Raw genomic sequence first — 72,089 nt, forward strand, 5'->3', positions numbered from 1 at the left:
TTGCATGCAGATGTCTCCTCACTGGAGCCCAAAGCACCTTGTCTAGGGACTGGCACATGGGTAATGGTAAAAAATGTGTGGAATGAAAAAACTACATATCTAAATCCTAGCTTCCGATGGATTTACAATCCAAAGAGCATTTTTCTTTTTCAAGTGGCTTTAGGTCTGATTTTAGACATTGTATATAATATGTCATTTTTTAAATAGAATATCATCTTTTTTTTTTTTAAAGATTGGCACCTTGGCTAACAACTGTTGCCAATCTTTTTTTTTTCTGCTTTATTTCCCCAACCCCACCCTGTACACAGTTGCATATCTTAGTTGCATGCCCTTCTAGTTGTGGGATGTGGGACGCCACCTCAACGTGGCCTGACGAGTGGTGCAATGTCCGCACCCAGGATCTGAACCCTGGGACGCTGCAGCAGAGCGCGCAAACTTAACCACTCGGCCACGGAGCCGGCCCCAGAATATCATTTTTTTAGACATGTTCCTTCTTTCTTCCTGCAAAATTTTATTTTGAAAACATTTCAAACATACTGCAAAGATGAAAGAATTTTGTAGTGAATATCTGCATACCAACCTCTTAGTTTCCACCATTAAATAACTGGATACTTCTATCATTCTGGAGATAGTCTCTTCAATAAATGATACTGGGAAAATTGGATATTTGCATGAAAAAGAATGAAATTAGTCCCCTATCTTACACGTCTCACAGAAATTAACTTGGATTAAAGACTTAAAAATAAGATCTGAAACTATAAAACACTTGAAGAAATCATAGGGAAGAAGCATCTTGACATGGTTTTGGCAATTAGTTTTTGGATATGACGTCTAAAACAGAAGCAACAAAAGAAAAATAAACAAGTGGAACTACATCAAACTAAAAAGCTTCTTCACAGAAACGAAAACCATCAACAAATTGAAGTGGCAACTGACAGAATGAGAGAAAATACTTGCAAATCACATATCTGATAAGGGGTTAATATCCAAGATATGTAAGCAACTCGATCGGTTCAATAGCAAAAACCCAAATAATACAATTAAAAAATGGGCAAAGGACCTGAACAAACATTTTTCCAAATATATTCAAATGGCCAAGAGTTACATGAAAAGATGCTCAACATCACTAATTATCAAGGAAATGCAAATCAAAACCACAAGGAGATAACGTCTCATACCTGTTAGGATGGGTGCTGTCAAAAAGACTAGAAGATGTATACTTGTGCACTGTTGGTGAGAATGTAAATTGACGTAGCCACTATGAAAACACATATGAAGTTTTCCTCAAAAAATTAAAACCAGAACTGCCATATGATCCAGTAACTTCACGTTTTGGTGTATATCTGAAGAAAATGAAATCGCCGTCTCAAAGAGATATCTGTAACCCCATGTTCATTGCTGTGTAATTCACAATAGCCAAGACAGGGAAACAACCTAAGAGTGCACTGACAGATTAATAGAGGAAGAAGATGTGGTCTATACACACAATGAAATATTATTTGTCCACGAAAAAGGGAATCCTGCCCTTTGCAACAGGATTTATGAAATTTCAGGGCATTAGGCTAAGTGAAATAAGTCATAGAAAGACAAATACTGTATTATCTGACTTCTATGTGGAGTCTAAAAAACGCCCCAAGCTCATAGAAACAGAGAACAGATTGGTGGTTATCAGAAGTGATGGATGACGAGTGGGCAAAATGGATGAAGGTGATCAAAAGGAACAAATTTCCAGTTATAAGATAAATAAGTTATTGAAATTTAATGCACAGGCATGGTGACTATATTAACAATATTGTAAATTTGAAAGTTGTGAAGAGAGTAGACCTTAAAATTTCTCATCACAAGAAAAAAATTGTATGTGAATCAATAGGTGTTAATTAGGCTTAATGTGGTAATTATTTTGCAATATATACATATATCAAATCATTTTGTTGTACCTTAAAGTTATACAATGTTATGTGTTAATTAAATCTCAAAACAACTGGAAAAATATTTTACTATACTTGCTTTATCACGCATATATCCATCTAGTCATGTATCAATAAATTTTTGATGCATTTCAAAGTGAATTGTGGACATACGTTTCCTGAATTTCAATAAACATAATCATCCATTCTTATCAAACAGTTATTGTGCCTCTACTGTGTGCTGGACATTACTTAATATGTACAGAAGGAGTCCCTTTAGAAAAGGGAATATTTGATGGAATCATTCTTCTATATAGTAAATCTTTCATTGATTTTATTTTTTTGCACATTTCATTGCTGGGTTTGCTTGGCTGGAGATCCTGAAAGTGTCAAAAAGGTATGGGATAATTGATATGTGCTGAGGGTGAGTCCTGGGAGGCTTCGGGAAAGGGGAACTTTGAGCAACATTTGGAGGGTAAAAGAGGCATGGCTCTCTCCTGCCTCCAGACTTTGTCTGCTGTTGCTACTGCTAGAAATCTTCTCCATGCTCCTCAGTACTCCATGCTGCTTCCTCCTAACCCTTCAGATCTCAGCTACCTTGACCACGTACACGAACAATGGCCTGCCCTGTTAATCTCTCCCATGCCTCTTTTCGTAAGATGAAAGAGCTTCAAGCAAATTATCCTGCCTATTCAGCATTATGTGTGCTTAAGCTGATTGAAATTTATAGTGAAAGCCACAGAATTTTGATTAAATGTCTTCACATGCCCCAGGTATTCTGCCTCACTTGAAATCACCATATAAGTGAGACACAATTGACAGATAAAATTGCCAAAGGTGATGCTCTTAAAGCATCCAGACTCAGTTTTGTATCCTCTCCAGGACTCATTACAAGATTTTTTTTGGTTGTTCTTAGAAAACCAACTGGTTTCCAGGGACAATTCCCTGGACATCATCAGCTAAGTTAGCAAATCTTGGTCTCTGCAGTAGCATCTGGTCACTATTCTCCAGTGCTGTCAATTCATTATCATTTTTAAAATTCTTTTAGCTTTTTATGTAATATTAGTGGCACAAGCCTAAAGTCAATTGCCAAGGTATTCTACTTCCCTGGATATGATGTGGTCTGGGATCATATAAGTGGAAAGAAAGAAAGTCAAGCAACAATAGGAAAGAAAATAGACTTGATATACTAAACTTGGTTTCAGAAAACTAGTCTTACTTAAAGAATCTCCATTGGCAGATATCAAATAAATTTTTGGTTGTGGTTACATAGGTTATAATGCAGGGAAGAAGGAACATATCACATTAGGGAGTATATAAGGGCCTATAGATTGTAGAGAAAGACAAATAACTGACCGTGACTTTTACCTGGTGCTAGACATGTGTCTTAGGTTTTCAGGGTGAAACTAAAGCTATGGATAAGACTACGGGTCAGTGCGATGCAATGACTTCAGCAGAGGTAAGGGATTTGGGGATTCAAATGATGATTTATAAAAAATTGATTCACTTTTTATCTCATTAACCTTTCAGATTGGAGGGAAGGGAAATTAATAACCGACAGAAGTTAGAACTCAAGACCACTTACTCTGTTTTATTTCTGTATTCACATAAAAGTTAAAAAAGGAAGAAATCTGGGGCCAGCTCCGGGGCCGAGTGGTTAAGTTCGCATGCTCCGCTGCGGTGGCCCCGGGTTCGGATCCTGGGCGCGGACGTGGCACCACTCGTCAGGCCACGTTGAGGTGGCGTCCCACATCCCACAACTAGAAGGGCATGCAACTAAGATATGCAACTGTGTACACCGGGGGGGGGGGGGGGGAGATAAAGCAAAAAAAAAAAAAAGAAAGATTGGCAACAGTTGTTAGCCCAGGTGTCAATCCTTAGAAGAAAAAAAAAAGGAAGAAATCTGCTAGAGACTAGCTCTCCATGGTATTAATTGAGACTAAAATAAAACGGTGCACACAGAATTTGGAGAAGGATTGACTGGTAAACTGTCTTTCTGAGAATGCACTTGACTTCACCTGCCTAATTACATACCTACTATTATTTTTTGCTTTGATGTAGAATAACAGATATAATGGTACTAAAGGGGAAGTAAACCTTCTAGTATGATCTATCTTTGTTTGGAATTTAGTTGTTTTTTTTTTTCTCCCTCTCTAGTTTTCACCACTACAATGTCAAATAAATGTAGTAAGGTTCAGAGAAAATAACAAATTTAGGAATCCAGGGGTATGGAAATTGATCTTAAGAGGAAAGGTGAAAGGAAGGATCAACTTAATTTGGTTACTTAATTCAACTACAATAAGAATTTATTTAAAACACTTCTTGATAAGATCTTTATTTCACTTTCACAGAGCAACATACATGTGGATACAGGCTTAAAATAAAGAACTAGAAAGTTCAGGTGGAAGCAAGGAAGAAGTTTTGGACTGTTAAATTAACACAGCAAAGGAATGGCCAAACAAGAGACATACTGAATTCTCAAATAGTATGTCTTAGATGATTTAGATATGCCACTGAGGTATTTCATGTGCTGAACCAGAAATTTACTTTATATCCTCACTGGTTTATTTCTATGGGTTTATTAGTAGGACATCCGTTCTAATTTCTTCAATTATAAACTTTAAAGTGGGTGAGGATCTCTTCTGGGAGACTCATCAAATCCATGTAAATCCACAAAACGATGGTGTTCAGAGAGCAAATGTTCAAGGATCATTGTAACTTTAATGGACTCTAAGTAACAAGAGTATGGTGGTAGATGAAAGTCCTGGAGAACAAAAGATTCAAAATGTTCTTTTAGAATAAGCTCAGTTTACGCAGAGAAAAAATGGCTCAGAGCCACTCTTTCAGGGCCAGTTGGATGCCTTACTCTAGTTTGTATTCAACCAGGAGGAAATCTTGTCTTTGAAAGTCTGAAGACACAGCCATATACATGTTCATGGCTTCTGGTATTCAGTTTTTTGCTTTGCTTCCTTTTCCTTTTTAGATTGACAGAATCCTATCCAGACTCCCTATTTTTCCTGTTTCTTTGTCCAATTATTCCTTCCAATGTCTCTCATTTAGGTTCATTATACTTGGATAGTGCCAGAGTTTCCAAATTTATTTGGCGTTTTATACTATCAAAACTCCTGGTTGCTTAAATACCTACCTTTGACTTAACTGCTGCTCCCAAAAAGTGATCAGAAAAAATAGTTTACATAAGGATGTGAAAGACTGATCATTTCTTATTTTCTAACCCTTGGGGACATTAGTATACTATTTCCCATATTTATTGCTTGGGTGCCCAGGAAAATTCCATCTGCAAAATTAGGGAATACAGTAGGTGTATTGCCAAGATTTTTGTGTAGAGAAAATTAATTCTTCCACAGAGTTTACCTTTTCATGGACTGTGGTCATTATAGGCTCCTAGTGTGTCTAAAAATGACTAGTTAGCAAGTGTTTAGAGATCTTTCTTCTTTTGCTCTCTTGCATCCATCTATTTGTCTATTTATTCATCATCATTTCCTCCCTCCACCCATCCATCCATACACTTACTCATTCCCCTTCGACAAACACTAATTAGAAGTATTCCATGTGATGGGAATAGTCCTTGGGGACCTGAGGGAAGAGAATAATGTACTAGACTCTGAATTTTCCCTAGAGAAAGATGGTTTAATGCAGGGTTTCTCAACTTTGGCATTATTGACATTTGGGGCTGGGCAATTCTTTGTTGTGGGAGGCTATATCCTGTGCATCATGGGATCCTTAACGACATCCCTGGCCTCTATCCACTGGGTGCCAATAACAGCTCTGCTCTCCCTCACCTTCACCCCATTTGTGACAACCAAAAATGTTTCTAGATATTGCCAAATATCCCTTGTGGGGAAGTAAGGCATTCATGGCAAGAACACTGGTTTAATGAAAGGGACTTAAAAGGGCATAATTTCCCCACGTTTGATAAGTCTTACAGTAAAGATGCACACATTGGGGATGTATTTTGAATATATTGTGAATTTTCTTCCCACCTCTGATCATTACCATTATACTCCTTCAAGGTAGTTCTTACTTCAATTCCAAAAAGAGATCTTATATTTCAGGAAATTACTTATCATGACTCCGGGTTGACTTCTTTTGCACTACAGTGACTTGTTATTCCATGTAATAGATCCTCATCCAGGTAAATTATTCAGCCAAATAGCTAATTAGAATTTATTGTTGCTTTTCCTACCACGCCACAGGGCTGGCCCCAATTTTTGTTGATTTTAAATGCGCAATGAGAAAGTTATCTGTAAGTTTATCTTGTTAAGTAAGTCTTGTCTGGTTAGAGGCCAAATGATGACTTACTTGGTAATGTACTTTTACCTTTTTTGATTTCACTCATGCCAGTTATTACTTTCTATATTTTCAGTATAGTTAAATATAGGTTTCTCTATATTACTTGGATTTTTAGCTTATTTCCGTGTTTTATCTGTATAAGCCATAAATACTGGCTGCACTCCCACTGGATTTTAACTTTCTATAGTTCACTAATTACGAATGGGAAGGAATAACCCTCAAGTAAGACATTCATTACTTGTGATTTGCTAGGCTATTGAGAAAGCAAGAGGATAGAACATTGAGATTTTAAACAGTTACTCTTATAGCTGCAGCTAGCTACAAAGACAGAGAATTCAGTTATTTCTTCTAGCAAGTGGAGAAAAAATAAACTTTCACCTTCCCACATTACATTTTTATAATTTGTTCTACAGCTTTTCTGATCGGATTCTTATATTCTCGTCATGCAATTTTTTGGGATTCTTTTGGTGAGGAAGATTGACCCTGAGTCAATATCTGTTGCCAATCAGCCTCTTTTTGCTTGAGGATGAGTTGGCATCTGTGCCAATCTTCCTCTATTTTGTGTAGGATGCTGCCACAGTATGGCTTGACAACCTCTGCTAGGTCTGTGCTTAGGACCCAACCTGTGAACCTGGCACAGCAAAAGTGGGGCACACAAACTTAACCAGTACACCACCAGGCCAGCCCTCAAGCACTGGATTTTTAATGAGTTTTAATTTGATTATATTTTTCTTGATAATCTGGCAATGTTACATAAATGCATTGTTTTATGAATAATAATATCCACGTCTGGAGCACAACAATTCCACCTTTCAAGAATTTGTGACTTGACAATTCTTTGTAGGGATAGATCTTTCTAGACCACCTCCTCCTCCGACTGCAAAATCAGCTTCTGCTTGTACAGCAAGAGCGTTTGAAGTGAAGACACTGCAAAACACGTTGACAATATTTCTGTTTATCTCTATTATATCAATGTCAAATAGAGAAACTTGATTCACATTGGACCAACCTCAGGACTCAAATGAGTATTTATAACTTTATGTATTGTGGGATGCACTCAAACCAAATTACCTTGAGACAACATTTTCTGTATTCTTGTAGACCAATCTCTTTGCAGTGAGGCAGTTAGATTTGGCCAGGGCAGGTCCCAGAGGAGAATTTCCCTCTCCTTTCAACATCATTTCACAGCACTGGAGGAAAAACTGGTTACTCTACTTCAATTTAATCAGGTCTTGGGCAGGGTAATGGGGAAATACTTTCTGATCCAAAAAACTGAGAATGACTTGGAAGTGGGCAAAGAGATTATTGGATGACCTTTCAATGGGATACTGGATCTTGTCTAGGGGATCCTCTGTGATTATGTGGTTCTACAGGAATGTGGGCTTTCGTCTTTGAGTAGGCTATTTTACAACCGTGTAGAGATAGAAGTTTAGTTGTAGAAAACTGATAATAATGTACATGTTTCCTGTTCAGAGGAATGGAAGTGATTTCTGTTCATGGCAGTGCAAAGACATTTTGTCCAATAGACAATATAAGTCTCTGTAAGTCAAGTCCACATTTGAACTGGTTTTAACATCTTACTAGTTCCCTCATTAATTAATGAATTTGTACGAGTATCATGATTTTAGTTTTTGAAAATTATCCTTTGACCTCTCTCTCCTGGCCATCTAGCCCTGCAGAACCCCGTGCAGACCTGAATGTGTGACACCACTTAGACTCTGGCACCTCACCGGAAATAGACCACCAACAGCTAGTCTAGTGGGTTTGTGCTTACTTAACCTATCTACCTGGATACTGCCAACCAATCAGCAAAATTCAGAGACTTCGTCTTCCCCAAAGGGGTTGGAGTTAGATCGTGATCCCTTGGCTTTAACAGACTTACTCCTTTTTTCCACTTTTCCTCCAAACTACCGACCTTCGATTTTTCAGTCTGTTGCTGGATTGGATTTAATACAACGTTTCCATTCAGCACTTTTTTCAGTCTCTTAATTTTTATTTATTTTTTTGCCACACTAACAAAATGGAAATGGAGACTAGACAAAGGCAAAGGCAAGTGCTTTATTCAAGACTACTGCAGCAGTTGCTCCTTGAACAACTTTAGTTGAGGTTTTCATCGAGGCATGGCTTAGGAAATGTTTAACTTAGAGTGGGGTAGTGCTATAGCTTGTCCATTTTCAACGTTCCTGTAATTATTTTCTTGACTGGCTACCTATGGTTCATTGTGGTCATTGCTTGTGATTTGGTTTTGCTCTTCAGAATTTATTATGCCTCATTGTTCCTATTTCCTTTTCCAATTCCTAAAACTGCTTTTACATACTGAAAGTCTGATAAAAGTTCATGAGTGGAAAAGTACAACTTTCACAGCATCATATGACCTTGTATCCTTGCCCAGTAATTGCAGGAATTTTCTTTTCCCTAGCTCATTAATGTTTCCAGCAAACTTACAGGGAAAAGAAAAAAAAAGAACACAACAAAACAGTTTGGCTCTATCCCAAATTAGAGATTGTCTGCAGAGACAGGCATCTCTTGCTGAAAGCCCTATATAAATGGTTCTAGCTTTAAGTTTTTGGCTTACCTGTGATTCAATGCTAAACTAGTTTGTTCTATTACTCTGTGTTGGAAGTTGCTATCTGAGATGCAGATGCCATGTTCTGAAAGAAAAGGGCTTTGTGACGTTTGAATTGAATTTATTTGTTGTTTGTTACGCTGCAAACAAAAAAGTAGATTTGGGCAGAAGTTTTCTGACTAGCAAGAAAACTCAAAAAACTTAATGCTGATGGATTTACTTATCACAGAGGTAGTGAGTATTTTTATAGCTTTAGTGAACAAATTCTGCTTCTACGAACAAACATGTTTTATTACATCTGAAGTGAACCACTGCAATTCTCTGTTTCAAGTATGGTTTTCAAGTTGAACTGGTTAAACGATGACATTTATATGTCTCTCTTCATTTCAACAAATATCAATAAAGAGAAAGAATCTTAAAATTAAGAAAGGTTACACATATATATGTATTTTTTCAGCTTTATTGAGATATTATTGATATATAACATATGTAAGTTTAAAGTATACAATGTGATGATTTGCTGCCCATAGACAAATCAATAAGTGTGATGCACCACATTAATGGAATGAAAGGAAAGGATCATATGATAATCTCAATAGATACAAAAAAAATTTTGATAGAGTTCATTTTTTTCATGATAAAAACTTTCACCAAATTTGATATAGAAGGAATGTGCCTGAACATAATAAAGGCCATATGTGACAAAACCACAGTGAACATCATACTCAATGTTGAAAGGTTGAGAGCTTTTCTACTAAGGTAAGAAACACGACAAGGATGCCAACTGTCACCACTCCAACTCAACATCATACTGGAAGTCCTAGCCAGAGCAATTAGGCTAGAAAAGACTCCAAAGACTCCACCAAAACATTGTAAGAAACTAATAAACAAATTCAGTAAAGTTGCAGAATACAAAACTAACATACAAAAACCAATTGCGTTTCTATACACTAACAACAAACTATCTGAAAAGAAAGAAATAAACAGTCTCATTTACAATAACATAAAATAACATAATAAAACACTTAGGAATAAATTTAACCAAGGAGATGAAAGATCTGTATACTGAAAATTACAAGATATTGATGAAAGAAATTGAAGAAGACACAAATAAGTGGAAATATATCAGATGTTCATGTATTAGAAGAATTAATATTAGAAAATGTCTATACTACCCAAAGCCATCTTTAAATTCAAGGCAATCCCTATCAAAATTCCAATGACATTTTTCATAGAAATTAAAAAACAATCCTAAAATTCATATAGGACCACAGAAGACTCCAAATAGCCAATACAATCCTGAGAAAGATGAACAAAGCTGGAAACATCACAGTTCCTGATTTCAAACTTTATTATAAAGCTATAGGAATCAAAAACAGAGTGGTACTGGCATAAAAACAGACTCATAGACCAATAAGAAAGATTCAAGAGCCCAGAAATAAACCCAAGAATATACAGTCAACTAGTATTTGACAAGGGAGCCCAAGAATACGTTATGGGGAAAGAATAGCCCCTTCAATAAATGATGTTGGGGGAACTGGATATTCACATGCAAAAGGATGTAATTGAACCCCTAGCTTACACCACCACAAAAACTAACTTGAAATAGATTAAAACTTAAATGTAAGACCCAAAACTGTAAAACAACTAGAATAAAAGATAGGGAAAAATACTCCTTGATCTTAGTCTTGGTAACAATATTTTGGGTATGACACCAAAGCACAAGCAACCTAAGCAAAAATAGAAAAGTAGGACCACATCAAATCAAAAAGCTTCTGCACAGCAAAAGAAAAAATCAACAAGATGAAAAAACAACTTAACAGAATTTAAGAAAATATTTGCAAACTGCCTATCAGATAAAGAGTTCATATCCAAAATATATAGAGAACACATATGACTCAATAGCAAAACAAACCATCCAATAAAAAAGTGGGCAAAGGACTTGAATAGACATTTCCCCAATGAAGAAATACAGATGGCCAACAGGTACATGTAAAGATTCTCAATATCACTAATCATCAGGGAAAGGCAAACAAAAACCACAATAAGATATCAACTCACACTTATTAGAATGGCTACTATCAAAAAGACATGAGGTAACAAGTGTTGGTGTAGATGCGGAAAAAAGAGAATCCTTGTGCTGATGGAAATGTAAATTGGTGTAGCCATTATGGAAAACAATATGGAGAGCCCTCCAAAAATTAAAAATAGAACAACCATGTGATCCAGAAATTCCACTTCTGGGTATTTATCCAAATAACACAAAAACACTAATTTGAAAAGATATATGCATCCCTATGTTCATTACAGCATTGTTTACAACAGCCAAGAGTTGGAAACAGTGTAAGTGCCCATTGATGGATGGATATACACACAATGGAATACCATTCAGCCATAGAAAAGACAAAATTGTTCCATTTGCAACAGCATGCATGGGCCTTGATGATATCACACTACGCAAAATAAATCACACGGAGAAAGACAAATATCATATGACTTCACTCATATGTGGAATATAAACAAACAAATAAACAAACATACGCAGAGATACGGAGAACAGATTAGTGGTTACCAGAGTCAAAATGGGGTGAGGAGAGGGCAAAAAGGGTAAAAGGACACATTTATATGGTGGCGATGGCAACGAGGCTTTTGGTAGTGAACATGAACTAGTCTATATAGAAGTCAAAATATAATAATGTATACCTGAAATTTGTATAATGTTATAAACCAGTGTTGTTTCAATAAAAAAGGTGAATAATTTCTGGGGATCTAATGTATAGCACTAGGTTAACAATACTGTATTATGTATTTGAAAGTTATTAAGGGAGTAAGTCTTAAAGATTACCATCACATGCACAAAAATAGTAATTATTGAGGTAATGGAGGTGTTAACTAACATTATTGTAGCAATCATTTTACAGTATATATTCAAATCTTCACGTCGCACACTTTAAACTTACATAGTATTGTACGACCATTATATATCAAAAAAATTGGAAAAAGAGTTAAGGTATTTATAGGCACTATTTCAAAGAAATTTTAGCAAAATTGCTTAATTAGATATTAAACTGGTTAATGTCCAACAGGCCATCAGTCTCTGGATTATCTGCTTCTCTGAACAGAAATAACGAGCATTTCTACTGAGGAAAAAATTTACGAGTGAAAAAGAAAATTTACTGCATTTAATCAACACTTAGTGGGATGAATTAAGTACACTGTCCATGATAATCCTTGGGAGGCCCTTGTCCTTACATAATGTTGAAAGGATGTACCCCAAACTTTTGTCTCAAAGTTTTGTACTTTTTATATATTTATTAACCTTTTAATATTCATCCTTTATGAATTGCCAATTCATTCTCTTTTTTTATTTCTACTGGTTCTACTATATTTGAATTACTAGAGTAGAAGCAAGATGTCAGTAATTATTAAATTATACTCTAGAATTTAAAATGTATTTTATTTTAATGTTTTTCATCTTTAGTATATTTGAAATACAAGGGCTTTATTTTGAATTAAATAATTTTGTTGTACTTCTTAATTGTGTGTCCTTGTATTAACAGTTTTTTGCTGAGTAATATTTTTTAAATTTGCTGCACTCTAACGATTCTTTTGCTTGATTTCCTATTATTTCTCCAGGAAGTAAAGGGTTGGTGCACAGATCTTTCCATCTCCATCTGTTTCTACCCTGTCTCTCTTCTCCTAATCTGTTTCCACTCCAGGCGTCCACATTCTTCTCCAATATTCTCTCTTTTGTATATACTCATGCTCGTTAAACTTAATTGTTATTTGTAACATTGAACACAAAAAGAGACTTAGTTGACAAAGTATGTCAAGATTTCCGAGTTCAAAAACAGTTTTTTCAGGAGAGTTTTGGACTTTTTTCAATTTAAAAATTAGATTTTTTTTCATTAAATATTTCCCTGAGCCATATCATAAAATAAAGATAAACAGTGTATAAGAAATAAAATAATAAATCTTTATTTTTATAAGAAAATTATATACTTATTTTCTCCCTCTCACACAATCCTATGAGGCAATTCCCTTGGCCTGATGATCTCAGTCTGAGAATCCCACAACTCTACTGCATTACTGGGTCACCACCTTCCGCTATATTTAATTAGTCTCCTCTCTCAAAACAGCAGTGTTTTATTAGCTTCTTGTCCTGGGGACGGTGGGTGGAAGGATGTGGGAAATGCTTGTGCACAGGAGAAAATTTAGTTTGTGGAACTTCTCTGATACTCTGACCCTCTGACCATGCCGCAGTCTTAATAGTTTGATAGATTAAGTGTGTGGTGTTGGTAAAACGGGCTGGGAGGGTTGGTGGACTATTCTCTACTACAAGAAGAGTCTCCTTCTCAGGTTCCCATGATTCCAGACAGGAAGGATGTAACAGAATGTGGAGCAGAAATTATAAAGGAAGAAAGAGTTGGGGCAATTGTACAGAGAAAGGAACATCAAAGAAAGTGAAGTTGATTTCTAATGGGAATCCATATTTGAAAATCAAGATAAGTGAGAAAAACGGAGTTGTTATCATAAGCTTACAATTGCTTTCTCTGATTTTAAGATTTCTGATCCGTGTTCTATATTCTCCTTAAATCAGCCTATCTTTGGCTTAACTTGTATTGGCCAGCATGTAATTTTGTCAGACAATTTCAATGTGTCCTTTAGCCCCTTTGGATCTTTGTCTGTTTTGATAATCCATTCTATTTGTTATGCCAAACAAATGTGCTACTCTAAAATTCTCAGTATTAAGTTCCTCAGCATTCCCAAATGATGTCTCAAAAATATTTCAGCTAGCTTTTGTCCAAGTTCCAGATGCCCATCTTCAACAAGATTCTCATACTTGCTTGGAAACTGTTTATAGATTTCTGCCACTCTCCAAGTTTTCTACACATAATATATTGCTTTATTTTCCCACCTTTCCCCCACAAAAAACCTCTTACCCTATATTACTGAAATTGTTATCATTTCTAATTTTCCTTTCCCCATTTGTCACCATTTATTACCTCCCTATAGTCTTGATTCTCTCTCTACTGGTTGATTTCACCTGCTCACTTCAATGGCACCAATGATAGCTAAGCCCTAAATCCATGCCTTTTTCTTAGCCTTTTCCAGCTGATAAGTCTGTAGCATATGAAAGTGATCGTTATTATTTATCATTCTTTGATATTCCTGTCTCCCTTGTTTCTTGTTTTTGTGCACAGAAACATAGGTCCTTTTAAAGGCAGATAATATGTATAATATTAGTAATAGTAATATAGTAAGGATGATGATAATTACTATGTATTTGTTCTTTATTGGCCTTGTATGCTTCCTCTATTAACTTTCTTTTCTTTCTTTATATTTTATCCTTTAAGCAAATTTTTCTTTCTCATGACTTCAAATTTTGGATGGCTTCCAAATTTTGTCTCTAGCTGTGATCTTTCTTGCGTGTTAATTTTTATACCTTTTTTGATGAAATGACCCTGTGATATTGCTGAATCTTTTACTGGCATGAAAACCTTGATGTATTTTGGTTCTTTTCCATTCTAATCAGCAACTATCTCTTCCCTCTTCTTTAACTTGTAGTAATAATACGTAGGTTTAATTCTTTTCTCTGCTATTAGTAACTATAAAATCTTGGGTAAGTTATGTACGTGTTAAATTTTTATGTGTAGGGTGAAGTATTCCTCTGAGTAAGATGGAATTGCCATTTTTTCCAGCTTTGGCATATAATTGACAAATAACATTGTGTAAGTTTAAGGTGTGCATTATTTGGACTCCTTTGTTTAAAGTTTATAACAGGAATGATTGTTTTAGATCATGAACAAATAACATTTACATACGTAGTCAAATAGCGCTGAATTTGGAATCATAAGCCCTGAGTTTTTACTCCAAAATAAGTAACTCTATGTATTTGGATACCTTACTAATTTCCCTGAACTTGAGATTCCTCCCAATAAATGAAAATAATTCTACTATTGGACATATCCACCCAACAGGTAATTATAAAAATCAAAGATTTGAAAGTACTGAGTAAATATGTGCCATACAAATAATGTAGTTTTCAAGATCTAAAGCTCCAACATTAGTTCAGAAACTTTTAAAGTATGGTGAAAAAAATCTATATTTCATTCTTTGCCTGTAAGAATAGTATGAGATGACTACGAATTATATCATGAAGTCCAGAATATAAAAACTGTGTAAGTTCTCTGCTCTGCTGGCTGCTTCTGAAATTATTGCTCCTCTCTCTCTCTCTCTCACTCCCTCTCTCCCCTCTTCCTCTTTTCCTTTTACATTCTTCTTCTTATTTTCTAAAATTTTATGAATTAAACCATAGACCATTATAAGCATTAAGGGGAGATTTTCCTGCTTCTCAGTTGGAAATTTATAGCAAGGATATCAGGCATTCTTGGGAGTGATTGAGAAATGTGTTAATGCTCAGTTTTAAATTTGGAAACTCCCCTATGCATGCTTGACTTAATGGAAAAAGATGGTAGAATAGAAACACATGAGCTGTGGAAAATTATAGACTGTAAGAAATGTTTTTCTTTTCAGAGAAGTGTTATTAACTAAACAATCAAGAAATCTTTGCTAGTTATTTCGTTTTGTATTTCAGGAAACACAAGAGCCAGAAGAAATAGTTCTTTCTCCTCCAACTTATGATATATTTGGGGAGAGAGCATCTATAAAATTAAAACCATTGGAGAATCGTCATTAGTCATTAGTAGTAAAGTATTTGTCTCTTTTAGTTTGTTTGTTTGTTTGTGGGGTTTTTTTGAGGAACATCAGCCCTGAGCTAACTACTGCCAATCCTGTTTTTGCCGAGGAAGACCGGCCCTAAGCTAACATCCATGCCCATCTTCCTCGAACTCTTTATATGTGGGACGCCTACCACAGTATGGCTTTTGCCAAGTGGTGCCATGTCCACACTCGGGAGCCGAACCGGCAAACCCCAGGCTGCCTAGAAGCAGAAGTGCGAACTTAACCGCTGTGCCCCTGGGCTGGCCCCAGTATTTGTCTTAAATCAGGGATCAGTTTCTATCTCATCTCAGAATGCCTGCCCCTCTTCTTTCAGCTTATTAAACTCCTACGAATTTTCACAAACTCACATCAAGTCCTTTCTCTCTTCTAAAGCTGACTCTGAAGTTCCCAGTGGACTGTTGTGTGAGTCTTTGTTTGTGTTTTGGCCAACAACAAACAGTTAGATCTTCTTCTATGGTTCTATATATTGTGGTTTATTTTTATGTGAGGAATTATTACTTCTCAGTTAGAATTTAAGTTTCTTGACTTCTAGGAATAAGAGAGGAGAGAGATCAATGTACAGAGGAGTTCATAGGGAAATTTTCATGGAGGAAATGGGGTTTTGATTTACCTTTCAAAGATTAGTAGTGATTGGAAATGTTCTATATTGCACCATTCACTCCATAACCATTAGCTCCATGTGGCTATTGAGCACTCGAAATGTGGCTAGTGCAACTGAAAAAGCAGATTTTTAATTTCATTTAATAACCACATGTAACTAGTGGCTACTGTTTTGGACTGAGTAGACCTAGAGTTTGGCTTCTCACTTCTCACTTTATTACTTTTCTAGTACGTAGAATCCAAAGCCATATGTGGGTTAGAACATCTATATTCTCTGTTTATGACTAGTTGTTTGTCCCTCACTGAGCCACTATATTCTCATTTGTAAATGATTAACTTGGACTACATAATAACTAATGTAATTTGTGGGATAAAAGTTTTATGACCAGTTTCATTCGTCATATACAATTGAGATGTGTATGCGTGCATATATAAACATGCATATTAAAAGGCAAAACATTGTGATTCTTTTTTTATTTTTTGAAGAAGATTGGCCCTGAGCTAGCATATGTGTCCCTCTTCCTCTAATTTATAAGTAGGATACCTGCCACAGCATGGCTTGATAAATGGTGTGTAGGTCCGCTCCCGGAATCTGAACCACCAAACCCCAGGCCACCGAGGTGGAGCACGCAAACTCAACCATAAACCAGCAGGCTGGCCCCTGGGATTCAAATTTGTATTGCTGGGTTTCTCTTGCTCTTTCGATCCCAGGTCTGAGGCTTTTTGTGCATTCACATACCTTTATTTTACAAGCCTGTTACTGTTTATGCTCCAATCTTTCTCTTTTCTCAACTCCAACTTTTACCAACATATCTAAGTATTATGAGAGCAGGAGGGTTTGAGACACAGAATTATTTGACCCACAGGCAAGAGATTATAACTTCCAGGTGGTAATAGTATTGCAGTATTCCCTGCAAAAGTGAATAAGAACTGGAGAGATTCATGTGGTAGCCCAGAATCAGGGGCAGGGAACTGTCAGACCTGGCGTTGGATCTTAGACACTTGGGAGGTTTGAAGCAGACAGATGACGTAAGAGGGATAAAAGGAGCTTAGGGAGATGAGAGGACAGGAGAAGGTCAATGATTATACAACAACTGTGACACGAATGTGCGTTTATTCCCCCCCAGCGAAGTCTAAAAGCTTAGGACTCCAATAGCTATAACCAAGGTTCACAAACTTCAGATTGTGAAGAATCTGGACAGATAAATCAAATTGGCTTCCTTAACTTAATTGACCCCCTATAACCCTACCCCCAAGCCCCTGCTTTGCACATTTTGTCCATGTGCTGGCTGCTAACCATCCTACTAGGTACTCTCACTGATACTTCTGGGAGACTATGCAAATATCGTGTGCCATTAATACCTATTCTACCTTTGCCTTGGTCCTTTAATATTCTTGAGTCACCTCTATACCCTATACCTAGTTCCTTTATGCTCATCTCTACTCTGGGATACGTGTGGATTGCTAATGTGGTTGTAGGTAATGGTGAATGAATAACTACAAAAGATACATTATGTTCTTGAGATGAGTTCACGTTATGAGATGAGGCAGTTTGAATAGCTGAAGAATTGCTCTATGAACGATTTGAAAATAGAACCAGGGACTCTTGGCTAATGTCATCTCCACCTCTTCTTTCTTTTTCTCTTTGTGTTGTACTTACCACTTTACCTACCCATCCCAGTCCTTGCTACACATAATTACTATGTTTTCATATTTGTTCTGTTCTCTTGTTTATAGATAAATAGACCTGGAAGCCATGGTGATAGGAATATTGCATGTGGAAGTGACTCATCTTCTTTAGATATCACAGGTAAAATGCTTTTTTAGTGATGATATAACTCTGAGAAAGAATTGAGAGGATATATAATCTTCACAGTGTGAATGTCCTTGAATTGTTATAATATAGAACATTATTTTAGTTTATTTTTATTTTAGTTTATTTTTTAATTTTCTTTTATCTAGAAACATTTCAGCTGATAAATCAATGGATGGAACAAATTGTTCTGTGGTGTCAGAGTTTGTGTTCCTGGGACTCACCAATTCCTGGGGGATCCAACTTCTCCTCTTTGTGCTCTCCTCCACGTTTTATGTGGCAAGCATGATGGGAAACTCCCTCATCATGCTCACTGTGATTTCTGACCCTCACTTACACTCCCCCATGTACTTTCTGTTGGCCAACCTCTCCTTCAATGACCTGGGAGTTTCTTCTGTCATTACGCCCAAGATGATTTATGACATTTTCAGGAAGCGTAAGGTCATCTCCTTTGGTGGTTGCATTACTCAGATCTTCTTCCTCCATGCCATTGGTGGTGTGGAGATGGTGCTGCTCACAGCCATGGCCTTTGACAGATATGTTGCCATATGTAAGCCCCTCCACTATTTGACTATTATGAGCCGAAAAATGTGCATTTTGCTTCTGGTTGCTGCATGGATAATTGGCTTGACCCACTCTGTGATTCAACTGTTTTTTGTTATAAAATTGCCATTTTGTGGCCCTAATGTGTTAGACAGCTTTTACTGTGACTTTCCTCGGTTCCTAAAACTTGCCTGCACAGACACCTACAGGTTAGAGTTCATGGTCACAGCCAACAGTGGATTTATATCTCTGGGATCATTCTTCACATTGATTGTCTCCTATATTTTTATCCTGATCAGTATTCGAAAACTGTCTTCAAGTGCATCATCCAAGGCCCTCTCCACTTTGTCGACTCATGTCATGGTGGTGATTTTGTTCTTCGGTCCCTGCATCTTTGCTTATATCTGGCCTCACCCCACATCACATCTAGACAAATTCCTTGCTGTTTTTGATGCAGTTCTCACTCCTTTTTTAAATTCAGTCATCTACACATTCAGGAACAAAGAAATGAAAGTGGCAATGAGGAAAGTATGCTATCAATTTATTATTTATAGAAGAATTTCATAAAGGACAAAAGTAGTTTGAAGTTGCCTTACTGACTTGGAATAGCATTAAATTTCTATTACTTCAATATCAGGAGTTTTAAGTGCCTTACTAATATTTAGGTGTCCCAGATTAAAACAACATGGTTCTTTTTAAAAACTTAATTGAGAAATTGTGTTGTTGTCTATGATGTGGTAAAAAGTATGTCCTAGAGAAGGCCAATTGCTTGTTTCTCAGAAGACATTACCTTGATGAATTTATCATTGTCTAGACTTCAAAATTGAGTCTCTTCATTGTCAGAGTGGGTTATATAAGGGAATGCTGATTGACACTAAATAAATTGTGTGTCAATTTAGATAAATGTCTGTTCCCCCCATATTTTCTCTTTGTGCCTTTCCGTCAGATCTATATCTCTGACAAAATATATTCCCCTACTGATTAGTGACTGAAGATTTTCTGTACCATTGAAGTAAAACTTTGTTAAAGGTTATTGTTTTTACTGTACAGAAATAACTGTGTTTAGTGGAATCTAATCTTTTTTTTGGCCCAAATCAGCAACCTTCCTCTTCTGATAAATGTGTCTTTCTATTTTCGTAACTATGTGCTAGTATTAGAAGATGACATGTAGGTCCTATCTCTCTGACCACTATTATTTGGTCAAATGTTGGACTTCTGAACCAGGGCAGAGAAACGTGTCTCTTAGCCACAGCTGAATGATACAGGTACGAAGCTCTGACTGAGATGAGCCAAATCTGAGCTTGTCCCCAAGATACTGGACTTGAGAATAGATAGAAAGCAAGACTTACTCTTCCTTTATGTAGATATACAAAAACTGTTGGCAATCATGTTTCCTGCTGTCAAAAATCAACTCTGGGATAATGAAAAAAGATGTTTGAGAGAAGAAGGTACAGGATTTAAAAAGAGAAGCTTGTCAGTATTCAAATTCTTGCTTCCAAGTGTCTTGGGCATTCAGCTTCATTTTTGCCCTCCACTCAATATGGTTATTAGCTGAGCTAATAAATGATCTAGTACATACTCTCTCTTACCTAAATGTGTTTAAGTTTTGGTCCTGTCATCTACAGCCAAAAGAGTAGTGATAATTACCCGTCTAATTCTAAGGAGACTGTATTTTCAATTATTTCTGATATGAATGCTTTCATTATTTTCTTATTTCTTTAAGAAAATATTATTTGTTCTTCTAATAAAAAGAAAATAAGCTCACTATGTGAAATTTATTTATAAGTTAGAGATTAAAAAATGTAAAACACTCAAAGTCACTATATGGAGATAATTATTAGTAATATCTTGGTGTATTTATTTCTAGTGTTTTTCTATGCCTAAATATAAATACATAATTACAAAATCAGTATTTTTGATCTCTACATTTTTATTCTGCTTTTTTGAGAAATATTCTATTATGAGAATTCTCTCATATTATTAAATTTTGAAGTACAAAATAATTTTAAGTACATATTATACTTCTTATTCTTCTATCCAACAAGTTAGATTGTCTAATTGTCTTCAAATAATAATCAGATTGTCCTCAATTCTTTGCTCTGCTTTGAAAATTCTTGTGTATACCTCTGTCTACCTTTCAGATTACCTCTTTTATAAATTGATATATTTGGAATTAGTAATCAAAATACTATTGTTTTAAACCCTTTATTTTCATTATTCTTGCTCCTCAAAGTTTTGTACCTTCTGAGAAATACTCTAACTCAGTACCCATCCCAAAGCAATCAATATGATCAGTTATTAAATATCTTTTTCACTATAAAAGACAAAAAATGATAACATCTTATTTTAAATTTCTTCAATTTTTTATGCTTGTACCTGTTCATATGTTGTTATTAATCTTAATTCTTTGAATTACATGTGTCAGGAATCCAATCAAAACAAGCTTAAAATAACTAAAACAGAAAAGAAATGTGTAGTTTCAGTTTTACCAGAGGAAAAGGATCTAGAGAGCTGTTGAACAAAAATGTGAATATACTGACCACTGAACTGTACACTTAAAATGGTAAATTTCGTGTTATACTTTTTAAAACTACAGTTAATTTTTTTTTAATTTTTAAAAATGAAGATATCGACTCAGGTTATCTGGATGTCTAATAGTAGAGCCGACCTCGGTGGACTCAGGGATTCATTCAATTTCACCTTAGATTTTACTCTCTCATTCACTCCTTTGTTCTTGCTCTTTTCTCCGTTTCTCTTTCTCCTCTTTCTATATCTTTTAACTCTGTTTATATCTGCACATTAGCCTTATTTTCTTTTTTTGCACATGGATTTCTTTATATATAATACAGGGAGATGAGAGAGGCTGCAAATAACTCCAACTTGAAATCATTCCAGAAGAGCAATCTCATAGACAATGGAAAGGTTTTCTTTCCCATTTAATAACCTATTGGGTTATTAAAACCCAATGAAATCCTAACTGGCATTGTTTTAGTTTCATGCTAGGTCTGTCATGGGCCAGGTCTGGTTCAGATACCCACTCCAGTGGTCAGGGTGCAAGGTTATCTTGTTGACAGCCTCCAATGCAATGCATGAATTTGAGAAGGAGCATTTCCTAAATAGGGGAGGTAGGGTACAGCCATCTGTGAAAGGGGAAAAGTGATTCAGGGCAGGCAAAAAAATTGTCACATTCTGTAGATAGAATTTTAGTTTTGTCATATTTATTTACAGTATCACATATATGTCAACAACACTATCTCCTTTATTACCATGTTTGTGTCCAAAATGTTTCCCCCAATTTGTGTCTTTTAAATTTTAGCTATCATATTCTGCAATTTTAAAGTTACAATTTTTGTTTTCTTTTTTTTTTTTTTTTTTTGAGGAAGATTAGCCCTGAGCTAACTACTGCCAGTCCTCCTCTTTTTGCTGAGGAAGACTGGCCCTGAGCTAACATCGTGCCCATCTTCCTCTACTTTATACGTGGGACGCCTACCACACCCGGGATCCGGGCCCGTGAACTCTGGGCCGCCAAAAAGCAGAACATGCGAACTTCACCGATGCGCCACCAGGCCGGCCCCTAAAGTGACAGTTTTTGTAACTTAAACTCCATGAAGCTTTTTAATTGTGACTTCATAGTTTTATTTTTAGGAAGCCCTTTTCCATTGCAATACCTAGTGAATATTCATGAGATGTATTTTTTTTTAATGATTTTTTTCTAAAGATTGGCACCTGAGCTAACAACTGTTGGTGATATTTTTTGTCTGATTTTTTCTCCCCAAATCCTCTCCAGTGCATGGTTGTATATTTTAGTTGTGGGTCCTTCTAGTTGTGGTATGTGGGACACTGCCTCAGCATGGCCTGACGAGCAATGCTATGTCTGCACCCAGAATCAGAACCAAAGAAACCCTGGGCTGCCGAAGCGGAGGATGCAAACTTAACCACTCAGCTATGGGGCTGGCCCCATGACATGTATTTCTAAAATAGATTTTCCCCAAGAAAATCTATTTTAGATTTAAAAAATAAGAGATGATCTAATTTTTTCAAAATCATTTAATTTTCCCAGTACCATTTACTGAGTAATCATTTCCTTTCTGACTTGTAATTTTTTATACTATATTATTTACATAAAATATGCTCTTTGTCTATTGTGAGATCCACACCCATCTGTAATATATCTTCTGACACCTCCTCTTGAATGCCTTATATGTACTTTGACTGAATACGTTCAAAACAGTGCTCATGATCATTACTGAAAACTGTGTCCTCCTCCAATATCCTCTCTCCAGTCATGAAAACAAGTAACCCGAATGCTTCTCTCCCTCACTGTCCTCCTCCCCTGTTTTCTCTCTCTCACTCTCATTTTTTTATTCATGTAGCAAATATCAAGTGCCTACTAAGTGCTAGGCATTACTGTAGGCTTTTGAAATACACCAGTAAATAAAACATAAAAAAAAAATTTCTACCATTTTATAGCTTATATTCCAGTAGAATTATCCAGAGAATACATCATGAGAAAAATAAACAAGCAAGCTTTAAAGCAAGTTAAAAATAAGAGTGCAATAGCAATACAATAGAGTAAGCTAAGACAAACCTGAAACTCTAGAGTTGGCCGGGTAGCATGCACTTTAAGGAGGGTAGTCAAGATAGATATTGTTGAGAAAGTGTCATTGAGCAAAGGTTTGATAAAGGTCAGTGAGTTAGCAATGCAGATATCTGGTGTGTTCAAGAATCAGCCAGAAGGCCAATGTGACTTTGTCAATGTAAAAAAGTTGAAGAATAATAGGAGGATATTAAAGGAGGTAAAGAGGTGCCAAATCATGTAGTATTCTCTAGACTATTGTAAAGAATTTGGCTTTAATCTGAGGAATAAGGGGCCATTGATGGATTCTGAGCAGAGAGGTGACATAATATCGCTTCCATTTAAAGTTCTTATTTATACCTGATTGTCCTGCTAAGAAAAGCCTGAGAAATGGTGGGGCAATGGTCCAAGGAGTGATAAATTAGTAGTGTATTGCATAAACTGAGGAAGAGAGAGACGGTGGTTTTGGTAGCAATGCAGATGGTAAGATATGGTGAGATTTTGAAGGACTGGCTAACAAGATTTGCCAACTAATGGGATATTGCATGTGTGAGAAATGACTCCAAGCTTTTCGACTTAAGCAACTGGAAGGATGGATTTGTCGTCACTTAAGAGGGAGAGGCAGGTAACAGCAGGAGCTCAATTTTGTGTAATTACATTTAAGATGCTTATTGGATATCCAAATGAAAATGTAAAGTAGACATCTGGAAAGCAAGTCTGATATATAGGGTAGAAATCTGAACAACAGATGGACACATAGGTGTTACTTAAAGGCCTGGTACTAGATGAGATATCCTAAAGATGAATACAGAGAGGAAAGACATGAGGTTAGGATACCTGAACCTTGGCATTCTCGAACATTAAGAGATCAGAAAGAGAGTGAATAATAATAAATGGAGACTCAGAAATAGCCCCCAGTGATACGTAGGAAAAGCTGAGATTGCGTGGTGCCTGGGAAGCCAAGTGAAGAAAATATGTGTAAAGATTGGAAGAAATAACTGTGATTAAAAGATGAGAACTGAGAATTGATCACTGAAGGTCATGGGAGAACGAAAAGACAAGTGTTAGTGCAGAGACTGGGGGCAAATTTTGATTGGAGTGGATTTGAGAGAAAACAAAAGGAGAGGAATTAGACACAGAGAGTAGAGACAACTCTTTTCAGGAATTTTGCTGCAAAAGTCCTGAGAGAAATAGAGCAGTAGACAGAAAGGGAAGCTGGATCAAGAGATTTTAGTAAGATGAGAGATATAATACATGGTGAAAGCTGAGGGGAATGATAGAATCAAGAGGGAAACATGGATGGTATAGAAGATAGAGAGAAAGCTCCCGTGGTTCTTGAGTGCACCGGAGGGAAGAGTAATAACGAACAAGGTAAGGGTTTATTTAATTAGATCCTGGTTACTTTGGCTTAGAAGGAAGAGAAGAGGAAACATTTTTTCTTCTGCCCTCTTAAGCTATAATTCTGTATCTAATTTCAAAAGTGATGTGGCACAAAATTTTCTTTGTTGTGATGATTTTTCTTGCCTGATATTTTGATTTTGACTTATAAAATAAAGGAGCAAAATTGCACCTTTGTACGGTAATTTGACATAATTTGTGTCAAAGAGGTATGCCATAGAAAAGAATAAGGAATAATTTTTCAGTTCTGGCTTTAAAGTTGAAACCAAGTTTTATCAGCCGTATAATTTGGTTTAATTCATAGGATGAAATTATGCAGTGGTGACAATACGTGCTCTGCAATGTTGTTCTGAGGGTTCAATAAAATAAAATGCAGAAGGATCGATTTCCAAAATCACTTTATTTTCCCATTTTAAAATGTTCTTTCTCTTTAAAGGAAGCTCAAAAAATTCTGTCCTTAAGTTTTTAAAAATACTTTTCTGTATTTTCACATTTTTAAGATGGATATGTCTAATTCAAATTATCATAAAATGATTAAAAGTTTTAAAATTTACTATAAACTTTTCTGTAGAATGCATATTCAGTCACCATAAATTAAAGATTCAAAATACTTCCTGACTAGAGCAATAAGTCTTTTTGTCACAAGAAAATTATGAACTTCCTATTTCCTTTCATTAAGAGATTCTCTGCTTGGCTACACTGGGAAAACTGAAACAATAATAGGCGATAATTTCCCAGGCCAAGTGCTCAGACTAGAAATCCCAGATCTCTGCAGCATCACTTGGTCACTGCCCTCTGGGGCTGTAATTAGCTTCCACTCTTACTGTGACATCATTTTATACAGCTATTTGTGTGTGTCTGTAATGTTCCTGAATAGCATCTTGTTGACTCTTCAGGAGACCATATCTGAATCATTAGTGATGCTGATCTCTTAGTTCCCTTGGCAAAACAGGTAGGTGAGGGGAATAAAAATAGTTAGAAATCAGGTAGCAAGAATTTCTCTGTTCTAAGGATAGAGAAGGTTTTGGTGATGTGATAAAGATTTTCTCCAGTCAGATCCACTCTATTACAGCAGTCTCTTACTTGGGGTTCTTCTCTCTTTTATTCCCTCCTTCTAAATTATCTGTCATACTGTAAAATAAGCCACCTTCCTTCAGCACTGGCCTCATCATTAATTTCTTGCTCCTAAGTCTTTATTCTCCTTTATTTATTAGCAATGCTCAGTCATCTTAAGTTCGAGCCTTAGGTCAGGTAAAACAAGTGTCAACTTTCTTTCTCATCTTATTTTCCACTGTTCTCTTAAACAATTTCCATTCTCCAGGCAACCTGCAGTCTTCACCCTTATCTTAGATTGTATTGAATTTACCAGTCATTTTTCATATTGTACCATCTGTTTGAAATGATCCTTCAAAGTGTCTTTATATATTCTAGCATTTACTATTTATAAAAGCTCTGAACAATGCCGTATTTTCCACTTCGTCTTCTCTGATCACCACAGCTGCAATCTTCTCCTTCTACTTGCCTCACGTATTACCAAGTCTGTGACATTCATCTTACTATACCTGTTGGATATTTACTTAAACTGTTAGATAGGCATTGTCTTTCTAAGCAACTAACACAGAATAGATATTCGGTAAATACATTTTAACTAATAGAAAATTACATAGGAAGGCATGGTAGAATAGGAATAAACAGAACTAGGACTACATTGGTCTGAGTTGCCATCTTCATCCATAACTGATTGTTTGACATGCATAAACTATGTTTGTGTTCCTACTTGTACAGGGTTAGCAACAGCTATGGCTGAAGAATGCTAAGTGAATCTTGAAAAAAATGGCTGTTTGGGAGCAAAAGTCTTATTTCCTAAGAGGCAGGTATTTGTGGGTTTCCCTTCTCTTCCTAGGCAAGTTTATGAAATTTTTATCTGGATGAGCACAATCTTTGTAAATTCCTAGAAGCACCACCTCCCCCATGCAGATGCAAATGACCAGCGTTATCTGAGGTGGTCAAGAAAGCCTTCAAATAGTTTTTGTGAGAATTTATCCATGGCTTTGGCTGTTTGGAGAGGAGGGGTTGGGGTAAATGGCACGGTCTGACTTATTATTTATCAGAGTGTAAACTTCTCACAAGGCAAGTCCTGAGCAGCGTCCCCACGTAGGAGCAAAATTATTCTAGGAGACATGTTCCCAATGAAGTCTTTCAGGCTACTGGGCACCAGCATAGACATGAAAACCAAACTTTTAACCAGCTCCACTTGATTATCTCAGAATAACGAATTCAGAATTAAGGATTTTTTGATAATTAGAACTGAGAACTGGGACATACAGCTTGCTGGTTCTTACTTTGTGTTAGGTACCACTTACTGTTCCTCTAAAATGTGATAGGCACTGCATTAGGTATACATTACATGTATAATATCACCCACTTTCCACCACAACCTGCAAGGGAGGTTATCTCCTTTTACAAATGAGGAAACTGAGGCTCAGAGAGCTTAAGTAACATTCTATATACTCACATAGCAAGTGAGTAGTGGAGTCTGGATTCGCAAGCAGGCCTGATAGGCTTCAAAGCCCAAGCTACTCACTGTTCTATGTACGCTTCTCAAATCAGAATAGCAGTTATAATTTATGGATGATTGACGTTGGCATTGCATTGTAAAAAGCAATCTGTCTATTCATTATCATGTGTGATATTCACAGAAATTGTACCTGGCTGGGCAGCTACTGAAGGCGTTTGCCTTTTTGAACTGAATCACTTGATTAGAGATGGGAATTGGATCTTCCTATTTACTTTTATCTGGACTCTTCTGAACTTCTTCCCTCTGTCCTGGTATGCTTTCTTTTCTCTCTGTCTCTCTTCGTTTTATTTTCATAGTGCTTTTCTTCTCTAATTGCTCCTTTCCTTGTGTCTTTCACTGTTTTTATATTTTTTCTTTCTACTTTCTGTCTTCCTTATCCTTTTATACCTCTCAGATTATTGCCAAACTTCATGAAACTAAGTTTAGTGTTGGATGAAGGTTTGCAGAGGAAAGTGTCCTCCTATCCCCAAGGCAGATATATGTTGTAGAGGGTGGGATGCCTATGGATAGAGAATATTAGTTATGATTACTATCAATTTAAGATGAGAAATATTCCTCTTTTCAAGTGGAATCTATTGGAAAAGATGGTGGAGAGAGGAAAGCATTGGAGTCATGGCTCCTGGCGTGTGGAGGTCTTAGCAACTAACCTCAAATTCTGTAAATATTTATTCACTTTCACACCCAGTTATGAACTTTGGGTGATATACAAATTAAAACTTTCAAGCACTATAATTAATAGCAAAAGATTCTACAGATTACGGATTATGGTGTTTACCACTCATATTAAAAGGACAGATTGTATTACATCCTCTTCCTAAAATATTTGACCTCACTAGATAATACTGGTGCTTACTTTGAATTTGTATTAATTTTTTTCTCACACATTTAACAAATAATTTTCTCTAATTTTCATATGACATATATTGTATACCATGCAATATTGTAGCTATTGATGTGCAATTTACGTCTTTGCAATGAGTTTATTGTTTGTGACTTACAGATGTTAGAAAAAAATAAAACCCTGACCATTATGAACTAGAACTGTCAAGGAAAGCCTAATGAAATAATTGAGAACTTTTATTGCCTTTTGAGGAGATTAAAGTACAGAGAGGCAGAAATGATGATAGGATTACAAATATTTCTTCAAATATTTTACCATTGTCCTGTCCTTCCAAATGAGCTCCAAAATAAGAAGAGTGAGCACTTAAACTGTGGCAGCAATGAGTAATCTCATTTCTGTACATAGATTACTTCTAACGTTTAATTGGTCACTTTTTTTGTATTTAATTATGGTTGTCATGAAAAATAATTTAGTTCAAATACTAGGTCGTTTGTGTAAATACTGATGTTTAGTGTCAGTTTTAAATCAGAAAATCACATTTTTAATTTCATTTTTTACTCATCTTTCTTAGGTTATTTTCTACAGGATCTATACCTTCTGGATCAGGAATTCAGAGACCTGGGTTCTGGTCCGGAGTTCTGGCATTTGTGTGACTATGAGCAATTCAGTATACTTTTCTGAGTCTCAAGTTTTTCATCTAAATAAAGGTCAACATGAACCAGGACGTCTCTTAGATCAAAGTGTCAGTGTGATTCCGCTGGGTACTTGTGCTTCCCCACACAAAAGTCTTCATGTTTCTTCCTCAGTTGCTGAGCATTTCGGGCCCTTTCCCCAGGGCCTCAGTCATTCGCTCATGCATTTCAGTCCGCCAGTCCTCTTCATTCCGTCTGTCCTTCTTGCAACCAGCAGCGCATGTAGTTCTCTGTTCTCTAGCCTAGGCTCACATGTCTGATGACTGAAGAACTTGAGGTTATAGAAAGCGCGTATCTTGGGACTATGGAAAGTAGGCTCAGGAGCTGAAAGCAAAATTATTTGGATTAGTTGAGTATGGAGACACTCAGCTCAGAAATGGTAAGACAGAATTACGGTCAGATCACAGCGAAAGCTTCTGCAAGTTTTGAGTCAGAGAGATTTGTTAGGATTGGTGAGAGCAAAATCTGAACATGTGTTTTCGTGAGAAGATTCTTCAGATTTCTGGAGCTGTGTCTGCAAAAGGAGAAGAATGTCAGTAAACTTTTGCATTCCACTACCTTCCAAGGGAATAAAACTTCAGGAGCTGTTTTCAGGGTTCACTCTCTACAGGGAATTGAGTATGTTGGGTATTTGGACACAGAACAATGGAATCCTCTCCATCCGCTCCATCCCTTCTCCAGCTAAACAAGCATAATAAAAACTTAGAAGGCACCAACCCTTTAGACTCAGCTTTAGGTACATGTGATCAAGCCAAGGAGAAAGATCTGGTGCCCGCCTATAAAGTTACTGAAGTTTAACATTACTCTCATTTCAAAATGGACTAAACTCTTAAAAATATAAATCATCTTGGAGATACAACACACCTGAATAGATGTCAGACACAGTAAACATAATGATATCAAATATCAGAGCAGGTTACAATAAAGGAAAGCACTGAATACTTTAAAAGAATGGAGATGCTACCAAGCAGAAAAAGGGAGTGTGTGAGTGAGGCTGAGGCACTGATGAAGAAAATTTAGTATTTCAATGTTTACAAGCACTGACCATAGACATCTTAATATGTTCAGACAAACAGAAGCTATTTCCAGGTGTATGTCACTTCCTGTGGTGGAATAGGCATATGCTTTAGTAAAAATTAGGGTGAAATCTCAAATATTTTTACGTATATTATGCCTTAATAAAAGTCTTGCAGGGCCAGGTGTAGGTTCCAGAGGGAACTTTGTTGAGTAATGTGGCCAGTAGAAAGTTCTGTGTAATTTTCAGGGACCTTCTGGAAAGATTCAGTGGGTGAACGTGGAGAATATTATGCTAAGTGAAGTAAGCCAGTCACAAAAAGACAATACTGTATGATTCCACTTATATGAGGTATCTAAAGTAGTCAAACTCATACAAAAAGAAAGTAGAACGGTGGTTACCAGGGAGTATGGGGTGGGGGCATAGGGGAGTTGTTGTTTAGTGGGTATGGAGTTTCAGATCAACAAGATGAAAAAATTCTAGAGGTCTGTTTCGCAGCATGTAATGTGAATGTACTTAACAGTACTACTGAAATGTACACTTAAAAAGAGTTAATGTGGTAAATATTATATTCTGTTTTTGATCTCAATAAAAAAGTAGATTTAGAAGAGCAGTGTACCTGATGTGACATGATAAAAAAGTATAACATTCTCTCTTAATAAAGCCCATATGCTCTCTCTTTTACTACTTTTGCCTGGTTCTGATGTTTCATATTCCCCAGTTTCATGTATCTTAATCTCACTCTACATCCTATTCTATAGTGTGTTTCTTCTTAATTCAGGCCCATCTCGTGTTCCAGGAAATTCTCACTCCTAGACAGTGATCCATTTATTAATCTTAGATTTCCACTAACCTTTGTCTCTGAATGTAATGTTTTGAGAGAAGAATATGAAAATGACCATAAAAGAGATGTGAAATGTTTTTATATGTAAAAGTACAGTAAAATGCAATGTGTATACATATCCAGTTTCCCTTTGGAAAACCTTGGGACTAATTAGCTAACAGTATTTCCGCCTATGTCTCCTTATCTTTGCAAGTGAGTGTATTTTCTTGCTTGTATATTCTGTTTCTTGCTGCAGGCGCTTTTGAAGCTTCTGTTCTTGCCTATTTTTCCTATTAATTTATTAATTTTAGGATATGAGGGGCTTTTTGTAGAGTTCCAATCATGATATGATCTGCTTATATTACCATCACCATCATCATTTCACAAGTGTGAAGAATTAAATAACCAGGTAGTTCTCGTTTGTAATGTGAACAGAGCAACATAAATAATTAATACCACTACCATTCCTAACAATCACAATTTCTTTTTCATTTTCTTAGTTCTCATAATTTCAGCCACAACTCAGTTGGTTGGATCAATGGATGGAGGGAATCACTCAATTGTTTCTGAGTTTGTGTTTCTGGGACTCACTCAGTCGTGGGAGATCCAGCTTCTCCTCCTGGTGTTCTCCTCTGTGCTCTATGCGGCAAGCATGACTGGAAACACCTTCATTGTGTTTTTTGTGACCACTGATCCTCATTTACATTCCCCCATGTACTTCCTACTGGCCAATCTCTCCTTTGTTGACTTGGGAGCATGCTCCACGACTTCCCCCAAGATGATTTATGACCTTTTCAGAAAGCATAAAGTCATCTCCTTTGGAGGTTGCATTGCTCAGATCTTCTTCATCCATGTCGTTGGTGGTGTGGAGATGGTGCTACTCACAGCCATGGCCTTTGACAGATATGTTGCCATATGTAAGCCTCTCCACTACCTGACCATTATGAGCCCACAAATGTGCATTTTGTTTCTGGCTGCTGCCTGGGCCTTTGGCATTATTCATTCACTTTTTCAACTAACATTTATTGTTAATTTACCCTTCTGTGGTCCTAATGTATTAGACAGCTTTTACTGTGACCTTCCTCGGCTCCTCAGACTGGCCTGTATGGATACCTACAGATTGCAGTTCATGGTCACTGTCAACAGTGGGTTCCTTTGTGTTGGCTCTCTCATCATACTGCTCATCTCCTACATCTTTATCCTGTTCACTGTTTGGAAACATTCCTCAGGTGGTTCGTTCAAGGCCCTCTCCACTTTGTCAGCTCACATCACTGTGGTATTTTTTTTCTTTGGTCCAACCATGTTTATCTATACATGGCCACATCCCAGTTCCCAAATGGACAAGTTTCTTGCTCTTTCTGATGCTGTTCTCAGTCCTTTTCTGAATCCAGTCATCTACACTTTCAGGAATAAAGAGATGAAGGCAGCAATGAAGAGATCTTTCAGACTACTAGTGAATTTTAGAAAGATTTCATAAATAATGTTATAAGGTCTTTTCCCTGACCATTATGTAGCCTGTATCTGGAATTTTAGAATCAGCTTCTTTAGTGCATCAGCAATTGGTCTGGGTGTTCCCACACTCTTAGGAATGCTCCTCTTCCTTAAGCAGAATGAAGATTTGGACAAAATCTTAATTCAGAATTTATGTTGATTTATGAGGTTGCATATATATGTGCTAATTATAGTTATTTCTTTCTAGCTGGTTTCTTCATTTTCTTTTCCTCTCAAGGTTATCAGTTTATTATTGTCTTTCAGTTTATCCGTGTATTGTCTCATAATCTGCCTCTTGAGGCAACCGAGATGCTCACTATGAACTTTACCGTTGGTAATCTCCACTTCTAGAAATAATTGCTCTTTTTCGTGTTCCTTTTATGAGTTGGAAAACATTCGTATCTCACCCAAGTTATTCAGCCTTATTTTAAGCCATCAACTGTCTTTTTATGATTTGGAGAACATAGTAAGCAGGGAAATTTTCTGTTTAGATTCTTCTTTCGATATGTAAAAACAATCTGATTTTCCAGTAGAGGAGTAGTAATCTCTCCCTCTTCATTGTGTTCTGCCTTCCTGCCCTTTCTCTCACCATTCTTTCTCCTATATAATTGCCTCATGATCACTCAATATTTTTTCTTTTGGTAATACAACCCTCCTTCGAAGAATTTTGAAAATCTTAAACTAATGACATCCACTGATTTCCTCTTGTGCACATACATACATATGTTCATGAACCAGTAATTTATCCTTCCACTCATCTGTTCCTTAAAATTAGTTTTTCCTTACTATTTATAAAAATATTATGCTTAATCCTTATCTGGAATTGTTTCTAGCACCCCATAATTAGTGGCCTGGAATAGTTGTAACTAGAGAAAGATATGAATCAAATATTTGCAACACAACTTGTACAAGTTTGTGGAAGGCTTTGTAAAAATCTAGTGTAAGATTTCCAGTGCTGGCTAAATGCCATAAACCCAGCACAGCCTATTTTTCCCATTAATTACACCTAAACAATCTTGAAAATTTAGAGGAAAACTACCTGAGGCAAGAAAAACAAAGTAAGGAAAAGTTGGCATATTGCAGAGGGGAAGCAAAACTTGAAGAAGCAACCCATAAGCGAGTGAGTTTCTTAGTTTGTTTGTTTTTCTCTCATGGCTTTTACTTGTGAACAGACTCCAGATGCAGAGCTATTGTTGCCATGATACAGGCTGAAAAAACTCTAAGAGAAAACCAAGCCTTCTGGCCAGGGAACCAGGAAGAGTGATTTCTGCAAGGTGGAAAGTGTGGGGGAAATACTTTTAATGCCCACTTTCTCTCTTTGCTCTATCCTGCAGCAGCCCTTGTTGCAGAGCTTTGGCAGTGGAGCAGGAAGCTAAAACTCTGAGAAACAACCAATCCTTTTGGACAAAGTATCTGAGACAAGACGCCTGTGGTATGAAGGATGTGAAGGAAATTTCCATAATTTTTTTCTGCCTCTTTTTTCTTGCCTCATTACCCCAAGGACAAAACCTAGTTACAGAGCTTCAGCTCAGCAATATTCAGGCAGCTAAAACTCCAAGAGAAATTCCATATTTCAGGGCAGATGATGATAAAAAGAAGTCTTACAAGTCAAATAGTGTGTGAAGATTCTTGGAGATGAGAGAGCTGGAGAAAGAGAGACTCTAAATCAGTGTATGCTTCAAAACATATCCATGGCTGGTTCCTGAGTTGTGCATGCTTGGGACAGATGCAAAACAGCATAACAAGATCCTTGAGTACTTATCTATGTTATAAACTTCTACCAAAATCCCAGGCTAATCAACGAGTGTGACATGAGCAGGGCAGGCTCAAAGCAGCATAGTAAAGGCTTTGAAAGCAGAACTGACATTGGAACTACTACCAGCAAAAAGTTCAACAGAACTTACAGTCTGAACATAATTCATTGCCTACTAAAAGAAGCAATCAGCAACAAAAAATTCTCCAGGGGATTTTAATATTACACAGAGTCTCATAACATAATAGTCAAAACATCTGAGATAAAACCTAAAATTGCCTGACCTACAAGAATCAGGAATATATGATCAATTCCCAAGGGAAAAGATAATCAACAGATACCAACCCCAAGATTATCCCTAATTGCTGGAATTGGCAGACAAGCACTTTAAAGCAACTATTCTTACAATGATTTATGAGGAAAGGTAAAGATGCCTTAAATGAATAGAAATATAAAAGTTCTGAGCAGAAATATGGAAACTGTAAACAAGAATGATATAGAAATTTTAGAATTTTAAAGTACAATATTTGAAATGAAAATTTACTGGATGGGATCAATAGCAGATAGAGATGACAAGAGAAAGAGACATCAAACTTGAAGATAAATCAATAGAAATGATCCACTCTGAAGAACATAGGTTAAACATATTCACTCTGAAGAACAGAAATTTAAAAGATTTAAAAGGAAGTGAACAGATTCTTACAGAGCTGGGAACAATATGAAAAGGTCTAACATTCCATTCTTGGAGTCCTTGAAGGAGAAGAGACAGAGATTAGTGTAGAGAAACAAATGTTTGAAGAAATAATGCTTGCAAACTTTCCAAATATATTGAAAGACATAAATTTACTGACTCAAAACGCTCAGCAAAACCAAGTAGGATATACTCAAAGAAAACCATGCCAAGAATCGTAATAAAACTCCACAAAACTATAGACAAAGAAAAATCCTAAAATCAACCTGAAAAAAAAGACACATTAGGTAGAAGGAATTGATAGTAAAATTAGCAGATTACTCAGAAACAAATATAAAAGGCCAGGAAAGAGTGGAACTTCAGGAAGAAGAAGAATGGGAAATCTTCTGGTAAATATGACGAGATTATTTTTCTCCTCTTAAGTACTCTAAAATATGTAAGAATGTTAAGGGTAAAAATTATAACATTGATCATGAGATTTTCAGATTTGGGATATTCAGATCACAGAATTTGTAGATGTAATTCATGTGAGGGCCATAATATAAAGCAAGAAGTGTCTTGAGAACTATATCATAGGTCTTTTACATTTTGCTTGAACTAGTAAAATATTAAATCTAAGTAGACTACAAAAGGTTAATTATGCGTATTGTAATCTCTAGAGAAGCACTAAATAGCTACAACACCACCACCAACAACAAAGAGGTATAGCCAAAAGTCAATATAAAAATTTAAGTCTAAGCATAAAAAATATTTAAATAATCCAAAAAGAGACAGGAAAGGATAAAGAAAAGAAAAGAAAAGAAAAAAAAAACAGAAGGGGCAAACAGAAAATAAATGATACAAATGTAGACCTAAATGACCATGCTAATAATTTCACTAAATGCAGAGGCCTAAATACTAATTAAAGACAAGTGTTATCAGATTAGAAAAAAAATATATATCTACAAGAAATCTGCTTTACATATAAAGACATGCATACGTTAAAAGTAAAAGGATGGGGGCCAGCCCTGGTAGTCTAGTAGTTAAGTTCTGCATGTTCAGTTCCAGGGCACAGCTTGGTTCAGTTCCAGGGCACAGACCTACACCACTCAGCTATCGGTGGCCATGCTGTGATGGCAGCTCACATAAAATAAAAAATAGAGGAAGACTGGCAACAGAAGTTAGCTCATGGTGAATCTTCCTCAGGCAAAAAAAAAAAAAACAAAAAAAAAAACACAAGAGAGAATTAAAAAAAGTAAAATGATGGAAAATATACCATACAAATAATAATCAAAAGAAAACGGGAGTGGTTATAATAATAACTAAGAAAGTAGACTTCAGAATAAATATAGTTACTAGGAAGTAAGGTGGACATTGCATAATTATAAAATGGTCAATTCAAGAAGACATGAAAATCATAAATGTGCATGCTTCTAATTATAGATGTGCAAAATACATGTGATAAAAACTGATAGAATTGAAAAGATTAGTAGACAAATCCACACTTGTACTTGGAGACTTCGACAAATCTCAGTAATTGATAGAAAAGTTATACATAAAAATCAGGAACCAAAGACCTATATAATATTAGCAATCAATTTACTCCAGTAATCATTTATAGAACAATCTACCCAACAACAGGAGAATATACACTTTTTTTTCAAGTGCACACAGAGTATTCATGAAGACAGATCATATTCTGGACCAAAAGGCAAAACCTTACCAAAGTTAAGAGAAATGAAATCATGCAAAATAATTCTCTGACAATAATGTAATAAACTTTATTCATTTATCTTTTTTTTTTTATTTTTTTATTTTTTTTTGCTGAAGAAGAATGGCCCTGAGCTAACATGTGCTGCCAATCTGCCTCTTTTTGCTTGAAAAAGATTGTCAGTGAGATAGTGCCCCAAATCCCATGTTATATAAAACAGCTCCCCACAACCAAGACTTAGACTACTCATTAAGTCAACGGTGCTGATGATGGGATACCCTTCCTTATACCAGTTGGTTCTCTTCCTACTGTTTTGCAAAGCATATAATACTTTGTTATTCAAAACCATGTGATTGCTATATATTCCCTTCCTTTTGTAAAATAGATTTCAATTGATTTCAAGACTTACAGTGTGTTTTTTTGAAAATCTTGTGATTTTGATTTTGTTTTGATAGCTCAAATTTTTTTGCTTATATCTCTTTGCTTTTAAAATATTACAGAAACTACTTACATATTTTTTTGTACTCCCCAATAATTTCTACACCCATGTATTTTGCCATCTATTGAAAGAAACGTAAATGAAATAGGTAACAGTGTACTAAATTCTATTATGAAGAGATAGGATACGTTATAGGAACATGATAATGTTGTCTATGAAAAACATCAGTTTTATTTATAACTTTCAATATTTACACATTTTATTTAGTATTCTTGCCTTATTTTATAGATGAGATGATTCATTAAAATGTAAAATAGAAGTAGTTATAGGAAGAATGTGGCCCATCTTAGCAATATGGACAAGGAAAGGTGAGACAATGTGAATATGCAATTACATGATTTATTATCTATACTTACCTGACAAAAGTCAGAAGAGAATTCATCAGTTTTCTGTGGCCAAGAGTTGAGAAATATGAACATTTCAATTCATATGTTATTACTAAATAAAAAATCTCAATTTACTTTGTGTTCCTAATTTTATAGTATTGACTTTCCCGGAACAATAAATGACCCACATTTACAATATGTTTTATCCTTATAATGGGAGTTGCAGAGGTGATTTGGTGTCTGAAGCAAACTTGTTTGTTGCTTGACTAGTCATTATTTTGGTGGTAACCATTAAACTCTGGTGCTCTTATTATTATTTTGATCACAAATACTTTAGTGCTCAAAACCATGTGTTAGTGTCAGTTAATTTAGATTCATTTTCTCAAGATGGATACTTGGATCATTGATATGCATCTTTCTTTTTCTAAAAATATGTGCAAATATAATGAAGTCCCTGCAAGCATGTCTGTAGCTGCATTCTATAAGTTCTTATATACGCATAGTATTTTTATTATTATTCAGTTCAAAATGTTTTCTAAAAAAATTTACGATTCTTTTATGATTTATGATTTATGATTCTTTTTGAAACATGGATCACTACCGAGTGAATTATATGAATTGATGGTGAGTGAAATGAAATTCATATGCTTAGAAACCTGATGGACAGGAAGACCTTGGTTTGTAGTCTACCAGAAAGAATGACATATTCTAGCAAGGACCCAATCAAGATAGTGTTGTTAAATTTCTTCCAGAGAGAGGTATGAAAGGATGTTACATACAGGCTACAAATCACTTATGAATAAATGGTGGCTCCTAAAAGTAGACATGTATATCAATGAGCATAGCTGAGATAATTTCATCTTGAAATATCACAAGAAGCCATCATGTGTTCCCATGCATGTTTATAGACAGGTCTAAGTGATGCTTCCGTAATCATCCAGTTTGTGGAAACAACTTATAGTTTGCACTTCTCGTTTTTTATATTTTAGGAAATTAAAAACTGTAACTACAATTATTTATACATCTTTATAAGATCAGTTAGTTTGTCATGTGCACCTTAATTTATTGGCATAGAAATAAAGGTTGCTATGTCATTATTAACTTATTAGCTATTGGTACAGATGGGGTTCAGACCCAAGAAATCATTTCTTCTGTTCCCAAAAATAACCTAGAAATTAAAATATTGTAAAGGATGTGCCAAAACAATTTTATTCAGCAAATCACATACATCATCCAGAGGTATAAAAAATGCAACATGACACAGGCAATTTCATTTAAAAAGATAATATAATGCTGACATAACTGAGCTTCCCCAGGATCACTCCACTACAATAAAAGCAAACTTCAAGCATGCTCCTTCTGTATATATTTTACTATGTATTATGACATATGTCTAAATAGACATATACACTTTTGGAGGGTGTCATGTGAGGCCTTCTTTAGAAAGCAGAAATTGCCGGGGTCCAGCCCCAGCAGAGTCCAGGGTCTCCCGAAGGGATGGACGGAGTCGGCGAGAGAGAGATGCAGTGAGACAAGGAGTGAGGTTTCCAAGTCCATTTAATATGAGTATCCGCTTTTCTTATAAAGGGTCCAGGTTACATAGGGTTCAATCAGGTGATATTATCTCAGCAGCTAATTTTAGCACTTAGACATTATCTAGACATCGCACGTCCGGCAAGCAATAAATTTTCTGTGGGGTAAGTAACAAGTAGTTTCAAGGGCGTAGGGTATGGTATACAAAGGAAAGTATAAGATGTCTTGTAAACAACTGAATATATATGTCAAATATAGTTGGCATAACTATTAATAAAGTGAACTTTAAAGGTTGGACTTGTTTGCTTGTCTTTCAAAGGTCAGGAACGTGTTTGGCAGTAAGGTTTGTATTGCCCCCCTTTTTTCCACCAATTCCACCATGGGCCTTCTGGGGCCTTATGTGTCCTTTTTGGGTCTCTGTAATACAGCCTACACAGATGTTTTATTGTATATGGATTCCATGTTCCAGGATCTCCCCACCGTGCATTCATATTATTCTAATATGTTGTATCTTCAGGTGCAATTCTTCTGTTTCCTTTCCACTTATGGGGGACCCAATCTTCATCATAGTCCCAATTAACTCTGACCAAAGTTTCAAGATGTTTTCACATCAAGTCCTCTGGACTTAAAGTAGGTCTACGTCTCTTCTTATGAAGGCCCCTATATGTACCTGGCTGCCGTCTGTGTCTTCCTACAGATAAGGGGAGCATATACCATTTTCCTCCTATAAAAATTTCCTGATTTGGCCAGGTTGCTCTTACGGGATGGCCACCAATGTTCCTCTGACCTACTTTATGAGGGGAGGAAGGAGGAAGCTGACCAGCAGAACTTCTCATCACTCCCCAGCAATTCCAGAAAAGGAAAAATAGATGCAAGAGCATAGTGCATATAGATATTGTGCGCTTTCCCTAATTTCCCTTGAGAAGCGCCTTGCACATTCTCACTCCACTGCCAGACCTTGTCACACTGCAGTGGTAGCTAAGCCTGGAGACCGGCTCCCGGCAAGAAATTAGTAAGGTATATAGCCTTGAAGCACATGGCCTATCTGAAACCAGCAGTGAATGAACAGGCAATTGTGTTGTGTTTTTTTTTAACTTATTTTTTTATCTTTTTGATTTGTAGAAGCCCAAAGAGAAAGTCTTTCCTTTATTTTTCCTTAACTTTTCATTATACAATATTTGAAGTGTACAAAACAACATAAATATGTTATGAAGAAAATGCACAAATGACCAATGGTACAATGGTAAATAGAACATGATCAATACCATTTTATTGTCTGGGCTCTTTCTGGGTCCATCCATCTCCAGCTGGAACATTGGGTCTGCTCCCCTCAACATGTGCCTTCCATTACTGAGTCCAAAGTAGGCACACTAGTTGTTCTGTGTCCCAGACACTGGGACAGGAAAAGAGAATCTGGAGCTGATATCGTTAAAGAGATGGCTTGGAAGTTTCACAAATCACTTCCTCTCGCGTTCTGTTGCCAGAACTTATTCATTTAGCCACATTTATCTACAAAGACCAGGAAATCTACTCTGTGGCTGTGTGGCCATATGTCCAACTAAAACTTGGGGATGTTTTCTTAATAAAAGGAAGGACAGGCATATAGACATTGGGGAGGGGTTAGCAACCAGTTACAGACATATTCACACGTTCACCTTTACAGGACAATGCCAAATTGTTTTTCAGAATGGTTAAATCAATTTATACTCACCAGCAGGGCATAAATTTCCATTAATACACATTTGCAACAATAATTGTTATTGTCATATGCCGTATTTTTGTAATCATTTTAACAGGTCTAAAATGGTATTTCATTATAATCTTGTTTTGTTTCCCTGATTACTAATGAGGTGGAGTGTCTGGTGTCTATCAGTATTTTCTCTTCCGTGTAATAAATACCCATTCAAAGATTTCACCATTTTCCCTTATGTTGGCTTATCTTTGTAAATTGAATTTGTAGGAGGTTTTTAGAGATTTGTACAGAATCATTGCGGTGTTTTTACTGATAGTTTCTCTTGGCTTTCTTCTCATCACTCTAAATTTCTTTTGCTTTGAAGGAACACATCCTTCTCCTTTTGCATCCTCACGTTTCTTGTTCTTATTTCTTTAATGTAAACTAAAATTATAATCACAAAAACCATTTATTAACATGAGAAAAGAAAGAATGTTTCAAGGCACTGAAAATACTTCTCCCTGTGTATTTAAGAAAAAAAATTCAAGGGAAACTCTACCTTTAAATCAACAGTTAAAACTTAAAGACTTGATCAATAGAGATTACACTATGATTATAAGGGCAATATCATTGTGGTTCAATTCATTTTCTTTTTGTTTTCTAAGTGGATGAAGATGACTCAAATATCTTTAGTATCCTTTCTAGCAAAGTTAGAGTCAGAGTTGATAAGTCATGTATTTTTAGAAATGAGAATAATAATTCACTCAAAATGATTTTGTAAGTAATACATAAACTAGATAAATCACTCAGCATAGTTTTGGGAACATAGGTAGTGTTTAATAAATGGTGGCAATTATTTTTATAATTATTGTTATTGTTATCATCTGATCATCGTTGAACATATACAAAGGAATATTTATGCAAATTGTTATTCTCTACAAGTGGCAAAATACAAGAATTGGAGTTTTGAACAAATTTTCATGATGGATTAAACACATACCGTATATCTGAGAATATTTATAGTTTACAGATATAAACATGTCATATTTCCAGTTCAGTTTACAGATCAAAATCTGCCCAAATTGGGGTGCAACCAGTGGATTTTCTGATTACATGAGAAATCTAAAATTTATCCCTTGAATCTATATGCTGATTTTTCAGCCTCTTTATGGCATTCTTAATCTCTTTATTTCTCAGGGTATAAATGGCTGGATTCAGGAGAGGCGTGATTACCGTGTAAAACACAGCAAGAAACTTGTCCACCCAAGTGATGCTAAGTGGCCACAGATAGATGAAGATGCAGGGTCCAAAGAACAACACCACCACTGTAATGTGGGAAGTACAGGTAGAGAGAGCCTTAGAAGCCCCATCCTTAGAGTGAAGGCAGACAGTTACCAGGATATAAGTGTAGGAGACCAGCAAGATAATGAAGCAACTTGTTGCCAAGAGCCCACTGTCGGCGTTTATCAATATCCCCAGAGTATGAGTATCCATGCAGGCTAGTTTTATCACTAAAGGGATATCACAGAAAAAGCTGTCCACCATTCTGGGTCCACAGAAGGGCAGCTCTAAAATCATAGCCAGTTGACTCATGGCATGCACAAAGCCAATGATCCATGATATCGAAACCAGCAGGATGCACTTTTGTCTGTTCATGATGCTGGAGTAATGGAGTGGCTTGCAAATGGCTACATAGCGATCATAGGCCATTGTCACAAGCAGCACCATCTCACCTCCTCCAAAGAAATGCACACAGAGGATCTGGCTCATGCAGCCCTGGAAAGAGATGGTCTTATTATCCTTTAGGAAGTCTGTGGTCAGTTTAGGGGTGGTTACTGAAGAAAGGCAGAAGTCAACAAATGAGAGATTGGCTAAGAGGAAGTACATTGGGGAGTGGAGATGAGGGTCTCTGATGATTAAGGACACGACAAGGAGATTGCCCACAACAGTCATCATGTAGAGTATAGAAAATGGCAGTAAGAGGAAGGTCTGGAGCTCCCTTGAATGACAAAGTCCACGAAAAATAAACTCAGACACCACAGACTGGTTTGCTTCCTCCATTTAGCACAGTATATTCTAATGCAGTGCAAAGAAAGAGATGAACAAAGAATGTCTAGAATAGAAAGAAGAACTTAATGTTCGGGTGCCAGAGAGTAGATAACTACTATTCATGTGCAAAACTGAAATCTTAGCATTGCACTACGCCCAAAATTGAAAAGAAAAGTTTCTTGAATTTACAGGTGGGCGCAGCCTTATGGCTAAGAAAGCGAGCTAAAGTGTTGAAGGGCAGGTCAAAAGCTTTACTCAACAGAAGTATAGTTCTTATGGGTTTCAAAAATTAATATACTGATTAAAAATATCAGTAGTAATGTATTCAATAAACAATTTCTCCAAGGCTTCTATCTACCTCTTCTGCAGGGAAAAAGCATAGCTCTAAAATATATTTGGCTGTATCCAGGGTAATAGTCTAATGCTACATTTCTGATACAAAATACGCTTCTCAGAATCAAATCTGTTGCTGAGTGGATACATAGGAGTAGATTGAATTGAACCAAAGCCCTTTACCAACTCTGGGAAAAACTGTTCATCAAATGACTTAAGATGTTTACATTCCAAAAGAGACCCCGGAACTGACTACACATGTAGTAGTATATATTTATCTACATTTTGAATCTCCTCATGAGAGCATACTTCCACAAAATCATACATTCCTTCGCCTGAGTAATGTGACCTATTAATGTACATTTACTAGTCATTGGTCCTCACTGGTAACAGAGATTTATTTTTTGAGATTAATTAGCTTAAATGACAGACATATGAAAGGTACTTTTACTCCTGACTGTCCTTAATGGGATAAACACAGATTCAAAGTTCATTTATACTTAGATTATTTACTTACATTATTTGAATTGATGTCTGGAGAAATATACGTATTTTCTATTTTCTATAATCCAGAAAGCCAAAGGCTTTTGTCCTTCCTTTCTCTCCTTGTTTTCTTCCATTTTTTCTTCTTTAGTCTCTCTTCATCTCTCTGTCTCTCTATTTTCCTATTACTTTTTTCAGGCTGGAAACAGAGGGATTATAAAGCTGAATAACTAGCATTTATCATGTACCAAGTCTGTGTTAAACACTTTGAAAACATTTAGTTATTTTGTTAGATATTACTTCCATCGGGCTTAAAACATTTTGTGTTTCCTTCAGTAACGTACAAAATTGCCTGTTTTTTCACAGCCTTGTCAACACATGTTTTCTCAATATGATGATGAGAAAGGGCATCTGAATGTAGTTTTAATATTTTATTGTGAGTGTAAGCATTTTCTACCATATTTTAAGGAGTATTTGCCTTTCTTTTTCTTTAAATTCTCTGCTCCCCCTTTTTTTTGTACATTTTTTCTTCTAGGGTTTGCTCTCTTTCCTTCTCAGTATCCTTCTCAGAAAAAGTAAGATTTTATTATTTTTTAAATGAAAAGCAACCTATGGATTATGTCCTTGTAACATATGTCTCACCGGAAATCTAATTATTTTGCTTTTTTATTATTTTAGTGAGAACACTTAACATAGACCTAAGAAACTATGTACACACACATAGACATTGTCTATTTTAGTAATCATGTTTATTGTTATTTTCAGATGAGAAAGCTTGATTTTCCCAGGTCATAAGCTAGAAAGTAATAGAACTGGAATATAAAATGAGGTCTGTCTAAATGCACAGTCTCTAATTATATAACTTCCCTCATACAAACGTCTTCTGGTAAGAATCTTAATTTTGACAACACCAAGGGAATAAATAAGACATTTTGTCCTACGAATAGGTAACCCAGACACAAACAAACGTAAATGGTCAATAACAATAGGAAAATATGTGAGGGTTTACATTAAAATCAGTTCAGTTTCATTGTATGTCTTCCAATTGGATGGTACTTTGCCCTGTTAATTTTTGACTGAGGTTTTTTATCCTTTTACTGCTTTGATCAAGTGGGGGAATAAGCACAATCTAAAAGGAATTATAAAATATCAGGACAAGTTGAAGGGTTTATGAGAACAAATATTCCCCAGCCTGGGCATCTGGAAACATCTAAGACTTCAGAAAAGCTGTGCTTTTTGTAAGTGTGTAAAACTACTGTTAGGATCCAGAAATCTTGGAGATTACTTTGGAGAGAAAACCTATAATTTTTCCTGTGAGCACATTAGCTAGATAACACATTCAGAACTCTCAAATCCATAGGTAGATATGGAAAAATGCTACAGAGGAGGGGAAAAATTTAGTCTTAAAATAGGGGAGAGGCCTTAAAAGTGAAAATTCGAAAATCATGTGTAGGGATATACTTACCCTACACAGATCACTTCTGAAATCAGATCTTTTTTTGGTGACTGAGAGGGCTTATTCTAGTTTCTACCTTAAGTCCGAAATGAAGTCCAACCAATTTTCTGCCATGACCAGTGTTGGTGGAAGTGCATGCTCCTCAGTGTGGCATATATACACTGTGATGAGTAGCCTCTGCACTCAAAAACTTTCCATCTCTGTGTATTTGGAAAGACTTTCCCTATCATACTGCTTGGGGATCTTTGGCTTCCAATTTTCCCTTAGGAGAAGTTGAGCATTGAGGACATGATGCAATAATCCACCCTTTTCAAAGCTGGATTCAATTCCATCCAGTGAAATACAACAATAAATGTAAGACGGGAAGTTCGAAATATTTAAACTTTGTCGGGAGGATATAGCTTTCTTCCTTTTGCTCTGTATCTACAATGTCTTAAAGTTAACTAAGAAGTCAGTTCTGGTCCCAGCAGACGTTGGATGAGTAACGTAGATGCGCAGGTGACAGCCAGCTCAGCGTTGGCATGTTGCAACTGTGCTCATAACTTAAGGGTCTAGCTGAACTTCTGCTTCCTGGGATTTCAGAGCAACATTAGCTCTCAACATTTTCAGTGCTTTATTAACAGAGTTCTGAAAATTGATAGTTTGGTTGTACTCAAACTATTATAGGCATTTATCTAAGTGAGGAGATGATTATCGAAGGATACTTTTCAATTTACTACTTTATTAAAGGAATTATATATGGAGACAGTCTAACTTAATAAGATTCACGAAACTCATTAGATGTATTTGGAGCAAATATTGAAGGCCCCCTTCACCTGTCTGCTCCCAATCTCATCCACTCTTGGAGGTAACAATTATCAATGTTATAGTGCATCTTTCCATTACTGTTAATAATGATAAGTGTACCTATCAACAAATGTCATTAGGGCATTTTTTTCTTTCTACTTTTTTCTTTGCAGTTTTGATTTTAAATAAATTAGACATGAAAGGCCATTCTTATTGAATCTCCATTTCTTTCTTTACCCTTGTTCTTTATTGTCCCTGCCTTTCTCTTCCATCTGTACTGTCTCATTTTCTCCATCTCAGAGTTTTATTTCTTTCACTTCTAGATCTCAAAACATTTAACTGAATTTTTTTTCTCTATAAGCCTTTTTGTGCCCACAGGTCAAGAGGGCACAACCATCTCAGTCAGAATGTAAATTTTTAATTCTCGTTCACCTTCTTGGGTGCTACTGTACTTTTCAGGCATTATCTCTTATAATCATGTTAACACTTAGACCCATTTACAGAGGGCAAAATGGTATACATACAATTACAGAGGAGTATGTGATTTCTAAGAAGCTTGAAAGAAACAATGAAAACCTTTATAATACAATAAAGTATTTCTTTCACTTAATATTTTTGTAATTTATTATTTATTTGTTCATTCTTATTGATAGAAGTTACGTATAGTAAATTAAAGCTTTTAAGTATTCAGCTCTGTAGTTACACGTGTACATTTGGGTAACCATCACAGCAAGATACACTACGGCCCCATTTAACATCAAATTCTCCTGTGGTACTTTACAGTCAACTGCACAGCACACCACTCTTTTAGGAAACCACTGACCTCTTTTCTGTCCCTGTACCTTTTCTTTGTCCAAGAAACCGTAAAAATGGAGTCATATAGTATGTTACCTTTTGCGTCTGGCTTTTTTCGCTCTGCTCTTGGGATTCATCCATTTTATTGCATATGGTAATTTTTTCTTTTTATTGGTAAATAGTATTCCATTGAATGGATGCACCACAGCTTATCTACTCCCCAATTTAGACATTACAATTGTTTCTTTTTTTTTTTTTTTGAGGAAAATTAGCCCTGAGCTAACTGCTGCCACTCCTCCTCTTTTTTCTGAGGAAGACTGGCCCTGAACTAACATCCGTGCCCATCTTCCTCTACTTTATATTTGGGACACTTACCACAGCATGGCGCGCCAAATGGTGCCATGTGCACACCCGGGGTCCCAACCTGCAAACCCCAGGCCACCAAAGTGGAACATGTACACTTAACTGCTGCGCTACCGGGCTGGCCCCTAGACATTAAGGTTGTTTCTTATTTTTAGTGATTAAAAGTAAAACTATGTGAACATTCCTGTAAAGGTTAATGTGCCAACTTTTTCATCTCACTTCAGTAAATATCGAAGAGTGGGATTTTTGGATCATAAGACATTGTGCATGTAATAATGGAAGTCTTCTTAAGAATTACTTTCAAAAAGGTGAATGAATGGTTAATATTCATATGAAAAATATCCTATGAACATATTTATCATTAGCGAGTGTACAAGTTGATTAAAAGTTTTCCCTAATTTAGTCTGTACTCACCTTCATAGTATGTAAAACTTTTCTTCCTTCAACAGTGTTGGCGGTTGGCAATTTTGGAAAATGAGACCTGAATTAGAAAACATCAGATGTTGGAGGGACCTAATTTCCTTTGGTGAAGTCAAAAGAACTTACTGAACATTTACATAGGGCATAGACTATTCCCTCCTGGACACTTGAGATGAAAGTGATCCTGCGTGCTATGGATGATACCAAAGCCCATGCCTGCTACTCGCCTTACGACATTCCTTGAAAAGTGTCACTAATATTTTATGTTTATTTACAAATGACAGAGTATTAATAATACTATAGAATTAATTCATGTTAATAGCCAGATAGAGAATACTATTCTAATTAATTTTTAAAAGCACAGGATATTTAAGTTTAGAGGAATAAATCTTTAGGTTCCAAGAGTTTATATTTTTATATTCAAATATTCAAGATAGAATTCTCCTTAGAGAGGGAGTAAAAATATGTAAACATCAAAAAGAAAAATCACAGAAGGGGAACTTGAATATATTTCACATGCCAGGAGCTTCCACTCACATTGTGTGATCATGAAATTTGTCTTATGTTGAGAGGTCGTATTCAGTGTATCTTGCAGAAGTCACAGCTGGGAAGCAGCATGGCTATGGTGCACAACTAAGGTCCTCTGACTCCTTCTAAGATGCCCTTCTAATTCCACTGTGTTTTAAAAGCTTAATTCTATTTCCATGGAAAATAACTGATTTTCATGGCATTCTGGAGGACCCATGGTTCATTCAATTTCTTCTTGACATAAACTGATGGCAAAAAATAACATCAGCAACCAATCTCCTGTTTGCAAATTTCTTTTGTTAATGATATATATCTCTGACGAGGGCTGTTTCTTACTATTGGAGAATTGTGAATCATAAAGTGAGAGCACTCCTTCCCAAATCTCAATATCAAAGCTGCTCTAAGACTGTATAGAAACCCTCTCCTTCGGGGCAGAAAATTTTTTTGCTCCAGCAAGCCCAGAAGTTCCAGGATTAACTGAGAAGAAATCCTAGATATCTTTATAAACTTTACAAAACTTCCAGAAAATCAAGTTGGTTATACAGAAAGTTGATATTGAAATAGCAATATTTTTGGTTTAAATGTGAAGGAGGAAGAGAAGTAATGAACTTAAGAATTTATTAGAGTATAAGATATTTCACATTTTAGAACCATCATTATTTGTGATTAGATTCTTCTTCATGGATAAAACTGATTCCAAATTCTAACTGGGGCCTGAAATGCACTTAGAATGCAATCAAACAATATACATTCTCTTTGGACAAGTGCTTATGGGATAATGTTATCCTCAGTGTGGAATATATTTACCGTGGAGAGCATCTTCTTGGGTGGGAAATTTTAGAGCTCTGTGTTGTGGGTAGAGCAAGACTCATACACAATTTATCGATGCTGTGTTCCTTGAGACCTCTTAGTTTCTGAGTTTTCCTAAATTGAGAGCGTCATCTGAGAGTATGCCTATTCTCAAAATCAAAGCCAAGGAAACAAAGTAAATTCAATCATAATGATTCTAGAGATGGAAGTAAAGCAGAATCTTAGAATCTCCTTTGGTTCATTTGATTTTTTTGTAGGAGTGGGAAAACTCTTACATGCATGAAGTGAAAAGCAGAACCACCACAGTGATGTGAGCTGACAAAGTGACAAATGCCTTAGAAAAGTCTCCTGAAGAACGTTTTCCGACAGTGATGAAAATGAAGATGTAGGAAAGGTTTAGCAGGAAGAAGGTGCCCATGCTCGTAAAGCCACTGTTGGTAGCAAAAATATTCAAACTTGGCTCCACCTGCCATGCAAGATTTATGATCTTAGGAAAGTCACAATAAAAACTCTCTACTTTAGGGGCTTGCCCCGTGGCCGAGTGGTTAAGTTCGCACGCTCCGCTGCAAGCGGCCCAGTGTTTCGTTGGTTCGAATCCTGGGCATGGACATGGCACTGCCCGTCAAACCACGTTGAGGCAGCATCCCACATGCCACCACTAGAACGACCCACAACAAAGACTATACAACTATGTACTGGGGGGCTTTGGGGAGAAAAAGGAAAAAAAAAAAACTCTATACTTTATTAAGACCACAAAAAGGTAAATTTATAACAAATTGAGACACAGCATGGATCACTCCAATTACCCAGCCAGTGATTACAAATGAAACACTTATTTTAGGGTTCATGATGTTCAAATAATGCAGAGGCTTACAGATTGCCGTGTGCATGTCAAATGCCATGATTATGAGTAAAACTATCTCCACTCCTCCAATGATGTTTATGAAGCATATCTGTGCCATACAACCTTAGAAAGCAATGAACTTGTATTCATTTAGAAGGTCTGTGATCATCTTGGGGACTGTGATAGAGGAAAGGGCCACATCAATGGAGGACAGGTTGGCAAGCAGGAAGTACATAGGAGAATGTAAGTGAGAATCAAAAAGTACCAAAAACAAAATGAAGACATTTCCCAGGCTGATCCCTAAATAGATCAAGGAGAATATCAGCATGAGAAAAACTTTAGTTTCCCAAGAACTAGAGAGTCCCAGTAACACAAACTCAGAAACCACAGACTCATTTAGTCCATCCATTGACTTGGGCAGAAGAGCGGAATTTTAAATCATTTAGGGTTAGAAAATGATGAAAAATTAGAAACAGTGGTATGAAAGTAGACTTCCTATTTATTTTGCTAGTTTGTTCTTTGGGTTACATATATTAGAGTTAGAAATAATTTGATTGGATAAGAAAAAAGTAAAGAATATGGAAACATTATGATCATTAGGAGAATGATTACATAAAAAGAGAAAACAATAATGGATAGTTTAGATGGAGGTAGATGAGATTACTTTTCTTCTTGTTCCATCTTCAGAACTTTTTGCTTTGTTTTGCCTCACCTCCCGAGGATTATAGATATTTTTCCTGACCACTTACCTAGGTGTTCTCCCATCTGAATAATCTCAGCCATTTCCGTCACTTTCACTCTAATGTTCTGACATTATCTTGCAAATTCTCCTTAGCTGAATTTCTTATTTCACTGGTGAATTAGAGATCTTCAGGCCAAAAGCGTTTAATGCATTTCACCCTGCTTCACCTTGTATGTGTGTCTTGTTTTTGTCTGTACAATTTACCAAGGAAGTCAGGTGCTCAGATTGTGATATTTTTGTAATATTTGAATCTTGATACATTATCATGATGCACACATAGACCTCTAGATTCAATAAAAATTTTTGATACAAAGACTGTTAATAAGTAAAAAATATTAGACAATTAAAATATTAATCTAATCTAATCTGATCTAATAAATACACAATATTAATAAATGAAATTTATTGATGTATCCTCCATGCAAAGCTTTGTATTAAGAACATTATCTCATTTATGCCTCACAGAATTGCATATATATATATTGTTTTATTAGTCTCATTTTACTGATGAAGAAACTGAGTCCTAGAGGGATCATGTGTCAGAGCCAGGGCTTTATCGAGAGCTGTAGGCCACCATAATCCATGCTCCTAATCATTGCACCATGCTCTTCAAGGCCAGGACCTTCAAGTACATTCTGGATCTTCTTCAAGTATCTATCAGTTAAACTTTCTTCAATATTTTGCTGCCTTTTACTTATTAACATAGTTAACTTCTTTTTAAAAACATCAAATGTCTGAATCTTGTGTTCTCTTTTAATTTTCCTTTCTCTCCCTAACTCTTCATTTGAAATCCTCACCTTTTGTTCACCAATAAGCCTAACAATTCAGTTTCCAAGATACTTTGTTTATAGAAAGAATCCCTGGATTCTGAATATTTCATGCAATAATTCATTTTCAATCATCATTTTCGTGGGTCTCCCTGCAGCACACGATACTCATTATCATAACTCCCTCTGCTCTTAGCTTCATTGCTTTTATAAAGCTAATCTCCTTCCTACTTCTTGCCAACAAAAAATCCATTAGTTCCAGTAGTGGGATGAAAGCTCTAAATCTTAGAAGAGAGTGTGTGTTATCCCAAGCTGAGAGCATGATATATGATTTTTCTAAACGACATACTATAATCGCATTTTCCTTGGCCATGAATTAACCTAAGATGGCATATGTGACCTATAGCTGTTCAACGAGATATAAACCAATGTCGTGTCTGGAGGGCTTTCTTTCCCAAATGAAAATACTAGGCTTCATGTAGAGAAGGTTCGTTTCATGGTCCATTTTTTCCTGGGTTTAATGCTAAAGATATGCCTAAAGGTGCAACAACCAGGAAGTTCTAAAGCCCATATAATACAAACAAGGCAGTCGAGTTACTGAACCAAGACAGCAACAGTTTCCCTTTAGATTTATTCTTGTAATGTGAGAAAAATAAACTCTAACTTGTTTGATCCTCTATAAACCAGATCTGTTAATTCGTCGAATGCAGTCAGACAATTCTATGACAGCCCTTCCCTAATTATTCTACTTGTCCGATTTCTCTATACCTTTCTCTAACACGGTGATCATTTTTCCTCTGCTCACCCTTAATTTCTGGTGTGATTCAGAGTTCTGTGCGAAGTATTTGTTTTTTATTCAATATTAATTTACTCATTTTAGACAGTACCTACATGCTGAATTCTGAATCTGTAGCTTTATCTTTGGACTCCAGAGTAATATATCTAAGCACGTACATGGCGTACACAAATGGAAGTGTGACCTCCACCTTCAAGTTCACATGTCAAAACTGAATTAATAATATTTAATCTACTCCAATGCCTTAATAAATATCATTACTATTCTCCCGGGTGGCCAATATAGACACCTGTGTGACTTCCTTCTCTGTCCTTTAATTTCTGTCTCCAATTGTATAATTTTTACTCAAATATTTCTCAATTCAGTTCCTTCCTCATTTTCATTGTCATTTTGTCTTTTGTTTTTAGTCTATGTATTTCCCATCTTGACAACTGAAAAGGCTACTGAGTATTTCTCTGCATCATTCTTCCCCAAGTCCAGTCTGTTCTATGGTCTCTTTTCATATCTGTCTATCTAGAGATCAAATATGATCACATGGCTTTCCTACATAAGACTTTGATGAGTCTATGGAGAAAATTCTTGTTCCCACAGCATTGCACATAAAGCCTGAGAATAGATGAACAATATTTGATTTTAGAGGGTATTTCCATAAAAATTTTAGGGAATATGTATACTAAAAAGTCATTGAATAAATTTCAAAATTAATTTCTGATGAACTCAGTAAAATAGGAAGAAATAAGAAATACTTTAATATGATAATTCAATAGAATTTTTAAACTAAAAGTCAAAATCTGATTATAGATGAAACATCAAATTCAAGAACATAAAGAAGGAAGCCTGTTTCAATCATGTACTATAGGCAAGAAGATTAAATCAAGTAACACTATTGAAAGGAAGGTGTCAAAACTACAATCATTCACAAATCATAAATTTCCATCTCAAAAACATAAGACAATTAAATTGAAAATGTTAAATCTAGTAATATTCTTTTAATATTTAATATTAGTATTTAATATTAATTTAATATTACTATATTTTAGTAAATATGGTAAAGTTAGTAATAACGTGTTAAAATATGATAAAACATTTATATTTATAAATGAAACAAATGTTCAATGTATGAATTATATTGAAAAAACAAACTTTTCTGAAATGTTTGAAACCCTGCTTGAAATCAGAGATAAAATCATGCTAATTGAAAAAGAGAAAACTCAAAGTTATCAAAATATCAATTCTCACTGAACTAATTTGAGTAATAAATGCAGTGCTTCTTAAAATTCCAGTGGAAATTTTTTGGAACATTACAAAGTGATCCAGAAGTCTATTTCAAAGCCCAGGGAAATTTTGAAAAGGAAACAAAATGGGAATTGGGGTAGAAAAGAGAATGCTTTCTATAGAAGATATTTCTTTCTATGAAAGAATAAATTATAAACCTGTGCTAATTAAACAGTGATCAATTTGAGTAAAGTCAAACAGATAAATGTGACAAAAACTCAGTTAACAAAGAGATTAAAAGTAGGGAATTTAGTATGTGATAAAGAAGGCATTGCAATATGTAGGATAATGAAGGATTATTCAACAAATTCAGAGAATTCAACAGTTGTTAAACATGTAGCTCAACATTAGAAACATAAAATTGCATCTTACCATACACCTTACAGCAAGGTAAGTTCCAGATGATTAGAGGGGTAAAATGTAAAATTGCGAAGTTGTAATAAAATATGTATGAATTAATTTTTAAAACTTGAGGTTGAAGGGGCCTTTCTACGATTGCTCCAAATTCAGAGAGCAGATTCCATCTTTGTATTTTTTTTCCTCAACAGAAGGAATAGACTTGCTGCTGTGGGATTGAGGAAGCAGAGCTTCTTGTTCCCAGCTGACGGGAATGTGAAGTGGCACAGTCGTTCCAGAGGGCAGTGGAGTAAGAGAACTAAAAAATATTTTAAGTGTGACTCAGTAATCCTATGTCTTGGTATTAACTGAAAGGAAATAAACAGACAAATAGACAAAATGTATAATGTTATTTTACTTCACTTAACATTTCTCATAATAAGAACTATTTAAGAACACGGGATTGATTAAGTAAGTGGATACATTCATCCAACACAAGGTGACAAAGGGAGGAGTGATGACATAAGAAAGAATGGTTGGTAGTGGTGTGGGGCCTGGAGGAAAGTTTGGTGGTGGCCGTGCAAATGAGGAACCCACGGCATTCAATTCTGGTATGGAATAAGCTTCCATAATTTGGTTTGGCTGTTTAAAGTTAAAGTCGTTAAGAAAGTTATGTAAGAAACAAATAAATTAATATATTAGATTGAAATTTATAATATTGATAATAATTAACCATCTTTAAAACTACGGAAAGAAGAATTTCACATGGTTCAAGGTAATAAGTACATAGAAGTCCAGAGATTAACAATTTACTGATAAGCATTAAAGATAAGCATCTTTCTATTTTTTCCTGGAAATGTTAAGTTTTAAAATGGGTTTCCTGTACATTTTTTCTCGTAACCGTCTCTTTTGATTCAAATGTCCATTATTCCTGTATTTCCAAGGCACTGATATTTGTTTCTATGTATGAGGACTAATACTTTTCCCAATTGGAATTACCAAGAATAATTTAATTCTCTTGTGGACATTTAGGTGATTTCTCATATCTGTTTTTATAAACATTGTTGTAATAGGTAGCTTAATTTGTAGTTCATCTATTGTTGTTAAACTAGGCAAATCTTCTTGCCATGGAATTCTTAGTCATAAGTTAAAGAAAATTTTCGACTTTTGTTATCTATTTTGAATATACTTTCTAGAGAGTCATATCAGCTTTCACTATGATTATCAGTGTATGAGTGTCTATTTCCTCACAGCTTCATCTATGATAATTTGTTTTTTAAAAACTTTGAAATTTGTTTGTACAAAGTAGCACCCCAAGGCAACCTTATTTACATTTATTCGATTACTATTTTAATTTTCATGTGATTATTAACTGTTAGAATTTCTTCTTATGTTGATAATGTTTATATGTTTTCCTCTGTCACTGGATTGAAAATATTCTTATATAAAGAGAATGATTGGTTCTTATACCAGTTATTTTTGGTGAACAAAACGGGCTTGTTTCTAAGTTGATTGAGGTGTGCTATTGTTTCTTTTCCTTCCTTTACTCTATTACTTAAGTTAATAGATGTACTCAGTTACATTAATGTAATTTTTAAAGATATCTAATCTAATTCATAAATTAAATCATAAATTAAATATTTTCTGATATTTATATATGCAAAAAAATAAAGTGGACAAATAAATACTTAAAAACTTATTAGTATTTTGACTGACATTTTAGCATGTGGTCACTAAGAGAGCAAAATTATGTCCCCTTCTTAACTCTGCTTTTAACTATTTTCTTTAACTGTGTAATGACAGTAAAATGATATGAATGTGGTAGTAACATTCAGCCAAGGAGAGTAGTACTAGGCTGGGATTGAAAAAATGTTAAATTAAAGAACTCAGATGTAATCTTGTCCAACAATGGATCCAGTACAGCACTGGACACCACTCTCTGTTCAAGCACCAAGCCTGAGCTTTTAGACTTGCGGGGAGCTCACAACCACAGAAAACAAAACAATGCCTTTTGGAAAGCATAACTTATTGAGTTTGTATTCTTATATCAAGATGGAATTTGCTTCCTTATATATATTTTATGTCATAATCCTCATTTTGTAATCTGGAATTAAGCAGAACAAAATATCTTCCATAGTGTCCCCCCTTTCATATTTGAAAATAGAAACAATCTTATTATATATTCTACTTTTAAAGTTAAATAGTCCTTCTGAGGCTAAACTATTGAACCTTACAACTTTTTAGGAAAAATTCCCCATTTTGCAATTTCACCAGACTTTTCTATTATGAGGCAATAATAATAATGTCTATGTATATAGACATACTCCCTGAGATGATCCAGATGGTACTATCCTTAAAGAGCACACTGATGACTACCACTCTATTGCTAATTTACTCCACCCTACCCTCCTTTAATTTCTTGCTATTCCTAGAACATGACAGTCATACTTCCACCTGATGGCCTTTGCAGTAGTTGTCCTTCTATCTGGGACATTATTCTCCTAGTTTTCCCTATGTGTAATTCCTTCACTACCTTAAAGTCTTTGTTTAAGTATAACCTTCTCAATGATACCTTCCCTATGCTGACCATTCAATTTGATACTGCAACCATCCTGAACCCACATACTCACCATCATCTTTCCCTGCCCTACTTTTAACTTTTTTCCATTGTACTGATTAGCTCTAACATGAGAATGTGCTTATTTATTATATTAATGTATAATGAGTATTTTGTCCACCAGCTAGATCCTCAAAGACATGAGTCTTTATTTTGTTCTCTAATTTATCTCTTATAATCTAAACAGTAAAAGAAGTTATGTAAGGTGTAATCAGTGTCTGTGAAATTAATAAGCAGAATAATTATGCTATATATTTTGGGCAATCAGAGTTCGTAAAATATGTATGGTATCCATTGATGGGTTACATCAGTATTTCTTAGTTTTGCTGTTAAGTTCTGGGTTAGGAGTAGACTGCAAGAACATCCTTAAGCTCATTTGATAGAATATAGTGACAAATGAGGCAGCATAAAATACATGTAGACATGCCATTTTGTAATAAGCTGTTTGTGAGTTAGGGTGAAAAAGAAATGGTTGATATCAATTAGTTTTGAAAACACTGGTCTTAGTCAACCGGAAAGATGTAAATGGTAAATCATCACTTAAAGAGCTGATAACATATGATGTTTTATTCAATTAGGTAGATTCCATGTTAGCATGAAATTGAGTCATACCTCAAATACAAAAGGTTGGTGAGAAAACGTTAAAATAAAATAGATGCAAGTTCTGGCCAAAAATATTTTACTAAGTGTTTTTAGGAGAAAAAAAAAATACAATATCTCATTGAGTACGACTAAGGAAGTTGGACAAAGTTTTTTTTGGTTTTTTTTTTTTGAGGAAGATTAGCCCTGAGCTAACTCCTGCCAATCCTCCTCTTTTTGCTGACAAAGACTGGGCCTGAGCTAACATCCATCCATCTTCCTCTACTTTATATATGGGACACCTACCACAGCATGACTTTTGCCAAGCGGTGCCATGTGCACACCTGGGATCCAAAGTAGTGAACCCCAGGCTGCCGAGAAGCAGAACGTGCAGACTTAACCACTGTGCAACCCAGCCAGCCCTGGGCAAAGTTTTAAAATACATTTAACCAAGGAGGTGGGAGCTCTGTACAGTGAAAACTATAAAACATTGTTAAAAGAAATTGAAAAAGACACAAATAAACGGCAAGATATCCTGTCCTCATAAAATGCAAGAATTAATATTGTTAAAATGTTCATACTACCCCAATCCATTTATAGATTCAATGCAATCTCTATCAAGTTTCCAATGGTATTTATTACAAAAAAAGTCTTAAAATTCCTATGGAACCACAAAAGATTCTAAATAGCCAAAGCAAACCTGAGAATGACCAAGGCTGGAGGCATCACATTTCCTGATTTCAAACTATATTGCAAAGCTATAATAATTTAAACAGCTTGGTACTGGAATTAAAAATAAGACACATAGAACAAAGGAACAGAGTTAAGAGACCAGAAATAAACCCATGCATATACAGTCAACTAATTTTTGATAAGGAAGCCAAGAATACTCGAAAGAGAAAAGACAATCTCTTTAATAAATTATGCTCGGAAAATTAGATGTTCACATACAAAGAATGAAACTAGACTCCTATTTTACACCACTCATTAAAATTTACTTAAAATGGATTAAAAACTTAAACGTTAGACCAGAAGTCTTTAAACTTCTAGGATAAAACATAGGTAAAAATCTCTTTGACTTTGGTCTTGGCAATGATTTTTTGGATAAGACACCAAAAGCACAGAAAACAAACAAGTGGAGCTACGTCAAACTAAAAGACTTCTAGACAGCAAGGAAACAATCAGTAAATTGAAAAAACAATCTACAGAATGGGAAAAAATATTTTCAAATCATATATTCAATAAGTGGTTAATATCCCAAATACATGAAGAACTCATGCAAGTCAATAGCAAAAAAGCAAGAAATCCAATTAAAAAAATGGGTAGAGAACCTGAATAGACGTTTTCCCAAAGAAGATGTACAAATGTCCAATAGGTATATGAAAAGCTGCTCAACATCACTAATCATCAGGGAAATGCAAATCAAAACCACAATGAAATATCACCTCATAACGTTAGTATGGCTATTATCAAAAGCACAAGAGATAACAAATGTTGGTAAGGATGTGGAGAAAAGGGAACTCATATATTGTTGGTAGAAACGTCAATTGGTACCGCCATTATGGAAAACAGGATGACAATTCCTCAAAAAATTAAAAATTGAACTAATGTATGATCCAGCAATGCTACTCCTGGGTATGTATTCAAAGGAATTGAAATCAGTATCTCAAAGAGATATGTGAACACCCATGCTCATTTCAGCATTATTCACAATAACCAAGATAAGGAAACAATGTAAATGTCCTTTAGCAGATGAATGCATATAGAAGTTGTGGTATATGTCTACAATGGAATATTATTCTGCCATAAAAAAGAAGGAAATCCTGACACTTGCTACAACATGAATGAATCTGGAGGTGTTATGCTAAGATTATGCTGAGTGAAATAAGCCAGACATAAAAAGATAAATACTAAATGAAATCAGTTGTGTGTAGAATATTAAAAAAAAGAAAAACAAAAACAAGAGACTATTTCACAGAAATAAAAAGGAGAATAGAATGCTGGTTTCCTGGGGCCAGGGGAGGGGGCAGTGAAGTGATGTAAGTCAAGGGGTACAAATTTTCAGTTATAAGAAGAATAAGTTCTGAGGATCTAATGTGCAGCATGGTAACTATAGTTAATAATATGGTTATTGTACACTTCAAAGTTGCTGAGAGTAGATCTTTAACATTTTCACCACACACACAAAAATGAGTTAACTATGTGAGGTGACAGATGTGTTAATTATCTTGACCTTAGTAGTCATTCCACAATGTATATGTATATCAAATCATCACATCATACATTTTAAATATATCCAATATATTTGCCAATTATTCCTCAATAAAGTTAGAAAAGAAAAAATCATTTATATCAATGCAGACCCACAGATTTTCATTTTATAATTTGGGTAATGATACAATACTACTTCATTTTCCTGCAAAATTTTTTCCAGCTTTGGCCATTGGGAACCCCTCATTTGGCTCCTATGCCTCTTTGAAATACCCTCATCATTTTCTCTGTGTGTGTGTGTGTGTGTGCACATGCACTCATTTTCTGACATATTGAGATGCTCCAGGCTTATCTTGCATCTTTTCTACCCCATTACTAGATTCAGCATTTCTCTAAGCAGCTCTGGTTCCTTTTACTGGAGAATGATATTAGAAACCAACATTTGGGCACTAGGAGTGCTCCTTGCGGCTAGGGAGGCATTTCTTTTAGGATCTTGAAGATGACAGCAAATACGTAAATCCATATATCCAAAATTATACTGTCATACGCAATAGTTTCATTTCCCTAAAATTCCCTGTTCTCCACCTCTTCATCCCTCCCATGAATCTTCTGAACCTTTGTAACAACTTATCTTTGCACTGTATACATAGATTTATACTTTTCAGAATGTCATAGAGTTGAAATCACACAGTACGTCGCCTTTTTAGATTGACCTTTTTCACTTAACAATATTCATTGAAGATTCCCTCGTGTCTTTTGCGACTTGATAGCTTATTTCTTTTATTAATAAATAATATTCTAATATTCTGTTGCATGGATGAACCATGATTTATTTATACGTTCATCCGTTGAAGCACTCTTGGTTGTCTCTAGCTTTTAGTGAATATAAAAAAGCTGCTATAAACATTCACAGGCAAGGATGTGGAGAAAAGAGAACTCTTGTACACTGCTGGTGGCAATATAAATTAGTGCAGCCACTATGGAAAACAGTATGAGGATTTCTCAAAAAAATCAAAAATAGAGGTACCATATGATCCAGCTATTTAACTTCTAGGTATTTATCTAAAGAAAATGAAACACTAATTTGAAAGGATGTATGCATCCTATGTTCATTGCAGCATTATTTACAATAGCCAAGACTTGGAAACAACCTAAGTCTCCATCAATGAATGAATGGATAAAGAAGATGTGGGATGTATATATATATACTCTGCTCAGCTTTAAAAAAAATTGCCATTTGTGACAATATGTATAGGCTTTCAAAGTATTAAGTTACGTGAAATATCAGACAAAGACAAGTACTGTATGATTTCACTCATATGTAGAGGATAAAACAACAAAACATAGATACACAGAACAGGATGGTGGTTACAAGATGGGAAGGAGAGTGAATGGGGTAAAAGAGACGTTTCTACAGTGGCGAATGGAAACTGGACTTTTGATGGTGAACATGATGTAGTGTATACTGAAGTTGAAATACAATGATGCATACCTGAAACTTATATGTTATAAATCGATGTTACCTCAATTAAAAACATATTCATATTCAGGTTTTTGTGTGGACATAGTTTTCAACTCAATTTGGTAATACCTAGGAACATAGTTGCTTTATCATGGGATAATACCATCTTTAGGTTTCTACGAAACTACCAAAATACCTTCCAAAGTAATGTCCCAGTCTCCATTCCCACCAGCAATGAATGAGAGTTCTTGCTTTGCGTTCTTGCCACTATTTAATGTTGTCATTTTTCTGAGCTTTAGTCATTTTAATAGCTGTGTAGTGGTATCTCATTTGTTTAAATTCGGAATTCCCTAATGACAAATGATCTCAAGCAACATTTAATATGTTTTTGTTGCTGTTTGTATACCTTCTTTGGTGAGGTGTCTTTTGTCCATTTTTCAATTGAGTTTTTTGTTTTCTTAGTGTTGAGTTTTAAGTGTTCTTTGTATATTCTGGATACAAGTCTTTTATCAGATATATGTTTCGCAAATAATTTCTCCCAGTCCATGGCTTGTCTTTTCATTCCCTTAACACTCTCCTTCACAAAGCAGAAGTTTTTAATTTTTATAAAGTTCCACTTGTCAATTTTTTTCCCATGGATTATGTTTTTGGTTTGTATCTAAAAACTCATTTCCAAACCCAGGGTCACTTATGGTTTCTCCTTGTTAACTTTTAGAAGTTTTAAAGCTTTGATCTTTTCTATTTGCTCCTTTGTCAAAGATGAGTTGACTATATTTTTATGAGTTTATTTTTCTCCCACTTGTTTTAAGCTTAATTTGCTCTTCCCTTTTCACTTTCTAAGGTAGAAGCTTAGATTATTGATTTTAGGTGTTTTTTTCCTTTTCTAATATAGGCATTAAATACTGTAAATATCTCTCTAAGCACTTCTTTCATAGCATCCCACAAATTTTGATAACTTATATTTTCATTTTCATTTATTTCAAAATATTTTTAATATCATTTGTGACTTTTTCTTTGACTCATGTTATTTATAAGTGTGTAATTGAATCTTCAAATACTTGGGGATATCTTGGTATCTTTTCATAATTTATTTTTAATTTAATTCCATTGCGATCTGAAAACATACTTTGTGTGATTTCTATTCTTTTAAACTTGTAATGATGTGTTTTATGGCCCAAAATGTCTATCTTGTTGTTCTATGTGAGACTGAAAAGAATGTGTATTGTGGTGGTGTTAGATGAAGTAATCTGCAAATGTTAGATCAAGTTGGTTGATGGTTCTCTGGAGTTCAACTATGTCCTTACTGATTTTCTGCTTGTGGAGTCTATCAATTACTGAAAAGTTTCCAGCAATAATAATGTTTTTGTCTATTTTTCCTTGGAGTTATATCAATTTTGCCTCATGTTTTTCACACTCTGTTGTTAGGTGCATGCACATTAAGGATTTTTATATTTGGCAGAACGAATAATTTCTGTCAGTGTTTTTCTGTGTGAGAATATCCAGAAAAATACCAATGAAACATATAAAAGAGCCCAGAAATAGAACCACATAAATATAGTTAACTGACCTTTGATAAAGGAGCAAAGGCAGTACAATGCAGCAAAGCCTTTTCAAGAAATGGTGCTGGGATATACCCACACACAAAAAGTGAACCTAGACACAGACTTTACACCCCTCAAAAAATAACTCAAAATAGATCACAGAACAAAATGTGAAATGCAAAACTATAAAACTTCTAAAAGATGACATAGGAGAAATTCTAGATGATCTTGAGTATGGTGATGGCATTTTAGCAACAGTACCAAAGCCATAATCTATGAAAAAAATGGATAATCTCAACTTCAGTGAAATTAAAAATTTCTGCTCTAAAAGACTCTGTCAAGGGGCCAGGCTGGTGGCATAACAGTTAAGTTTGTGTACTCCACTTTGGCTCCCTGTGGTTCGCTGTTTTGGATCCAGGGTGCGGACCTATTCACTGATTATCAAGCCACACTGTGGCAGGGATCCCACATATAAAGTAGAGGAGGATGGGCATGGATGTTAACTCAGGGCTAATCTTCCTCAGCAAAAAGAGGAGCATTGGTGGTGGATGTTAGCTCAGGTCTAATGTTCCAGAAAAAAAAAAAAAAAGTTATAAGAGACATTGTCAAGAGAATTAAAAAGTAAGCCACAGACTGGGAGAAAATATTTGCAAATGACATCTCTGATAAGAGAATCTTGTCCAATATACCAACAACTCTTAGAACTGTCAATAATAAGAAAATGAACAACTCAAAAACTGGGCCAAAGATGTTAGGGGACACTTTATTAGGGAAGATACATAGATAACAAATAAACATATGAAAACATGCTCCATGTATTATGTCATCAGAAAAATGCAAATTAAAACAATAATGAGATACCATTACACACCTATTAGAATGACCAAAATCCACAACATTGGCAACACCAAATGTTGTCTATGATAGGGAACAACTGGAACCCTCATTCATCGCTGGTGGAAATGCAAAATTGTACAGCAGCTTTGGAAGACAATTTGAAGGTTCTTATAAAACTAAACATACTCTTACCGTCTGATCCAGGATGATGCTTTTTGGTATTTACCCAAAGGAGCTGAAAAAATTATGGCTGCACAAAACCTTGCACATGGATATTTACAGCAGTTTTATTCATAACTTCCAAATCTTGGAAGCAACTTAGATGCCTTTTGACTGGATAAATAAACTGTATACATCCAAATAATGAAATATTATTCAATACTAAAAAGTAATGAGCTATCTAATAAGTAACTTATTTATATTATATACAACTTATATATTGCTTAAACACAGTTAAGTGTATATTACTGAGTGAAAGAAGCCAATCTGAAAAAAAGGCTTTTTACTATATAACTTCAGCCATATGACACTGTGGAAAAGGCAAAACTTTGGATATAGTAGAAATATCAGTGGTTTCCTGGGGTTGTGTTCAGAGGGAATGATGAATAGGCAGAGCACAGAGGATGTTAGGGCAGTGAAACTACTCATTATGATAGTATAATGGTGGATAGACATCATTATTAATTTGCCCAAACACATAGAGTGTACAACATCATAAGTGAATCTTAATATAAACTATAGACCTTGGATGATAACGACGTCTCAATATAGATTCATCAGTTGTAACATATGTTCCACTCTGATGGAGGATGCTGATAATGAGGGACGTATGTATATTTTGGGAACAGTGGGTCTATGGGAAATTTCTGTACCTTTTGCCCAGTATGTCTGTGAACCTAAAACTGCTGCAAAATATAAAGTCTATTTTAAAAGAAGTGTAAGTAGTATGTAGATAAAATAATTTTAAATAAATTATTTAATAGTGGTTACTTGGTGGGTCGCTAGTAGGAGAAGGGTTTTAATTTTCATTTTACAGTATGTTGTTCTTTTAAAATTCTTTTAAAGTGAGTAATTTTATCTTTGAATGAAAAAAAATCAAAGAACAAAATTGGAGAAATCGCACTTCCAAGTTTCAAAACTTACTACACAGCTGCATTTATCTGAACAGTGGGACTTGCATGAAGATAGACCAATAGACTACTGGAATAGATTTGAGACTCTAGAAATAAACTCATACATGTAAGGTAATTAATTCTTGACAAGTTTGCCAAAGACTGTTCAGTTGGGGAAAGAAAACCTCTTCAGCTAATGGTGCTGAGAAAACTTAATGGCCACATACAAAAAATGAAGTTGGATCTGTACTTCACGCCATATACAAAAGTTAACTTAAAATGATCAAAATTAAATGTAAAAGCTAAAAATGTAAAACAGACAAATCTTTATGACCTTAGATTTGGAAGTGGATTCTCAGATATGACATCAAAGGCACAGGTGTACACACACAACACAGACCCACACACACAAGGTAAATTGGACTTCTTAAAAAGAATTTGTGTGTCAAAGGACACTATAAAGTAGATAAAAAGACAACACACAGAATAGGAGAAAATATTTCCAAATAATATATCTGATAAAGGTGTCTTGTAGTCAGAATATTTAAAGAACTCATACAAATCAATAATAAAAATATGAACAATCCAATTAAAAATAGGCAAAGACCCTGAATAGACTTTTTTCTAAATCTATACAAATAGACAGTGGACACATAAAACAATGATCAACAACACTAGTTATTTAGAAAATGAAAATCAAAATGTGTATAATATACTACTTCACATCCATTAAGATGCCTATTATAAAAACAAAACAAAAACCAGAAAAGTTTTGGCAAGGATGTGGCGAAAATAGAAGCCGTTGTGCATTGTTGGTGGGAATGTAAACTGGTGCAGACATTTTAGAAAATAACATTACAGTTCCTCACAAAGTTAAACACAGAGTTATCATATAACTCACCAATTCCATTCCAAGATATCTACCCAAAAGAATTGAATATAGATATTCAAACAAAAATTTGTACATGAATGTTCATAGTAGCACTATTTACAATAGCCAAAGGTGGAAACAATCCAAAAGTTCATAGACTGATCAATGGCTAAATAAATGTGGTATATACACAGAAAGGAATATTATTCAGGCATAAAAAGGAATGATGTACTGAAACACACTCCAAAAACGTTATGCTGAATGACAGAAGACAGAAATAAAAAGTTACATATTGTATGATTTCATTTACACAAAATACCCATAATAGGTAAATCCATTGAGACAAAAAGTAGATTAGTATTTACAAGGGACTAGAGGAGAGGAGAAGGAAGAGTGATGTTCAATGGATACAGTTTCCCCTGTAGGTAATGAAAATATTTTATGTCTAGATAAAGGTGATGGTTGCATGATATTGTGAGTGTAATAAATGCCACTGAATTGCGCCCTTAAAGTGATTGAGTTATGTGAGTTTTATCTCAACAAAAGTACGTAAAATTAAAGAAATAGAAAAACACTTGAAGAAATTATATTTTCCGTTATGAATTAAGATTGGAGTCATCAGTTTGGTTTATCACATAATTTCCAAATCCTACTTGGCTTAGGCTCGCCTTTCTCTTTGCTTGATAACTGGCTAAAAATATGCTTTTGATGTAAAAGAGTATCTCAAAATTTACACACTGAGTTTTTGCTAATTTTCAGTTATTCAAGTTAAGTGTTATGTAGAACTTACTTCAAGATTATAAAATGGGAATACTCAATATCAATCTAATTGACACAAATCAAGTTGGTTGAAATAATGTTGAAATGGAGTTGTTACAATAATGTTAAATGGTTGTGATGAAGATGTGTGGTATCCAGTCTCCTGTGAGTTTACTTTTCATTGCTGAGCAGTATTTCATGCATTCAGTAAGTCTGGCATGAATTAATGAATAAAAAGATCAATGGACTGAATTCCAAGCATCATAAATTCTAGCCCCTTTTCTACAATTAACTGTATATAAATCACAATCTATTTCTTCATCTGATAGGAAGGAATATTGCATTTCAATCTCACCATTTTGTTAGGAAAATTAAATGAGATGATAAATGTAAATATACTCAGAAAAGCTAAATAGACTTGTGAACTCTTATTTGTATGTTATTGCAATGATATAAAAGAGGGAGTATAATGCAGGGATTAAATTCACAGACATTGAAATCAGAAAATAAGTGTTTGATAATTGGATCTGTCTCTAGCAGAGTGACGTTTGCCAACATATTTAATTTCCATGTTATTTAATATTAGTATCTCTATAATGGGGAAGGGAATTGCATAAATGAGGTAAAAAGGAGGCACAGTGTTTCCAAGGATATTCCAAGAATATGCTTCCAACAGAATTTTAAATGATTCTTATTAATGAGTTTGTTAAAGCTATTCCTTTTCCACTGGCATTGGTGAAAATGATAATTCATTTATAAACAGGCATTAAAATGTTAGGAGATGCTGATTTTTCTTGATATTTTGCTGCCATCTTTTATTAGACATAGTTTCCTTTGCTTTCCATTTACTTTCTTAACCAAACTTCTATTATCTTTTTCTTCTCTAGATTCTATGGGGATTAAAAGCTGAGCTCCCATGATGAATGGCCTGGGGACTCAGGTCATGGAGCCATGAAGTGGTCACCAAAAGCTGTTAGGTTTTTAGAAGTGGAAGAGTTGTGAGAAGATTGAACTTCATAGATAAAAGAGGGAAACATTTTTTAAGTTGTCCAGTAATCATGAAAATGTTGATTCCTTGGGTCTGTTTTTTGGGCAGGTAAGTGAGGACTATATAATTTAATTGAATAGCCTCCTAAAATTATCAGCTATTTTTCTTATACAGGTAATGCATACTACCTATGCCATGACATTACAGAATGTCTCTCCCTCTCTCTCGATCCTTTGCTCCCTTTATTGCCTATCTCCATTTGTGTTTTTCAGTCCAAAAAGCATTTGTTGAACACCCACCGGTCACAGTCTTTCCGAGGGGAAATTAGAATTTTCACATTAGGTTGCATGCATTGCTCCATATGCCTATACTGTGTCTTTATTTACAGGGAAATTTCTGGGGTCAGACTGTATTTCACTAGGGACTAGAAAGGCCTTGAAAATTAGTTTTAATGTAAGTAGTCTTAGAACTTCCATATGTTTATGGAAATTTCTAGACTGGCAATTGTTTTAAAATTGCATTGGCATTAATTTTCAATAGGAATAAGATGTAAAATATAAGTCTATACAAAGAAACCATTACTATCAATTATCCATACATTTATATACATACGTGTGCCCACATCCATCCAACCACTTGCTTTCTCTCCCAAACACACACTTACATGCACCAGGATTTATGACTAAAACACAGTCCCTGCTCTCAACAAGCTCACAGACCTAGTACGGGAGAAAGAGACACTAGTAAGTTGTAAATTATAGTGTCATGAAAAAAGCATTATGAGAGGTTTGCAAGTATGATGTGAGAGCATAGAGAAGAAATATCTAATCCAGACTGGAGGAGAGAGAGAGACATCCTTGAGTAGTTGTTGCGTAGATGGAATTTTTAGCATGAGATGTAATCAGCCAAATGAAAAAGGTCAGAGATACCTTTAGTGCAGAGCAAAAGTATGGGTAAACTTGAGCATTCATGAAAGAACAAGGAGTGTCCCTATAGTTCATGAGGTTTGTGAGGTGGAGAGGCAAGAGGAGAGGCTAGGGAGATGGGCTGTAGACAGATGTCAATGCTTTATGTGCCGTGCTGCGGTGTTGGGAAGGCAGGAAAAGTGACTGAGAAATTTTAAGCAATGAGTAGACAAGAGAAGGCACAGGAAATACTCCCTCGATATGCTGTTTTAACTTCTTGCCTTTTAACTTCTGTGATATTCTTTCTTGCTTCCATTCTTCTCGCCTTTTTCTTTCCTTTTCTTGTCTCATCCCTTCTCTCTCCTCCCTTCTCCTTCCTTTCCCTGTCATCTCCTTCCTTACTAGCATCAATCAACTAAACAACAGATATATTTTAAAGTGATTAGCAATACACTGCTCATCTATATGAGGTTTCTTCTTGGGGATGAATCTCTTAGCATTTTCTGAACAAAGGCCATTGTGATTTTTTATATGTAAACAGTTTTTCACACACTAGTAAAACTTTATTTCAATCTTTAAATGCTTATTTGAATGGTGTTAACGTCACTATAATCTGAATTTGTAGGGTTGTGGATCTTGAACCTCTTATTTTGTATTTAACAATCCATTTTTAAGTAAAAAACAATATATGGTTATTTCAGACCATTTAAATAATACAGAAACATGACCTCAGAAAGTGAAAGGCACATGTAATCCTACTTCAGAATTCACCATTGGTAATATTTGGTGTGCATTCTTGGGAAATTTTTTTATTCAAACTTGCACATGGTATCGTAATATTAATTTTTTTTGATATTGGAGTTTCTTTCTTTGATTCAATATTCTAATGGTTGTGTCCAAATACTTAACTACATATATTTAACTGACCTCAGCATTTTACAATTTAACACATGCTAGTGGTTATCACAGAACAATTCTTGCAGGAATTAATGTTGCCTATTAATATACATAAACAAACATCTTAAAGTCTAATACTTTTGACATCACAAATGAGATCATCTGGATGATGGTAATCTTGCTATTACTCATGAAACAGGAGCTCGTTTTTTATGTAAGGTCAAATTTAACTAGATTAGTTTGTGGATGGCATATTGTTGTGGGTGGAAAACTCTATCCAGGACTGAACAAGTTAGAACAAATGCTGACTGGACATTGTTTTGTGTGGCTTACACTAAGTTATGCTGCAGTAACAGCCTCAAAACACGTGGCTTACAACCAGTATATTTTTTCAGCTTTATTGAGGTATAATTGACAAATAAATATTGTATATCTTTAAGATATATAATTTAATATTTTAATATATGTATACATTTCGAGTGTCAAATAATTTTTGATATGTGTCTACATTGTATATATCATGTTACTTCACATAGTTACCAATTTTTCCTGTGGTGTGAACACTTAAGATCTACCCTATTAGCAAATGTCCAAGTATACAATAAATATGTGTGATATATGTGTACATTACACATATTACAATCATATGTGTGTGATATGTGTATCACACACAATATATGTGTGACATGTGTATATTACATATATCACAATCAAGCTAATTAACATATCAGTCACATCACATAGTTATTTTTTTCTATGGTGTGAACACTTAGTATCTATCCTCTTTGCAAATGTCAAGTTATACAATAAAGTTTTGTCAACTATAGTCAGATTGATGGTTAGATCTCCCGAACTTATTCATCTTGGTAAGTGAAACTTTGTGCCCTTTGAGCAGCATCCCTCCATTTCTCCCTCAACCCAACCCCTGGAAACCACCCTTCTACTTTTTGCTTCCATGAGTTTGACTATTTTGGATTCTGCATGCATGATACCATACAGTATTTTTCTTTCTGTGTCTGACATTTCACTTAGCATAATGTCCTTTATGTGCATCCAAGTTGTCACAAATGGCAGAATTGTCTTTTATTTTTAAGACTGAATAATATCCCTTTGTGTGTGTGTATGTGTGTGTTTGTGTATTACGTTTTCTTTATTTATTCATCCATTACCAGACATTTAGGTTGTTTCTATTTTATGATTAGTGCGAATAATGCTGTGATGAACATGGGAGTGCAGATATCTCTTCGAAGTACTGATTTATCTCCTTGTGCATATACCCAGAAGTGGGATTGCTAGATTGTAAGGTAGTTCTATTTTTAGCTTTTTGAGGAAACTCGAATTGTTTTCAATAGTGGCAGTCGTAGTACTATTTTTATGCACTTACTTTTTTCTGCTTAAATTAGAAATCTTTCCAGATATGTATATAGAGAACTATTTATTTGACTTTAATAGCTTCATAGTGTTCCATTATATACATGTACTACAATGTGAGTCATACATTCTCTATTGATTGACGCATGTCAATAACATTCTATTACATGTATATATGTGTATTTATGTATCTGTAAATATAAATGTTATATAAATTATATGCTACATCTATATAATATTTGTTCTTGTGCTAGTATGTCTAGAAATAGATGTGTATATTTTAAATTCTAGTAAATATTGTCAATTTGTAATTCCTTCATCAACGTATGAGTAACTTTTATATTGAAACTTTGATAAAACTGGCAATTGTCTTTCTTTCTCTCATCTGTCTCTTTGCTTTCTCTTTCTATCTTTCTTTTTCCCTGTTGATTGGTATAACATAAAAAGCAATGAAGCTCCTAATCACCAATGGTGATGAGGACGAGAATTAATAAATATGTTTCTTGGCCATTTGCATAAGTGGATGTTGTTCTCCCTGTTGTTGAGTTCCCTGTGCATGCATTTCCACTTTTTAAAATTAAATCTCCTCCTCGTGGAGTTAATATATTGACCTTTCTATCAAACGTAATGTTCTGAATAATAATATTTTTCCTTTCCTATTGAACTATATGAAATGAAGATAGTTTGTAGTAATAAAGAAATTTTTAACATTTAGAAATAAAAATAAAGAGAAAAACAGAAAGAAATGAACCAATTCTCCTACGACTCAGGAAAAAAAAATTATCAGTACTGTTTTTTAATTGACCTTTTGTTTTGGTATTTAAAACATTTTTATGTATTTTGTACAGTCGGGAACATATTGAATGTACATTTTTGTATGTTAAAATAGGTATATTTTTAAATCTACATATTGCATGGTCAAAACTTTTAGAGATTTGATTATAGGTCCTTTGAAATGTCACATCCTCTGCCCTTCACCTTGGTGATTGTCCCATTCTTCCTTGCTCAGTCCTACTCTATTTTTTTCCCAGATATTGACAATAAAATTCTCCATCCAGTGCCGTTGTGGCTAGGCCTCCTAGCATCACCTTTCCTTCTGGCTACAGTACCAGCTTGATGTCCATAAACCTCACGAAACCAAGTCCTGACTGGTCAGGCTGCCCTATGTCTGTTCTTGGCTATAATGGGTCAAGGAACTACCACTAAATTATGCTGCTCTTCTGCTGAGGTGGTGCAGGGTTGTGCCAAAGGTAGAGCCTGGGCATGATATGGAGTGCCACAGGGAGGAGTGATGACATGAGAGAATGGTTGCTAGTGGTGTGGGGCCTAGAGGAAAGTTTGGTGGTGGCAATGCAAGTGGGGAACCCATGGTATTCAATTCAGGGGTAAATCAATCATGAATAATTTAGTTTGGTTGTTTAAAGATGAAGTAGTTTAGAAAATTATGTAAGAAACGAATATATCAATATTTTAGATTGAACTCTATAAAGTTAATATTTGAGCATCTTTGAACCTACTCAAAGAAAAAATTTATATGATTCAAACTGAAAAATACATATTAGCCCAGAGATGAATAATTTATTGATCGGCACTAAGGATAATCATCTTTCTATTTTTTCCTAGGCATGAAAGTTTTAAGTAGGTCTCCTATATATTATTTCTTATAAATTTCTATTTTTTTCAAATGTCCTATGTTCACATATTTCCATAGCAATGATTTTTGTTTCTATATGTGAGGAATAATGACTTCACCAGTTGGGAGAACTATGAATATTTTAATTCTATGTTGTGGTCATTTATATTGTTTCTAATTTTTCTTATTATAAACAATGATATAATAGGTGCCCCTTTTAGCTTAATTTTTAGCTTATCCATTGTTATTACACTAAGTAAATATTCCTGAAACATCATAAGTTGTGGAAAATTTCGACTTTTGATATTTATTTCAAATGTGCATTCTCAAGTAGGTATATCAATTTTCACTAGTATTATCATTGTATGAGACTGTCTATTACCTCACAGCCTCATCTATGATAAATAATACTACAATCAATTTTTTAAGGCTTTGAAATGTGTTGGTACAAATAGTGCCCCAAGGCCATCTTATTTATATTTCTTGGATTACTAATGTGTATTTTACTTTGCATATGATTATTGACTATTAAGATTTCTTCTTTTGTCAATGGTCTTTACATGTTTTGCTCATTTTAAAATCAGTATACCACACTTTTTTCTTTATCTATTTGAAAGAAATAATTTTTTATTAAAACTGTCATCTATCTGATATTTTAAACCTATTTTCCACAATGTGTTTTTAATTTTATTTTTATAGTGACTATAGTATTTATAATTTTATGCTCACCTATGTATAATATGATACAATTTTTATTTTAATATTTTGGATACTGCCAATTACTTCCTCCCTGACTTGTTAATAAGGGATATGCTTCGAATGAATTCTCCATCTTAAGGCTTATTCAAATATTTCTATACTTTCTTTTAGTTTGTTTCTCTTATTAATGTTTAAATGTCTACTTGAAACTTCTCTGAGTTTATGTTGAGAGATAAACATCTGTTTCTCTCCGAGTTGTGTCTCTTGTGCCAACACCATTGGTTGAATAGTTCACCCTGTCCATGCTGATGAGATACGACTCTTCAGTGGTCTCCTGAGAGGTCACTCTAAGTTTATTTGGGCCCTTTCATTCCATTCTTTACATCGAAGATTTTGTGACTGAAAGTAGAAAGACAATCAAGTCACTTCATAAAATCACTGACAATTTTCTATTGCTCTTAGGCTATAAGGCAAAGTTCTTATCACAGACCCAAGATTCCATCTTGTCTGGCCTATTGCTCCAGCCTGATGTGCATTTTTCATCCTTTTGCCCCACTGACCTTCCTGTCTCAGGGTCTTTGCACATGGCGTTTCCAAAGTCTGGACTATTCTACTTACTCTTCATGAGTAAATCCTTATTTGGCAGAATGTCAAGAAACACCATGATCATGAGTCATACCATTCTCCTAGCACTCTGTTCTTCTCCTTCAGATAAGTTATCAGAGTTCTATCTGTTTTTAAAGGTGTTTAATGTCTAGATCC

General features: G+C 35.2%; 3 protein-coding genes and 1 pseudogene across 3 annotated transcripts; 2 read left to right on the forward strand and 2 right to left on the reverse strand.

Annotated features, from left to right (window-relative positions):
- Positions 1-18,112: 18,112 nt before the first annotated feature.
- OR4F83 (olfactory receptor family 4 subfamily F member 83) lies at positions 18,113-19,051 on the forward strand. The gene has a single exon (NM_001391580.1). The coding sequence runs from the start codon at positions 18,113-18,115 to the stop codon at positions 19,049-19,051; it is 939 nt and encodes a 312-aa protein (NP_001378509.1).
- Positions 19,052-30,945: 11,894 nt separating this feature from the next.
- Positions 30,946-31,884, forward strand: OR4F1G (olfactory receptor family 4 subfamily F member 1G). The gene has a single exon (NM_001391581.1). It carries the CDS (start codon positions 30,946-30,948, stop codon positions 31,882-31,884), a length of 939 nt encoding a protein of 312 aa, NP_001378510.1.
- A 9,300-nt stretch (positions 31,885-41,184) lies between these two features.
- On the reverse strand, positions 41,185-42,123 carry OR4K36 (olfactory receptor family 4 subfamily K member 36). The gene has a single exon (NM_001391582.1). The coding sequence runs from the start codon at positions 42,121-42,123 to the stop codon at positions 41,185-41,187; it is 939 nt and encodes a 312-aa protein (NP_001378511.1).
- OR4G35P (olfactory receptor family 4 subfamily G member 35, pseudogene) lies at positions 48,766-49,338 on the reverse strand (annotated as a pseudogene).

Source organism: Equus caballus, chromosome 1, assembly GCF_041296265.1.
Source record: "Equus caballus isolate H_3958 breed thoroughbred chromosome 1, TB-T2T, whole genome shotgun sequence".
NCBI classification, from domain to species: Eukaryota; Metazoa; Chordata; class Mammalia; order Perissodactyla; family Equidae; genus Equus; species Equus caballus.

Coding starts and splice junctions, on each gene's coding strand:
- OR4K36 (NM_001391582.1), bottom strand. CDS start 42,123: ATGGAGGAAGCAAACCAGTCTGTGGTGTCTGAGTTTATTTTTCGTGGA.
- OR4F1G (NM_001391581.1), top strand. CDS start 30,946: ATGGATGGAGGGAATCACTCAATTGTTTCTGAGTTTGTGTTTCTGGGA.
- OR4F83 (NM_001391580.1), top strand. CDS start 18,113: ATGGATGGAACAAATTGTTCTGTGGTGTCAGAGTTTGTGTTCCTGGGA.